Genomic DNA, 51,390 nt, shown 5'->3' with positions numbered 1-51,390 from the left:
CATTACGACCATCCCTTTGATAGGCTTCAGATACTCCCTAGTGGAGGAGGTAAGGTCCCTCTGAAGAACATGGCTCACATTCTTTGGTCTTTGGCAGGCATGCAGGCATTCCTGAGTCATTTCTCAGAGTACACACACACACACACACACACACAGCCAAGAATCCATGAAAAAGTGTGTGTTTGTGTGTCAGAGGTGCACTCCTGTGTATCCGATGTGTGTGTACATATCTGGAGCGCTGCAGCTAGATGAATAGACAGGGCTAGCTGGTCACTGTGACACAGAGAAACCCTTTCATTCTGCTCTCATTCTTTCCTGCAGAGCCGTGTGTCAGGCCAGCTGGGCTGAAGAGGGGGTGTCACGGAAGGGCTGCAGAGCTGAAAGAGATGTGCAAGGAAGGAAGTTTGGAGGGATAGAAGTAGAAGAGGGGTGATATAGTGGATAGGTGGAGGGGTACAGGGTGGAGGGGTGACAGGGTGGATGGGTAGAGGGGTGACAGGGTGGAGGGGTGACAGGGTGGATGGGTAGAGGGGTGACAGAGTGGATGGGTAGAGGGGTGACAGGGGGGAGGGGTGACAGGGTGGATGGGTGGAGGGGTGACAGGGTGGAGGGGTGACAGGGTGGATGGGTGGAGGGGTGACAGGGTGGATGGGTGGAGGGGTGACGGGGTGGATGGGTGACAGGGTGGATGGGTGGAGGGGTAGAGGGGTGACAGGGTGGAGGGGTGACAGGGTGGATGGGTGGAGGGGTGACAGGGTGGAGGGGTGACAGGGTGGATGGGTGGAGGGGTGACAGGGTGGAGGGGTGACAGGGTGGATGGGTAGAGGGGTGACAGGGTGGATGGGTTGAGGGGTGACAGGGTGGAGGGGTGACAGGGTAGAGGGGTGACAGGGTGGAGGGGTGACAGGGTGGATGGGTGGAGGGGTGACAGGGTGGAGGGGTGACATCCTGTTCGTTCAGTTTCTCTGTGTCAACACTATAATCCACACAACATTCACAATGAGATTTTAATCATTCAGCAGAGGCTCATATCTACTTAGTTATATGTCAGTGAATTCATCTTAAGGCCGCTATACAAGACAACCACATACGTTTCTTAATGAAAAAGGTACTACTAGACACTACACAGTCCCGACACTCAGAGGAACTTCCCAGGGTTCTCTGTGTTTGTCTGGCTGGATGTCAGAAGACGTGAACTGAAACAGGGCATTAGTGTTTCAGCTTTAGCAATCTGAAAGTGGTCATTAACTTTACCAATATATGATTACTATTTTAGCTCCTTGTCTTGTCGGGTTGTGGTTTACAGCAGATGTCTAATGAGCTAGTTCTTCTGGGCGGTCTGACAGGGTTCTGATTTACAGCAGGTGTCCAACAGGCTGGTTCTTCTGGGTGGACTGACAGAGTTCTGGTTTACAGCAGGTGTCCAACGGGCCGGTTCTTCTGGGTGGTCTGACAGGGTTCAAGTATATAGCAGGTGTTGAACGGGCCGGTTCTGCTGGGCAGTCTGACAGGGTCCTGGTTTACAGCAGACATCAATCAATCAATCAAATGTATTTATAAAGCCCTTTTTACAACAGCAGTTGTCACAAAGTGCTTTTACAGAGACTCCCGGCCTTAAACCCCAAGGAGCAAACAACAGTAGTGTTGAATTTCAGATGCTAGGAAAAACTCCCTAAGAAGGCCGAATTTTAGGAAGAAACCTAGAGAGGACCCAGGCTCAGAGGGGTGACCAGTCCTCTTCTGGGGTGGAGGGGTGTCCTCTTCAAACCAGGTACTCCGCTGGTGTGGACCAGGACCTCATCTCCTCCTAAAATTTAAAACTGGAGGAAACTGAGAAAAGTTAGAAGTGCATTCCTCATATCCCCCAGCACAATAATATAGCAGCGTAACACCTTGGAACTGAGACGGAGTGGTCCGGTGACACTGTGGCCCTACCCGGGGGAGGCCCCGGACAGGGCCCAACAGGCAGGAAATCAATCCACCCACATTGCCAGGCATCAACCAAAGGGACACCCACCATCCACAACCCCCCTGAATGAGGGCTGAGTATTGCCAGCAGCGTACAGCCCAATTGCACAAGTGCGCAACAGAGAGTCAACAACAAGCCAGTGACTCTTCCCCCGAAAGGCATTGGAGGGAGGGCATCCCAGTGGCAACGAGAGCCCACCTGGCAAGACAGCAAGGGTGGAGAGTATCAAACCTACTGGTCACCTTCACGCCCCCGGGCCAGGCTACACCTAATTATAAACCGTGCTGTAGAGATGAGTTTTTAGTAGACACTTAATTGGCAGACCATTCCACATCCAGCGGGCTGGTTCTTCTGGGCGGTCTAACATGGTTCTGAGTTCTGTCATGGCTTCTGATCACTGGTTTCCATGGAGACATTGGTGAGATGGAGAGAGACAGTGATTTGTTATTAGAACCTTGTAATAAGTGGAAACAAAGCTACTGCCTCAGCTTTTCACCACAATGTCCTTGTCATTATCCTGACCCAGGATGTGATGCTCATCTGGAGACATGTGGAAGAGGTGTTGAACTGAAAGCAGAAGCACACTTGTTAGCCACCAAAATCTTCTTACCTCTAAGACCCTTTCTAGATCACAGCAACAAACCATTGTAATTCGTTTTAGAAACCAGTCCAAAACACAGGTAGGTTTAGAAACCAGTCCAGAACACAGGTATGTTTAGAAACCAGTCCAGAACACAGGTATGTTTAGAAACCAGTCCAGAACACAGGTATGTTTAGAAACCAGTCCAGAACACAGGTAGGCTACCACAGAAATTAAGGCCAGTAGACAGTCAGTGTGTCCAGCAGGCCTAGAGAATGACAGACAGATGGACAGAGAGACAGCGCTCAGAAGAGTCCCTTGAGGCCTAAAAAAGAGAGACAGAGAGAGAGAAAGCACTCTGAAGGCCTACTCACAAACAGATTCCAGGAGGCCTGGAGACAGAGAGACAGACAGAGAGAGAGAGAGCACTCTGAAGGCCTACAGACAGACAGATAATATCCAGCTCCCACAGTGGGCGGACTGATGAGACACTACTGCCATGCTGATCGTCTCTTGTCCCACAATCCCTCTGCCACTTGATGAGTGTTGTACTGCATGAGTGTTGTACGGGCTCCTACGCCTGCACCTCCCCACTGTCCTCTCTCCTAACCCCCATGGAGACGGGCTCCTACGCTTGCACCTCCCCACTGTCCTCTCTCCTAACCCCCATGGAGACGGGCTCCTACGCCTGCACCTCCCCACTGTCCTCTCTCTTAACCCCCATGGAGACGGGCTCCTACGCCTGCACCTCCCCACTGTCCTCTCTCCTAACCCCCATGGAGACGGGCTCCTACGCCTGCACCTCCCCACTGTCCTCTCTCCTAACCCCCATGGAGACGGGCTCCTACGCCTGCACCTCCCCACTGTCCTCTCTCCTAACCCCCATGGAGACGGGCTCCTACGCCTGCACCTCCCCACTGTCCTCTCTCCTAACCCCCATGGAGACGGGCTCCTACGCCTGCACCTCCCCACTGTCCTCTCTCCTAACCCCCATGGAGACGGGCTCCTACGCCTGCACCTCCCCACTGTCCTCTCTCCTAACCCCCATGGAGACGGGCTCCTACGCCTGCACCTCCCCACTGTCCTCTCTCCTAACCCCCATGGAGACGGGCTCCTACGCCTGCACCTCCCCACTGTCCTCTCTCCTAACCCCCATGGAGACGGGCTCCTACGCCTGCACCTCCACACTGTTCTCTCTCCTAACCCCCATGGAGACGGGCTCCTACGCCTGCACCTCCACACTGTTCTCTCTCCTAGCCCTCATAGGCTAACCCTTGTGTTTTTGTGTATGTGTGTGTGAATAGTATGTGTGTTTGGTGGGCTTGTGTGTGTGTGTGTGGGGGGGGGGTATAAATCTGTATCTGTGTGTGAGAAATGTGCCCGGGTAGGGTGGGTGGTGGCACAGCTGAACAAACATGTCAAGTAGTTGTAGAGCCATGTCCTGACAGGGCAGAAGGCCTTAGTTAACCCCAGCTGCCTGTCTCTCTGTCTGAATCTGTCTGTCTGCCAGAAAGAGATAGAGAAGTGGAGAGAAACAGGGAAACTGCAGGGTCCTTATGCTGAGTGAGTCAGGCAGAAAGAAAAGAGAACGTGGAGAGAAACAGAAGAAGGCTGTAACATTACAACTTAAGTCCTCTAAACCTTCATAACTAGATGAGTCTGCAAATACATCACACTTATTAAACATTTTATTAAAGGTGAATTAAAGTCCAGAGGGACAAATCCTTGAGATCCAACAGAGATACAGCCAGTCAAGGTGTTTGTTTTGGGCTTTCATTCAGAAAACTGTTGCAACAGCTGTTAGAGATTCTGCATCATAGTGGTTAGAAACATTTAAGTTTGAGATTATCCTGTTGTTGTATTTAATATAAACGTACAGGTGCATCTCAAAAATGTGGAATGTCGTGGAAATATCCGTTACTTATAATCAAAAAGTTACACCTTCATATATTCTAGAGTCATTACACATGAAGTGAAACAGTTCAAGCCTTTTTCTGTTTCAATCTAGATGATTACGGCTAAAAGCTCATGGAAATAAAAAATCCAATATCTCAAAATATTACAATAAAAAATTTCTAATACAGAAATGTCGACCTGAGAAGAGCTCTAATCAGCTAATTAGCTCAAAATATCATTAACATACTCAAAAGTATGTTAATTTATGCACTAAACACTTGGTCAGGGCTCCTATGCACGAAGAACTGCATCACTGCAGCGTGGCATGGAGGCAATCAGCCTGTGGCACTGCTGAGGTGTTATGGAAGCCCAGGTTGCTTTGATAGCAGCCTTCAGCGTGTGTTGTTGGGCCTTGTGTATCTCATTTTGCTCTTGACAATACCCCATGGATTCTCTATGGGGTTCCGGTCAGGCAAGTTGGCTGGCCAATCAAGCACAGTAATACCATGGGCAGCAAACCAGTTACCAGTCGTTTTGGTACTTTGGGCAGGTGCCAAGTCCTGCTGGAAAAGGAAACCAGCGTCTCCATGAAGCTTGTCAGCAGGTAGAAGCATGAAGTGCTCTGAAATCTCCTGGTAAACAGCTGCATTGACTCTGGACTTGATAGAACACAGTGGACCAACACCAGCAGATGACATGGCACCTATGGAAACTTCACACTGAATTTCAAGCAACTTGAAATCTGTGCCTCTTCACTCTTCCTCCAGACTTCGGGACCTTGATTTCCAAATGAAATGCAAAATTTACTTTGATCTGAAGAGAGGACTTTGGACAGTTATTTTTCTGCTTTGCCCACGTAAGACGCTTCTGACGTTGTCTCTGGTTCAGGAGTGGCTTGTCAATAGGAATGCGACACTTGTAGCCCATTTCCTGGACACGTCTGTGCGTGGTGGCTCTGATGCACTGACTCCAGCCTCGGTCCACTTTTTATTTCCATGGGCTGTTAGCCATAATCATCTAGATTGAAACAAAAAAAAGGCTTGAAATGTTTCACTTGATGTGTAATGACTCTAGAATATATGAAGGTATCACTTTTTGATTTGAATTACGGTTACAAAAACGAACTTTTCCACAATATTCACATATTTCTTTAGTTTCCATTGGATATAAAAAGTTTGGATTTCCATACTGTTGTTTCAAACTTGGCTGCACTGATGCATCAAAGAGAACAAATCGGTTTCCGTGCTGCTTGGCCCCTAACAAAAGGACTAGAAATATGAGTGTGAGATGTATAACCTTAAAATACTTACGGCCTTCAATGCTAAACTGGTGATGGTCAATCAGCCTTGTTCCCATGGGAACAGCAGAGTGGAGACTGTGCATTTGACGGGTGGAGGTCAGGGTCAACGCCACCTGAAGTTATTTTTAGCCTGTCTTTGTAGTCATCAGAGGCCCATGGGTGTGTGTTAGTGTGTGTGTGTGTGTGTGTGTTTGAGTCGGTGGTCACGCCTGTGTCAGGTGGTTGCGGTGTATAAGCGGTCCGCTGGTGGTGTGTTGAGAGGATTGTTGCTTATTTGGTGCATGCGGGTGTGCATGTGTGTGTCCGCGCGTGTTGAGCCCCTATGGTTTTGATTCATAGTGACAGCAGAATGTGAGGACAGTAGGCTGGACTAGCCGAGGCTTTGATCTTGATTTGCTCCGTCGTCTGGTTTGAGTTTACATGAGAGGCACTGGATACACCTTGACTGTTTCAGCCTGGGACCTGGGCCCTTTGATAAAGGATCTACTTTCAAAGCCAAGGGGACCTGGGAGAGAGCAGAGAGCCGACTACTGTGGTGGGTGTGATTCAAGGCCTTCCAGTAACATATTGTAGATGACCTCTGAATGAGGGCCTCTTCCCTTTGGTGTTTGGTGTTTTATGTTACTCAAACAGGGAATCAGATTATTAATGGGATTGGTTGACTCCATGAACAGGGCGGAGCTCACGTTCCCACTCTGAAGTCACTCAATTCAGATTCAATTCTAGAACAGTTAGGGTTAGGGTTATATAAGGGTTACGTAAGGATAAGGACCAGAGATAAGCTTGGTCAAATGTCTACTTGGAGCAAGTGGTTTCAAATGCAAGTCTCACCTTCTCCATTGAGTCAACCAATCATTTCAAATGTTATTTTCTGTCTCCAAGTTATGCTAGATTGACACTCCAACGTGCCTATCCAATAGAACCCACAGTATACCAAACGGTGCTGCTGCCTGTGTGGAGAGCTCCTCCCCCAATGAATTGATATATAGTTATACTCAACAGCCAGGGAGTCAGCCCCCCCAGCACAAGGTATACATTTATCCTCCTCAACATCAAAACAACATTACCTCTAAACCAGTGTTGAGTCAGCCCCCCCAGCACAAGGTATATATTTATCCTCCTCAACATCAAAACAACATTACCTCTAAACCAGTGTTGAGTCAGCCCCCCCAGCACAAGGTATATATTTATCCTCCTCAACATCAAAACAACATTACCTCTAAACCAGTGTTGAGTCAGCCCCCCCAGCACAAGGTATATATTTATCCTCCTCAACATCAAAACAACATTACCTCTAAACCAGTGTTGAGTCAGCCCCCCCAGCACAAGGTATACATTTATCCTCCTCAACATCAAAACAACATTACCTCTAAACCAGTGTTGAGTCAGCCCCCCCAGCACAAGGTATACATTTATCCTCCTCAACATCAATACAACATTACCTCTGAACCTCTAAACCAGTGTTGAGTCAGCCCCCCCAGCACAAGGTATATATTTATCCTCCTCAACATCAAAACAACATTACCTCTGAACCTCTAAACCAATGTTGAGTCATCCCCCCAGCACAAGGTATATATTTATCCTCCTCAACATCAAAACAACATTACCTCTGAACCTCTAAACCAGTGTTGAGTCAGCCCCCCCAGCACAAGATATATATTTATCCTTCTCAACATCAAAACAATGCGTGATGCTTTGGGAAATGTTCTGCTGGGAAACCTTGGGTCCTGCCATTCATGTGGATGTTACTTTGACACGTACCACCTACCTGAGCATTGTTGCTGACCATGTGCACCCTTTCATGGCAACGGTATTCCCTGATGGCATTGGTCTCTTTCTGCAGGATAATGTGTCCTGCCACAAACCAAACATTGTTCATAAACGTTTAGAGGAACACAACAACAAGTTCGAAGTGTTGACTTGGCCTCCAAATTCCCCAGATCTCAATCCGATTGAGCATCTGTGGGATGTGGTGGACAAACCTGTCCGATCCAGTTGTATACATGGGTAGTCTTTCCTCCAAAAAATCAAAGGTACGTTTTAGTGTTCCTCAGGGATGTGTTTTTGGACCATTTTGTTTTCACTATATATGCTGCCTGTTGGTGATGTCATCTGGTAGAACAATGTCAACTTTCACTGCTATGCGGATGACACATTTCAAAGAAACATGGCAAGGCCACCAAATTGCCAATCCTGTTTCAGATGACAGAACCCGTTTTACTCCTAAACTGTAGAACTGAAATGTTCATTTTAGATCCAATGAAACAAAGAGACTTGCTGTCAAATCTCACAGTGAACCTTGACTGTTGTGCAGTTTATTTCCACGTTAGACTAGTGAAAAGTTCTTCTCTCTGGCTATCCTTTTAAGACATCAAATAAACTTCAATAATTGCTAAACACAGCTGCTAGAAGCTCAACTAGATTAAAAACCGCAATCACATTACAAAATGTGATCACATTACTGCAGTATAAGCCTCTTTACACTGGCTGCCTATAAAGGCTATTTCAGATTTTAAGGTCTTACTATTTATCTACAAAGTATTACACAGACTTGCTCCAGTTTATCTCTCTGAATTGGTCCTGCTGTACATACTTTACTTATGCTGAAGTCACATTAGAAATACATAGAAATACATTGAAATTCTAAAATAGGAGGAGGGGGGCTTTCTCCATTAGAGTTCCATTGTTGTCGAATGACCTACTGATCCATGCGAGAGATGCAGACTCGGGCTCAACCTTTAAAGGTTTGCTAAAGACTCCTATCTTCCGTAGGGTCAATGATTAAGTGCAGTCCAGGGGTTGTGTGTTCCATTGGGTGGACTGTCCCCAAGCCCAAACACAGGGGAGGTCACCTCCTACCTCCCATACCCCTTCCCCCTTCAGACAGAACCAGCGTCTCTGGTCCCACCCTCTTTCACTCCCTAGATTTAACACTGAAGCAGTCTATGATTAAATGTAGTCTGGGGTTTTGTGCGTTCTGTTGGGAGGACTCTAGCCCAAACCCACTACTATGCCCCCCCCCCCCACCTATTCAGACAGAACCACAGTGTCTCCAGACCCCCCCCCACGTTTCAGTCCATCATTTCTATGCTGAAATAAAAAGTCTAGAATGAAGTGCAGTTTGGGTGCAGTATACATTCCAATGTGAGGACTGTCCTCAAGCCCAAAGCCGGGGGTAAACAATTCCCAGCTACTACACCCCCTCAGCTTGGGGAAAAAGTGCGCACACGCACGCGCCCCTTTCAGTCCTGAGTTCTAATGTCAGTTGTGCGTTCTAATGTCAGTCCTGAGTTCTAATGTCAGTTCTGCGTTCTAATGTCAGTCCTGAGTTCTAATGTCAGTTGTGCGTTCTAATGTCAGTCCTGAGTTCTAATGTCAGTCCTGAGTTCTAATGTCAGTTCTGCGTTCTAATGTCAGTCCTGAGTCCTAACCGGTGGAATCGTTTTCGATTGAAGGGATGTTTCATCTAATTTCACTGGTGCTCTTTTGAATCTTGGGAGCACCTGAATCCTCGGACCAGGCTTTGGGACTCCCTGGCTTGATAATTCCTAGTTGACCCTGGCCAAAGTCACTACCACTGTACAAAGCCTGTTGGGTCGTCCCTGCCCACCTGGTTGTTCAGCGGACCCAGATTCTGCCTAAAGACTTTGAACACAGCCCACCTGTATTTACTGGTCACCTAAACATCCATGTGGCCCAAAAGGGGGGATGCACTTTTATAATCTTACCTGTAGCAGCCAGAAGAGGACAGGTCACCCAAACAGTCTGGGTCCTCTCTAGGTTTCTACCAAGGTTTTGACCCTACTAGGGAGTAACCCTGAGTCCCTGTGCATCAACTCTGTTGTTTGCTCTTTAGGGATTTCAGGGCTGAGTATTGGTAAAAGCACTTGTCAACTGCTGATATAAGGGCTTTTTAAAATAAATGTGATTAAATAATTGATTCCCTTGAGAGACTGGAAGGAAATATAGCCCAACAAAAAGGTGTGATGTGGGCAGACATGAGTTTTTTCCCTGAATCATTGCAGGGCTGTTCCGAATGAGCTGTAGTTAATGAATTGAGTTTGCTGGCAGGCCCCCCAAGTACCACATTCCCATAATCATGTCTGTAAAACAAATGAATGGATGGATTTTCTGCATCAGGTCTTATGCGGGTGCCTTTCAGCACTGCCTGTCTTGATGCTATTGAGGAACCTGTTTTGCATCCAACACTTTAACTCATCCAGACAGCTGGACAGTGTTGTGTACATGAGGTATTTCCATCTCACATTGGCACAACTTCATGAAAATGTGTTTTCACTGTCATTATGGGATATTGTCGGTTGATTCATGGAAAAAATATATGAATATAATCCATTATAAATTAAGTCTTACACAACAAACCATGGAGAAAGTGGAATGAATACTTTCCGAAGGTACTGTTGATCTTCCTCAACATCAAAACATTAGCTTAGAAACGCCTGAGCTTCCAGAATCACCAACTGGACAATCTCTGTGCAGAGAGGAATACTGATGAACAAATTGCCCTTGGTATCCTAATACTGGCCTCCTAATAAAGGCCCCCAATATACAGGTTTGCCTGATACTGGTCCCCAAACACTGGTTAATTAATACTGGGCCCAAAATGTTTTTGCCTAATACTGGCCTTGTGATACTGGCCCTCTGATAATGGCCTTGTGATACTGGCCCTCTGATAATGGCCTTGTGATACTGGCCCTCTGATAATGGCCTTGTGATACTGGCCCTCTGATAATGGTCTTGTGATACTGGCCCTCTGATAATGGCCTTGTGATACTGGCCCTCTGATAATGGCCTTGTGATACTGGCCCTCTGATAATGGTCTTGTGATACTGGCCCTCTGATAATGGCCTTGTGATACTGGCCCTCTGATAATGGCCTTGTGATACTGGCCCTCTGATAATGGCCTTGTGAAGAAGCCCGATCAAAAACACAGCATGTCATAACTTCTTCAAACACACATCCTTTCTAAATATCCAAACAATCATCTAGCCTTTCAAACATATCTGTAACGTGATTTAAACAGATTACAGTTTTTTGTAACAAAGTAATTAGTTACTCGGCATGAGATATAGGTTGTTCTAATTCTCAACCACCCTCTCCTTGTTGTCAACTCAGTTCTATCACATTGATCACACAAGAATATGATACCAACATCTCAAACACAGTTTCTGCACTTTCAACAGAAGTTTTCTGTAAGAAAATATCTCAAGTGGAAAATGTTCCAGAAATTCACAGGCTGCACTTTTTAGTTGAACGTTTTTCTAAAAGGCATCAGAGAAAACATAAACACAGCTGAACACCATAACCCCCAAGCAGACTAAGTCAGACTCAATAATTATCTGCAATTTAAATCCAGACTAAATCATTTTTATGTTAACCAGTACAAGTTTGTCCGTCTGGAGAATTCTATTTCTGCTTAAGGCTTATTGTCCAGTGTGTAATTTATTCCTAGACTACAAATCTAACCCTAACCCTAACCCACAGTGCAGATTATAGCTATGACATGTAGAATGGAGCTGAGAGAAGAGGATGAAGGACTGTCTGTCTTCTATGCGCTTCAAAAACAAACCCAGGTCTACAAATAGCACGGCACGGTTAGGTTTTCAAATGACAGAGGGACAAGAAGGTAGAAGATTACAGAAAACAGAAGCCTAAATCTGACATTACACAGGAGACACAACATGTCACATTATACATACCTCTATGAAATATTGCAAACGTCGACATGAATCAATATGTAAGTCTGAGTGTTTTACAATAGGAGTTCCTCAGGGATCAGTATTGACTCTTTGATTATTTACAAATGTAACATGCTGTTTTATGTGTTATGCAGAAGTTATTAATTACACTCTTCAGTAAAAACTCTTCAATCAGCAACAGCATATTTATTTTCTTACAGAGCATTGCAGAAAGCAGAGTACACTGCTGTAGAAGTGATAACAGCTTACAACAATAATTTCATAACATTTCAAGTAATAATACATTTAAGCTTCATTTATTCTAACCACTGAAACATAATCATACACTTGAATTATAACTTGTTAAGCAGGAGAGTAAAACAAAGATTTTTAACGAAATATTCAAGAATATTCTACCTGTTCTGTTGGGTTATCTTGTCAAAGCACCCAAAAGACCCTTAGCTCCAGAGATAAATCTAGATGGGTTATCTTGATTCATCTCAATAAAATACCCTTTTTTCCTTTCATATTGTCAAATACAGTACTTAACTTCACCTTAATAGCACCATTAGCATTAGCATTGCTAATGCACATCAAATCATTTCTTTCTCCATAAACTACAAAATAGAGATATCTCGTCAATGTGACTTTACAAATATAAAGTGTATTTTTTAAATGGCGGTTGACTAACAGTCTGGTTTTGGTGGTGGTGGTGGTAATGGGGTCAAGTTATTCCTGCCCTGAGCACTAATAGATTCATACTGTAAATAAGTATTACATACCTGTGTTGACAGGACATCACGAAAACTCTACATGCATAGAGTTTGGAGTTATTGTTGTACATGCAGTATGTGTTGCTGCGTTACATTTAGCTTCTTGGAAATGTCAAACGTTTCAGCACCGATACACTTAGATCTGATGGTGCTTTGTTTGAACAGATGTGTATTCAGGGAATGCTCACTTTTCCTGGTCACCCTTCCCTGAACACATATATGCAGAATTCAGCCTTTTTCATGCAGAATATCAAAAGCAGTTTTTTGTGTCTTCCGTAAAAATGTTTTTGTCTTCTTAAAGGTTCACGATGCAACTTATCAGCGTCACACTAATTACATGTTTCAGTCACACTTCTGCACACAATCTTTAGTCAACTTTAGACAAATCAAATCCCTGCTTAAAGTTACAAGAATTAGATCAGCAAAGCAATCTGATATAGAAGCCGACTAACGAATGCCTCGTTCACATTGCAATTTAACAGAACCAAAGGTAGTTGCCACATACAGCGCGTCGTCCAGTGAGATGCGAGGCAATACTGCCAATTAGCATGCTTCGACTGTCCGTTGATTCCTTGCACTCGCTGACCAAAAGATCTTGTCGTGGTTATGGACATACATCCTCATACTCACAGAACTTAGTTCCGCATACTAGTGTTAGAACAGCTTACAATCTGTAGTGCATGAAGGAGAGGCAGTCTCTCGTTAAAGATGGCATAATTTTTTTGAGGTTGCAAATTGATCCCTGCATTCAGCAGATGAGAAATATATTGTTTCAGAACACTGGTGGACTTGCAGGGGGGTGGGGTGGACATCCCCTGGTGCCCCATGTCAGAAAAAAACTTTGTAATAGCGCCCTCTTGGATGCCCCTAGATAAAACATGATAAAGTGCTCTCTACGGTGGCCCAGTTTGCAAAAAAACATGTTGCTCTCTGGGTGCCCTTCCAGTGGAGAAAATACGATGCAGTGCACTAATGGGTGCCCTTCCAGTGGCAAAATTTGTGAAGCAGTGTACTCATGGGTGCCCCTGTGTGTGAGCAAATGTGGTCGTCTCCTCCAAAGTGCCCCTATGTGCAATTTTTTTGGATGAACTGACCTCTGGGTGCCCTTCCAGTGGAAAGATTGTGACGCAGTGTCCTCATGAGTGCCTCTACGTGTGAGCAAATGTGATTGTGTTCTAGTGGGTGCCTTTCCAGTGGAAAGATTGTGACACAGTGTCCTCATGGGTGCCTCTATGTGTGAGGAAATGTGATTGTGTTCTAGTGGGTGCCTTTCCAGTGGAGATAATGTGATGCAGTGCCATGTAGGCTGCCCTACATGCTAGAAAATGTGTTGGCCTCTACGTGCTCCACCATGCTCCACCCAGACGATGTGTCCTCATGGGATGCCTCTATGGTGGAAAATGCCCCCTGTGCCCCCTGTTTTTATATATCCTTTAAAAAAGCAGTTTAGTGGCAGCATGATGGTACTTCAGTTACATTTCTGTTTGGAGCCAATAAACTCATCTAGGCAGTTTTTTGAATTGTTAGTACGTAGAGGTTAAAAAGTTAACATGGAGAAGTTAAACCAATCAAATAAATCAATCACATTTATTTATAAAGCCCTTTTTACATCAGCAGTTGTCAAAGTGCTTTTACAAAACACCTGGCCTTAAACCCCAAGGAGCAAACAACAGTAGTGTTGAATAAACATATATTTAGAAAGAAGAAAACATCTGTCTGGATGAGTTTATTGGTTCCAAAAGAGAGTAGACATGAGGTAGAACCATCTCTTGGGTGGAGAACTCCTATATTTCAGGTACAATACTCAGACACACATTCAGCCACACCTTTAGAATATTCAGGGGTCAGTGTGTTTAGTGCAGTCTGAGCTGTAACCTTCACAGCCGCACCCCCTTTAGAATATTCAGGGGTCAGTGTGTTTAGTGCAGTCTGAGCTGTAACCTTCACAGCCGCACCCCCTTTAGAATATTCAGGGGTCAGTGTGTTTAGTGCAGTCTGAGCTGTAACATTCACAGCCGCACCCCCTTTAGAATATTCAGGGGTCAGTGTTTTTAGTGCAGTCTGAGCTGTAACCTTCACAGCCACACCCCCTTTAGAATATTCAGGGGTTAGTGTGTTTAGTGCAGTCTGAGCTGTAACCTTCACAGCCACACCCCCTTTAGAATATTCAGGGGTCAGTGTTTTTAGTGCAGTCTGAGCAGTAACCTTCACATCCCACTACAGTGTGTGAGGCTGGTTACGTAGCAATATGTGTTACTTTTAAACCAATGGAAAGATTGCAGCTTACTTAAGATGCATTACTAATGTGTGTAGACTGCATTTTCTGATTTGTTTTGGTTTATATGCTATATACCATGTTATACAATATGCTAGAGGACGCCTTGCTAGGTAGCTTACTTAGCCATTTCTATGCTTACCGATGGCCTTGATCCAACTCAGATCAAACTGAAAGCGTAGTAATATCTTTTATCTACTCTGATTCCACCACCCCTTCAAACTCCCTACCCTGACTATGCTCCTCAACATACAGTTGAAGTTGGGAGTTTATATATACACCTTAGCCAAATACATTTAAACTCAATTGTTCACAATTCCAGACATTTATTCCTAGTAAAATGTCCCTATCAGTTAGGATTACCACTTTATTTTAAGAATATGAAATGTCAGAATAATATTAGAGAGAATTATTTATTTCAGCTTATATTTTATTTCATCCCATTCCCAGTGGGTCAGAAGTCTACATACACTCAACTAATATTTGGTAGCATTGCCTTTAAATTGATTAACTTTGGTCAAACTTTTCAGGCAGCCTTCTACAAGATTCCCACAACAGGTTGGGTCATTTTTAGCCTATTCCTCCAGACAGAACTGGTGTAACCGAGTCAGGTTCTTAGGTCTCCTTGCAGTTCTGCTCAAGAATGTTCTATAGGATTAATTTCAGGGATTTGTGATGGCCACTCCAATACCTTGTTAATATTTTGCCATAACTTTGGAAGTATTCATGGGGTCAATGTCCATTTGGAAGACCAATTTGCAAAGAAGCTTTAACTTCCTGACTGAAGTCTTGAGATGTTGCTAGAAAATATCCACATACTTTTCCTTACTCATGATGCCATCTATTTTGCAAAATGCACCAGTCCCTCCTGCAGCAAAGCACCCCCACAACATGCTTGCCACCCCAGCCTTTCACAATTGGGATGGTGATCTTATGCTTGCAAGCCTCCCCCTTTTTCCTCCAAACATAGCGATGGTCACTATGGCCAAACAGTTACATTTTTGTTACATCAGACCAGGGGACATTTCTCCAAAAAGTATGATCTTTGTCCCCATGTGCAGTTGCAACCCCCAGTTTGGCTTTTTCATGGCAGTTTTGGAGCAGTGGCTTCTTCCTCAGGTTATGTCAATATAGGACTTGTTTTACTGTGGATATAGATACTTTCGTACATGTTTCCTCCAGCATCTTCACAAGGTCCTTTGCTGTTCTTCTTGGATTGATTTGCACTTTTCGCACCAAAGTACATTCATCCCTAAGAGACAGAACATATCTCCTTCCTGAGAGGCATGACAGCTTCATGGATCCATGGTGTTTATACCTGCGTTCTATTTGTACAGATGAATGTAGTACCTTCAGGCGTTTGGAAATTGCTCCCAAGGATGAACCAGACTTGTGCAGGCCTACAATTTATTTTCTGAGGTCTTGGCGGATTTCTTTTGATTTTCTCATGATTTTAAGCAAAGAGGCACTGAGTTTGAAGGTAGGCCTTGAAATACATCCAAAGGTACACCTCCAGTTGACTCAAATTATGTAAATTAACCTACTGCACAGTCAACATACTGTATGTAAACTTCTGACCCACTGGAAATTGTGATATGGTGAATTATAAGTGAAATAATCTGTCTGTAATCAACTGTAGCAAAAATGACTTGTGTCATGCACAAAGTAGATGTCCTAACCAACCTGCCAGAACTACAGTTTGTTAACATGAAATCTGTGGAGTGGTTGAAAAATGAGTTTCAATGACTTCAACCTAAGTGTATGTAAACCTCGTACTTCGACTGTACAGCTCATCCTCAATTTTAATCCTAGCCAGGGTTTGAAACTTTTTCACCATCAATGCATCACACATTTCTGCATGTTGGTGCCCCACTACATGCATCTGGTGTCCATTTAAGTTTTTTCATTTCAGAACATATAATATGTTTTGGTTTAGGTTACTTTCTACTCAACATGTTTCTGTAACTTTCTAGAAAGTTGAACTAGCCTAGAAAGATTATTGGCACTAAATTCTGGTTAAATTAAATGAATCATGAATAATCAGGCACCAAGTAACGGAGTGTAAAATTTAATGAGAAGCCTTGAGGTCATATTTAAAAAAAGCTCCAAACAATGAATGCGATCAGACGAAACACAGACTTGCCTTCACGCGCTACAGAATGTACTAGTCCAACCAGTAGCAGAACGAGATTGCGAGAATATGATTACCAGAAGTTGTAATGTGTACGAGGCACGAAACAAACGCTCTGACAGACGTTGCCATTCCTTCAGTGAAGCGTTGAAATTTGTTCACATTTAGGCTAAATGTAATTAATCACAACAGCCATCGGAAGGCATGAGAAATCTAATGGCCATGCATTGTCTTCAAAGAAATACATGCTTATATATCAGTTTTATCGGTTTTAATCTGATTAAAAGCAATCTATATTTTTGTTTTTTGCAAACTATATCACTACATAAACTATTCACTGCCTTAAAATGCAGATTAACTTAAGTTATACAAAAATGTAGATTTCAGAAAGCTAAGAAGACAACGTTGTGGGTAAATATTGAACTGAAGCACAAACACAGTATAATGATTACGATGACTGGTGGAATTCAGTATAACTGGCTGGGGTACACTTAGCTTCATGAAAGGTATCATTTCTATGGATTGCTTTTATTATTGTTGATAATATTTCTCAAACCTTACATACATAATTCTTCAAGCTATAAGGTTTCAAACAATATTCCAGATATGTCTAGGAACCTTGCTGTAACATACAGAACTCTATATGAGCTTTAGAAGCATGCATTCCTAAAAAAAAATCTCAACATCATAATGACAAATACAAATGTTTTTTTTTTTGCATTCAAGGTGCAGCACTTAACCAACAACAAATATTAAGCATTTAAATAAAAGTACAACAGAAAATATGATCCACCCTGTTCTCCCAGAACACAGCTAATGTATAGATTATAGGAAGGATGGTGCCTTGAAAACCAACACTTTTGAAGAAACAAATAAAGCGATGACATGTTGTCAAGTCTAGTCCAGGAAAGAGACTAAAGGCTAGGTGTTGCTAGGCTGGGGAGAATCAGGTGTTGTTAGGCTGGGGAGATTCAGGTGTAGCTAGGCTGGGGAGATTCAGGTGTTGCTAGGCTGGGGAGATTCAGGTGTTGTTAGGCTGGGGAGATTCAGGTGTTGTTAGGCTGGGGAGATTCAGGTGTTGTTAGGCTGGGGAGATTCAGGTGTTGTTAGGCTGGGGAGATTCAGGTGTTGTTAGGCTGGGGAGATTCAGGTGTTGCTAGGCTGGGGAGATTCAGGTGTTGTTAGGCTGGGGAGATTCAGGTGTTGCTAGGCTGGGGAGATTCGGGTGTTGCTAGGCTGGGGAGATTCGGGTGTTGCTAGGCTGGGGAGATTCAGGTGTTGCTAGGCTGGGGAGATTCAGGTGTTGTTAGGCTGGGGAGATTCAGGTGTAGCTAGGCTGGGGAGATTCAGGTGTTGTTAGGCTGGGGAGATTCAGGTGTTGTTAGGCTGGGGAGATTCAGGTGTTGTTAGGCTGGGGAGATTCAGGTGTTGTTAGGCTGGGGAGATTCAGGTTTTGTTAGGCTGGGGAGATTCAGGTGTTGTTAGGCTGGGGAGATTCAGGTGTTGTTAGGCTGGGGAGATTCAGGTGTTGTTAGGCTGGGGAGATTCAGGTTTTGTTAGGCTGGGGAGATTCAGGTGTTGTTAGGCTGGGGAGATTCAGGTGTTGTTAGGCTGGGGAGATTCAGGTGTTGTTAGGCTGGGGAGATTCAGGTGTTGTTAGGCTGGGGAGATTCAGGTGTTGTTAGGCTGGGGAGATTCAGGTGTTGTTAGGCTGGGGAGATTCAGGTGTTGTTTGGCAGCCTGCATCAAGGTACAGCTGGCCTGGTTGTATATCTATATGGAGACTTCAGTAGTACACTAAGCACAACATACAACCTTTCTCCCTCTCCTATTTGCCCTTCCACCGCTCCCTCTCTGACCCCTCTACTGCCCCCTCCCACACTCTTTCTCCTCTTTTCACATGTCCTTTGCTCGCTCCTCCTCTTTTTACACCTCCCCTGCAAACTTTTCCCCTTTCCTCTACCTTTCAGTCATCCCTCTCTCCATCCTTCTCTCTCACTTTTGAAACCAGCTAAAGGTTATTAGTGCTATGAGTAAGGGTGTGTGTAGAGGTTACACTTGAGTATTGCTGACCAAACCCACGAGGAAGGGGTGTGGCCTCATGGTAGGGAAATGGGTGTGGCTTAGTCGACCGTAGACCTGGTCTCCACCAGTCGACAGACTCCTCCCTCGATGGCCAGCGATCGTCCAGCCACAGCCTCGGGAGGCAGGCGGGATATGTGAGTCTGGAGGAAGAGGGAGGGAGACAGAGGGAGAGAGATGGAGGGAGAGAGAGGAGGAGAAGAGAAGGGAAAGATTAGTGGAGGAGAGGAAAAGATGTGGAGGAGTGGTGTGGGAAAGATAAGTAGGTTTAGAGGAGTGGGAAAGACGTAGTTGTGGAGGAGTGGGGAGGGAGGAATAGAGGTGGCAGAGTGGGGAGGGAGGAGTAGAGGTGGCAGAGTGGGGAGGGAGGAGTAGAGGTGGCAGAGTGGGGAGGGAGGAGTGGGGAAGGAGTAGGGATGAAGGAGTAGGGATGGAAAGCAGTAGAGGGTGTTAGTAGAACTATGGTACTGTTCGAAGTGTTATTACAGCTTGTATGTTTATGTTTCCAGTGGAGACAGGGTCAGCGTAGTGGACACTGGTTTATGTTTCCAGTGGAGACAGGGTCAGCGTAGTGGACACTGGTTTATGTTTCCAGTGGAGACAGAGTCAGCGTAGTGGACACTGGTTTATGTTTCCAGTGGAGACAGAGTCAGCGTAGTGGACACTGGTTTATGTTTCCAGTGGAGACAGGGTCAGCGTAGTGGACACTGGTTTATGTTTCCAGTGGAGACAGGGTCAGCGTAGTGGACACTGGTTTATGTTTCCAGTGGAGACAGAGTCAGCGTAGTGGACACTGGTTTATGTTTCCAGTGGAGACAGGGTCAGCGTAGTGGACACTGGTTTATGTTTCCAGTGGAGACAGGGTCAGCGTAGTGGACACTGGTTTATGTTTCCAGTGGAGACAGGGTCAGCGTAGTGGACACTGGTTTATGTTTCCAGTGGAGACAGGGTCAGCGTAGTGGACACTGGTTTATGTTTCCAGTGGAGACAGGGTCAGCGTAGTGGACACTGGTTTATGTTTCCAGTGGAGACAGAGTCAGCGTAGTGGACACTGGTTTATGTTTCCAGTGGAGACAGAGTCAGCGTAGTGGACACTGGTTTATGTTTCCAGTGGAGACAGGGTCAGCGTAGTGGACACTGGTTTATGTTTCCAGTGGAGACAGGGTCAGCGTAGTGGACACTGGTTTATGTTTCCAGTGGAGACAGGGTCAGCGTAGTGGACACTGGTTTATGTTTCCAGTGGAGACAGGGTCAGCGTAGTGGACACTGGTTTATGTTTCCAGTGGAGACAGGGTCAGCGTAGTGGACACTGGTTTATGTTTCCAGTGGAGACAGAGTCAGCGTAGTGGACACTGGTTTATGTTTCCAGTGGAGACAGGGTCAGCGTAGTGGACACTGGTTTATGTTTCCAGTGGAGACAGGGTCAGTGTAGTGGACACTGGTTTATGTTTCTACATTGGAATGGGCTACTGAACATCAGAGACACATTAACAGCTGTTTCTTGTCCTATAATTGTTATCATATAATTCACTGTTTAATTTAAGTGAAAAACAAGTAGAAAATTACACTGAAAAGTTTTAATAAAAAAAACTGTCAATGCCTAATAATGGGAATTGTAACTGTGTTCAGATTTATCCAATCTACTACAAAGTTAATTTTCCATCATCTGGATTCAATAGAAGTAATTCTGATTAGCCTTAAATAAAATCATCTGTTCTGTTTAAAGGTTTCTTGGCTGCATACTGCAGAGATCGACTGGACTACAAGGAGCTAAGAAAATATCTACTGGATTTTATTGTTGGAATGGACAGAATATTGCACAAATATATTGAATAAACAATGTAAAAATGTAAGTAAAGATAGCACCATGCTGAGGACTAAGCAAGATGCTTGGCCTACCTAGTGCCATCATGTTACATCACAATCTCATACAAGAACAAGAAGGATGACTACCTTCCATTACTATGAAAACATAAAGGTGGGATCACAAACTCTAACCAACTCGGAAAACACACCAAGCATGTGAACACAACGTCACTAACAAAGGCACATAAGATTAAATGTCACTTAAAGAGATATATATTCTCTCACACACAGCTTCCAAAAATGCATTTTTCGTTGCTTCTCATTCTGCTAATCTACAGAGCGCAGTCTGTCTCCCAGGCGGTTGGATAAAATAAGAGATTGTTATGTCCAGATATTAAAATAAACGACAACAATTCTTTGGTAACAGCTCTGGTAGATTTTGTGTGTGCTATAAACGCCACTTTGGCCAAAAGGAATTCGAAAGGAAGGGAGGGGTACATTAAGGCCACACTTGGGTTGGGGCTTTTAGTTCATATTTTCATCATGTTTTTTTTTATCTACAGTGGGTTGACGTGCGGTGAATGGAGTGGCGGGTTATGGTTTTTTAGAATTCGTTTTTTACCCGCTAACATTAGCTGTCACCGGTCCTCAGGAATATGAAACAGCGATATGTTTTACGGACTGAGGTACAACTTCAGGCCCCACAACAGACACACACAGAACACATTTCACACAGAAAAACTGACTTCATGACAGTGATTCCTACAGAATTCTGTGTTAGCATCGAGGGTGTCGATCACCACAGGAGGGATGTGGGTCAGTTGTTATTTGTAGAAGAGCTGTCAGACGGTTTTGACAGCAAATTGGAAAAAGGATTATTGAGTGTTGCGCATATCATTTATGCCTATCTTGGACTAAAAGTTGATAGTGAAAACTATGCAATAAAGAGATGTTCATTACAATAAAGTTGCTGAAAACACCAAAATGTGGCTACTTTTTGGTTCACCAGCCACTGTCACAGGAATATAAAAAATTTGCCAGTCCAATTTTTTAATAGCCAATCACAACATTAAACCCAAATACTACTACATTAAATAATTTCTTAAAATAATGTCTCAGCCCTAACAGACTCTAGAAATGTGTTTACAGGCTGAACTGGTCATAATTGACATAAAACAACATCAACAAGCCTGCAGCTATTCAGCCATCCAGTGCCTCCAACCACAAGCCCTCAAACCCGGCTAAATAGTAGCTCCTAAATACACAATGAATACAACGCGCCATCAATTATTTTGTCGTTTGGCTCTTGCCAGCCATTCAACCTTATGTCATTTGGTTTTAATTCAATTTTAGGAGCATTAGAAGTCGGTTAATAATTTTGCTATTGACACTCACCTTGGCCTTGCCATCCTGGGCAGACATGTAGCCCACACACATGCTCTCTGTTGTGTGACTCCACAGGAACTCAACTAGGGAGGGAGGGAGGGAGAAGGAGGAATGGAGGGAAGGAGAGAGAGGGAGGGAGAGAGAGAAGCAGGGAGGGAGGAGGAGTGGGAAGGAGAAAGAGGGAGGGAGGGCAAAAGAGTGAGAGGCTTTTACTTGTTATTATGAGACATCATCAGTAAACTAAAACCACCCTCACCCCAAACCGCTAAAACGGCATCGTAAGCCACTGAAACCTCTCCACAATCCAATTCCACAGAAATCATACAACACAGTAAACAATCAGACTGAACACACATCCAACCTCTCCGTTGTCACTGTTCGGACAGCCCCCAAATTGAAACACTGCCACACTTAACAATTTGGTAAAACTCTAATTCGACCTCAAGGCCTGCAGAGAACCTTCCCTTAAATAATAGCAAGTCCAGTCCCTCAGAAAAGTGTGTGATGATCGTCGGCATCTGAAGGTTTGGTCCCTCAGAAAAGTGTGTGATGATCGTCGGCATCTGAAGGTTTGGTCCAGTACCTCAGAAAAGTGTGTGGTGATTGTTGGCATCTGAAGAAGGTTTGGTCCAGTACCTCAGAAAAGTGGATGGTGATTGTCGGCATCTGAAGAAGGTTTGGTCCAGTCCCTCAAAAAAGTGTGTGGTGATTGTCGGCATCTGAAGGTTTGGTCCAGTGCCTCAGAAATTAATCAGTGTAAGTCATTGGGACCAAAATAATCGAAGCAGTTCCTCTGAAGAAAGTCTGAGTTGGATGTTGGCAATACAAGGTTTGGTCCAGTCCCTCAGAAGCTGGGAAGTTACACACTCCATTAAGTTCATATCTGACACATGGAGGAAAACATTAGCAGTTTGACAGCTAATAGGGCCAAACTTTACTGCCAAACTTGAGTACAGACACACATAGAATTTAATAAACCCTTGAGAAATAGGACAGTTTTATTGTTACGAGAACCTAGGATGTGTGCAGACTTGAGAAGTGGATCTGAGATTTAACCACAATGACAGAAAATGGTCTAGTTTAGTTTTCAGATATGTGTGGTGAGATTCAAAACGATGTGTTACGTCTTGCAAATAAACAATGGGCTGTTTCCTGTCCACTGGCCTAGAGAGGCCTTCAGTGGTGAATGAAGCCAAATCTATATACTCTCTTTCACAATGTGCAGCCCTGAATCCACAAACACCAACCTATCAACAGTCAGCCAAAAGGGTCCTTCACTGTCCAGTGGTCTTCGGGGAAATGCTTTCAAAATGTCAGTTATCCCCACGATGAGAAATATGTTACCATGGATAGACCTAGCACAGGCTTGGCAGTCGACCATTGCTGTAAATCCTAAATGAAGACGTCTTCACACTGTCAGAGAAGCAGTTGCCTGGGTTCCTCAATCGCTTCCTGCCATTTCAGACAACAGCTCTACTGTCCTCCCTCCCTGGCTGTTGCCCAGATGGCATACTAATCCCTTATATAGTGCCCTTCATTTGACCAGAGCAATATGAGTCTTTTTCATTAGTAGTGTGGATAATGTGGTTCATACAAGTATTTTTTCCCTCACAGTCATATTGAATTACACCGTGTAGCTCAAATTTTTTTTGATTGGTAAATTAACCTAATCTAAACTTCTGCTATTCATGTTCCCCCACGCCACTCAGCATATAATAAAAACCTCCAGTCATTTCCACCTTAAGCAGAATTTAATGAAAACTTTCTCTAAACCGGTAAACAAAATACACTGATAACGTGTGTAGAATGGCAAAAAGATGTATAAGTGATTTCATTTCAATGGATACAGACACCAAAGAGACAGACAAGGAAAGAATCTTGAGCCAACAAAAGCAGGGATGAAGAGGGAGGATTACTAGTTTGATCCGGGAAAAGGAGCAGAGGAGGAGCGAAGGAGGAGCATAGGAGGAGCGTAGGAGGAGGGAAGGACGGAGGTTTCTGTTGCATTAGAACGTGAGACAATCAGTGATTACATTGATACAAAGAGATATATTTTCACATCAACTAAAGCAAGTATTTCCAAAGGGAGAGAGAGCCAGAGGACGAGTGAGGTTGAAAAATTAGATAACTTTACGCTATAGTGCAGGATTTGTCAAACTATGGGTTGGTCCCCAAAGTGGGCCCTTGCTATTTTAGGGTGTCAAGGTGAGAAAACATTAAAGGGAAAATCTACAAATGTCCATTATTATACTATTAACAAAGATGTGCCATAAGGAAAAACTATTATACACAATTCATACCAATATTCAATCACCCCAAGCCGTTATTGCAGAGGTTCCAAAACTAGGGGTCGCGACCCCATGTGGGGTCACCTGATATGAAAATGGGATCAGGGGAGAATGTTTTAAAATTAACTCTCATAGCCACAAATAAAAAAAATAACAATTATATAATTTTTTTATATTGAAATGGGGTTCTCGGCAAAAGAAGTTTGGGAACCCCTGCGTTATTGTTTTGCAGTCTCAAAAGATGAGTTTCCCAGCAAGCTCCCGGGAAAACCAGCACGCCTGGTATGAACTTACTGCTTGTCATTCATCATCGTCACTGCATCAAACTAAGAGATGCTTTATGCTAACTTGTGTTAGCTTATTGAAATACAAAACCAACAGCTTACTGCATTTTCTACACTTCCAACTCATTACAGGTCAATTACAGGCCTACCTGTTTGGTGCTTCTGCCTGCACTTCTCATTTTAACCTTCAGCACTGACTGTCCTTTCTCATTTTAACCTTCAGCACTGACTGTCCTTTCTCATTTTAACCTTCAGCACTGTCCTTTCTCATTTTAACCTTCAGCACTGTCCTTTCTCATTTTAACCTTCAGCACTGTCCTTTCTCATTTTAACCTTCAGCACTGTCCTTTCTCATTTTAACCTTCAGCACTGTCCTTTCTCATTTTAACCTTCAGCACTGTCCTTTCTCATTTTAACCTTCAGCACTGTCCTTTCTCATTTTAACCTTCAGCACTGTCCTTTCTCATTTTAACCTTCAGCACTGTCCTTTCTCATTTTAACCTTCAGCACTGTCCTTTCGTTTGCATCTTCCACTGATTAGCCAGAAAGTGAGACTACAGCATTCATGGCCGGTTTGATGACAACTTAAATGCACCAAGTTATGTACTTTTAAAAAAAATGTATCCTCCCTATTGTTTTAACGTTCAGCACATTTCCTATTTGTCACGTCCCTAGTTCGAATTATAAAATCTCATCTAGGAAAGCCTGGATATCGGCAGGAGGGTTGGTTTGTTATATTTGTATATATATACACATGTAAGACGTCCAGAGCGGTTTGGATTCTCGCCCAGTATCCATTCAGAAAACGATAGTATGTTCAACATATTTTCAACCAGAAAGACATCTTTTTTTACCAAGTATTGCCTGGATATCCGGAGAGGGTTGGGCATCACAACACCTGGAGCAGCGTAACACTATGACCCCTCCTAGGACACAGTCCTCGCTGGCCAGGAACGGAGAACCTGTAGAGACATGATGGGGGGGAGAGGTTAACAACATACTAGGACAATAACATACACCTGCTGTAATAGTCCTGAACCCCAGGGTGATCAGCTACCATTTCCTACAGTAACATACACCTGCTGTAATAGTCCTGAACCCCAGGGTGATCAGCTACCATTTCCTACAGTAACATACACCTGCTGTAATAGTCCTGAACCCCAGGGTGATCAGCTACCATTTCCTACAGTAACATACACCTGCTGTAATAGTCCTGAACCCCAGGGTGATCAGCTACCATTTCCTACAGTAACATACACCTGCTGTAATAGTCCTGAACCCCAGGGTGATCAGCTACCATTTCCTACAGTAACATACACCTGCTGTAATAGTCCTGAACCCCAGGGTGATCAGCTACCATTTCCTACAGTAACATACACCTGCTGTAATAGTCCTGAACCCCAGGGTGATCAGCTACCATTTCCTACAGTAACATACACCTGCTGTAATAGTCCTGAACCCCAGGGTGATCAGCTACCATTTCCTACAGTAACATACACCTGCTGTAATAGTCCTGAACCCCAGGGTGATCAGCTACCATTTCCTACAGTAACATACACCTGCTGTAATAGTCCTGAACCCCAGGGTGATCAGCTACCATTTCCTACAGTAACATACACCTGCTGTAATAGTCCTGAACCCCAGGGTGATCAGCTACCATTTCCTACAGTAACATACACCTGCTGTAATAGTCCTGAACCCCAGGGTGATCAGCTACCATTTCCTACAGTAACATACACCTGCTGTAATACAGTCCTGCATAATGGACAGAATGAGTCATCCCTGGTCAGGAATGGGGTGACCACGGGAGACACAACACACTTATTCTCATGAAACTCCTAAATGACGTATTTTCTCTATGCAGGCAAGTCCGGGCTGTTTAAATGTCCAGGTTAAAGCATATACACTACATACTGATGTGTTTTGATAATTGTCATTCACACAGTACACAGCACACCCTCAGGGAGCTTCATTCATCCAGCCAGCTCTCTTATGGAAAATAACAAAACCTGTAGTGAATGGAGAACTTTACTTGGGAAATTACATAGATGCCCAGGAAGGGAGAATGAGAATGAACGAAAAACAAGGCTTGTGATTCTGTATGAGTCATGAACAAAAAAGAACAGTGAAATAAGGACCTCTAACGAGCGGAATAAAGAGAAGAGGAATAGTTAGGTTAACAGACATGAGTAACAGACATGAGTAACAGACATGAGCAGAAGACCTCAATGGCAGTAGTCACATTTTAATCACTGCGTCCGGACGAAAAAAGAACAGGAATATTCTCATTGTGTTTTCACTTACATTTATTTAGAAATCTGACCATTTCATAAAAGTGTTATTGTTGCTTTTGCACGGCACAATGTTCTTTTTACAGTTGCTGTTTGGCCTAAGTTCTCTGTCCTCCAGTAAAGACCTATTGCTCAACAGCCCATAAAAATAGCTGGAGTAGAAGTTGGACCGGTTTCACACAGAATCATGCTATTCATGCTACATTTTTTAAAGAGCTTTTTTTAAATCTTATCCTAATTAAATATTTCATAATAAATCAGAAATGTCAGCACCTCGTTAAGATCCTGACAGAACACTTTTCCACAGTGTTTTGTTTAATACTGTAATCATCAATGGGGATCCATGCCAGAAAGGTGTGTGACCTGTCCTATTCCTCTCCGTAATCATCGAGACATTATTCAGTAGGTAGATCTTGCCACATTACAATTATAAAATCATATTATAATTTATTTCAACATAATTGGGGAAAAAAAACACGTTACACGCTCAAACACGTTGAAATTAAGGTTCAATTAAAGGATAGAGGCAGATGGAGGTTATGATATGTCTATTAAAAGAGTTTGATGCTCAATGCTTAAGAAGATGCCATGCATGCCCAAAGGTAGTATTCAGCATTGGGAACAGGGTGTGGTTTTCATCCACATTTCACACGGAAGCCATCATATCCTCTCATTAACACCACTTTCCAGAGCTGTGATTGGTTTAATGAGAAGCATGAGAGACAAGAGAACACTTAGCTCCTCCCTCTTCCATCCATTTGGTAAGAAATGTAAATGAGCTCCTCCCTCTTCCAACCATTTAGTAACAGATGTAAATGAGCGCCTCCATCTTCCAACCATTTTGTAACAGATGTAAATGAGCTCCTCCCTCTTCCAATCGTGTGGTAACAGATGTAAATTAGCTCCTCCCTCTTCCATCCATTTGGTAACAGATGTAAATGAGCTCCTCCCTCTTCCAATCGTGTGGTAACAGAACCCTTTCAACCCTCTATGACTAAAGTGATAATAACTGACCCTAAACCTGTAAATCAAATGGATATAACTGACCCTAAACCTGTAAATCAAATGGATATAACTGACCCTAAACCTGTAAATCAAATGGATATAACATCAGGTTTCTAGAAAAGGTCAGAACAATGAAACTGAGACACGTTTCTGAAAGAGGTTAAAACGATGAGACAGAGACAGGATTCTAAGAGGTCAGAAATTACGAGATGGAGACAGGATTCTAAGAGGTCAGAATGATGAGACAGAGACAGGTTTCTAAGAGGTCAGAATGATGAGACAGAGACAGGATTCTAAGAGGTCAGAATGATGAGACAGAGACAGGTTTCTAAGAGGTCAGAATGATGAGACAGAGACAGGATTCTAAGAGGTCAGAATGATGAGACAGAGACAGGATTCTAAGAGGTCAGAATGATGAGACAGAGACAGGTTTCTAAGAGGTCAGAATGATGAGACAGAGACAGGTTTCTAAGAGGTCAGAATGATGAGACAGAGACAGGTTTCTAAGAGGTCAGAATGATGAGACAGAGACAGGTTTCTAAGAGGTCAGAATGATGAGACAGAGACAGGTTTCTAAGAGGTCAGAAATGAGATGGAGCCGGTTCAATTAAGTTTCCACAATGTAGCAAGCAGGGGTTTGTGTCTGTATTACTCGTCTCAACCTAGTGCCTGCTTAAAATAATTCAGAGACAGACAGACAGAGAGAGGGACAAAAAACAGGCCCAACAGACTTAACAGAGATTACTCAACACTGACCACTTCTGGGGGAAAAAAACTACCAAAATATCCAAACAACATGTTCAAATGAACTGTCAACAACATATTGATGTGGCCTGAAAATAGCGTTAGTCCAATGTGAATCCATGGGCTGTTAGCTGGCTGGCCTGTTTTGAACAGATGTAAATGGGTTTGTAAATCACAAAGCTGTCTGCTTAGATGTCTTTGTTATTTCCTGTTGTTTGCGAACGCCTGTGTTTCTCTCCAATTTGGTACGTTCCTCCCAGTGCAGGACGACTGTGAGCGTGACTTACTGATGAACTTGTTCTGCATGGCTTCCAGCAGCGCCTGGTGGGCATCATCTGACTGCATGGCAGACGAACACTCCCGGGCCAACATGGTGCGTATCAGATGCTCACCACAGCCTGCACACACACGCACACACGCACGCACGGAAGAGATAACATATATGTTCCATTAAAACAAGCATTATGTTACAGTCCTTACATAACGTCTCACTGCACCACAGATTAGGGATGTGATGAAGTCAGAATTATCAGAACACAATCGGTAATGATTACAAAATGTCACTGCATTTTGTGACCTGAAAATTCCTTAATAAAAATGAATGCCTGAATATATATTGTCTATATGCAGTACAGTGCATTCGGAAAATATTCAAAACCATTCACTTTTTCCAATTTGTTATGTTACAGCTTTATGTTACAGCTTTATTCTAAAATGGATTAAACAAACATCTATAGACAGATCACCCCAGACACACAGACACACCACCCCATCCCAACCACCCACCCTCACCTGTTCCTCCACCCAAAATAAGACAGGTGTAAGGACAACGTTGAAAACAAACAAAACAAAAAAGCTTTGCATATATACATATAAGAACTAGTTCATGTTTGAATGCAACAACACAAATATGGGCTCAATTTCATGCCATGTAAAATCAAACTGCCAGCCAGAGTCACCCCCCCCCCCCCCCCAAAAAAAGAAAAGAAAATAAACTCTGAAAGCTAAAACAAAAGTGTTCTGGCAGAAACTCAGGAGAAAACCTGTAAAGACCAGAGAGACCAGGGCTCGTAAAATAGCAGGTAACTGACAACACAGCAAACAATGCAGGGCCGTTACCCTGGCAACCAGATGCGTTTTCCTTTTTAATGATGAGCCCAGTTCCACTGTGTCTTTAACTTGGTCTTAACATCTCAAACTTGTCAGAGGACCCCCCCCCCCCACACACACACAACCACAGTCTTTTTGTGCCAATCCATGTGTGTGTGTGTGTGTGTGTCTGTCTGTCAGTGAAAGACAGGGAGAGAGAGAAAACACTGCTGACTTTGACAGCAAACACAGAGGAAACAAACAGGTCAAAATAGAAACACTGGAAAGGGAAGATGGGGGAGAGGGAGACCGGGCTGGGGGGGGGTGGGCAAACCCCAACTCCCTGTCAGAACCTCCAAACCAAATGATTGTTTTTCGGCTTCTTTTGATGAGAATGCCTTTCAAGTCTCAGAAGAAATTAAAAACAGGTGCTGTTCTGGAGAACACATTTCGCTGCGTACCAAATCGCACCCTGTTACTCACATACAATCCCGTGGTTGACCCTGAGTCTATGCGGGCCCTTTGGACTGCACCATGAATGAGATCAAGGCTGCCGTTTGGAACGCGGCCTCCTTCATTCCCACAAGGAAATAGTTCAGTGTCGACTCAGATTAAAAAAATCCCTAACTCTGGGACGATTGGTGGGGACGTGACAAAACACTGAGGCCACATAACGTGTGGTTGTTATGGACAAAATGATGAGTCCCAAAACACAGAAATATGGCATCTATACAGACCAAGAAACACAAAGAGATTTAGCAGTACTCCAGCCCGGATGAATGCCATCATGTGATTGGTAAGTTAATAAGGGATGAAATAACCATGAAACTCTTGAACAACAATAGATGTGTTTGGAGCATTCACACAATGCTGACCACTCCCCCTGACGTCTCTCCCCCTGACGTCCCTCCCCCTGACGTCCCTCCCCCTGACGTCTCTCCCCCTGACGTCTGTCCCCCTGACGTCTGTCCCCCTGACGTCTGTCCCCCTGACGTCTCTCCCTTCCAAACCACCTCCCTGATACTACCCTTGCACTACACTCTCCCCCTGACCACGCCCCAGGCACTAAACCCTCCCCGACCACCCCCACTGATACTCTCCAGGCACTAAACCCTCCCCCCTGACACTCCCCTTGCACTAAACCCTCCCCGACCACCCCCCTGACACTCCCCTTGCACTAAACCCTCCCTGACCACCCCCGTGATACTCCCCTGGCACTAAGCCCTCCCTCTGACCACTCCCCCAAACTCTCCCCTGGCACTAGACTCTCCCAGACCATCCCCTGATACTCCCCTGGTACTAAACCCTTCCTGTGACCCCTCCCTTGGCACTAAACCCCATCTCTAACCACTCCACCTGATCCCTCCCCTGGCACTAAGCCCTCCCCTGACCACTCCCCTGGTACTAACCCCTCCTTCCTGGCATTAATTCCTCCTCCCTGGCACTAACCCCGACTTGCACTAAGCCCTCCCTCCTGGCCCTAGCCCCTCCCTTTTGGCCTTAGCCCCTCCCTCTGGGCCCTTAGGAACCAGCAGTACTGTAACAAACCCATTTTGGGGAACCCAAGCATGGTTAAGTCACCACTCAAAGCTCTGCTAGGGTGTGCGCGCTCACGTGTGTCCATGCACACAATTGCATGTGCTTGTGTTGAGAATTCAGTCCACTCCGTGGCCCAAATAAACATGACCCCTCACTTCAAGTGGTCCGATTCAATCAGCATCCAGGGTAGTGAACAGCACCAGGCCCGGGGACGTAGATTTAGTAATAAAAGATGTAATGTTGCCACAAGCCAACTGATGTCTCAGCTCCCCTCTCAAAGGCTGCAGAGGGACAATATAGCTGCAGCTATTCATACTGTACAGACCCGTCCTTTAAGCCCACAAGTGCTAAATGAATGGTGGTGGTTTTGTATGGTTCTTTTCAGGGGTTACAGCTAGGTTCTATTTCCACACAGGGCCCAGACATGCACAAATACATTGTATAAATACCTTAAACACGCACTCTGTTGTTTTGTTGCCGCTGGCGGAGAGAGGACATTCAAGAGACTGGTTTCTTTATCCTTATGTCAGGCTGTGTTCACTTAAAACCTACAGACTCACTGCCTAAGGGCACCTCCCTCCCTCCCTCACCCACACCCATCTCAGTCTCCCTTCCCTCTCCATCTCTTCCATCTCCAGCCCACTTTCTCTCCATCTCTTCCATCTCCACCCTACATTCTCTCCATCTCTTCCATCTCCACCCTACATTCTCTCCATCTCTTCCATCTCCACCCTACATTCTCTCCATCTCTTCCATCTCCACCCTACATTCTCTCCATCTCTTCCATCTCCACCCTACATTCTCTCCATCTCTTCCATCTCCACCCTACATTCTCTCCATCTCTTCCCTTCTCTATAGCACACAAAAGAATCAGAAATAGTATCCAGACTTTATACATTCTATCATACTGTAACTATCACCTTCATTATCATCACATTCTATAAAACAGTAACTATCACCATCATTATCATCACTTTCTATCCTACTGTAACTATCACCTTCATTATCATCACATTCTATCCTACTGTAACTATCACCTTCATTATCATCACATTCTATCATACTGTAACTATCACCTTCATTATCATCACATTCTATCATACTGTAACTATCACTTTCATTATCATCACATTCTATCCTACTGTAACTATCACCTTCATTATCATCACATTTTATCATACTGTAACTATCACCTTCATTATCATCACATTCTGTCATACTGTAACTATCACCTTCATTATCATCACTTTCTATCCTACTGCAACTATCACCTTCATTATCATCACATTCCATCCTACTGTAACTATCACCTTCATTATCATCACTTTCTATCCTACTGTAACTATCACCTTCATTATCATCACATTCTATCATACTGTAACTATCACCTTCATTATCATCACATTCTATCATACTGCAACTATCCCCTTCGTTATCATCACATTCTATCATACTGCACCTATCACCATCATTATCATCACATTCTATCATACTATAACTATCCCCTTCGTTATCATCACATTCTATCATACTGTAACTATCCCCTTTGTTATCATCACATTCTATCATACTGTAACTATCCCCTTTGTTATCATCACATTCTATCATACTGTAACAATCACCTTCATTATCATCACATTCTGTAACATTGACACACTGACTGAGGAGAGCTTTGAAGTTCTAGTCAGGGCACATGTGCTCGTATCCAGAGAAAAGGATCACCCTTTCTGAGAGAACCGTTGCATTGTTTGTGTGGTTCTGGATACCCCCCGCCCCATTTTATACCTTTCACACTTTCTTCCACTCATCCCTCCTTTCTCAATTTTGATCAGTCTTTCTTCTTTGCTCTCCCGTTATTTTGTTAGTCTTTCTCTTTCAAACTCTATAAATCTCTCTTGCAACGTATTTTTCTGTCTCTCACACACGTCTCTTCTTCCCTTTCTCCACCACCTATTCCTCTATTACCCATCTCTCGCATTCATCTTTCTCCTGTCTGCTTTCTCTCTCTCCTTCGGCCAGCTCAGCTAATTCGTCTCTGTTTATAAGTGACATAAAAAGAAACTCTATACTAACAAAACAAGAACAGCGCCATGGAAAAAAGCATGCTTGATTTTAGTGGTTAAGACGGCAAAGTGAGGCGAAGTCACACATCAAGAATGAGGACAATATCAACTTCTGGCTAATGCACACCAGATCACCCAACTTCTTTAGGTTTGAAGAATTCAGAGAAACCATGCATACAGAATGGGTCAGTCCCTCTGTGGAGGAAAAAGACTGCCCAGTGGCTGAGTGTGGAAGACAAAGACTGCCCAGCTCATCTGTGAAGGACATAGACTGCCCAGCCCGATATCTGTGAAGGATGTAGACTTCTCAGCCCCATGTCTGTGAAGGACGTACACTGCTCAGTCACTATCTGTGATGGATGTAAACTGCCCAGCACCTGTCTGTGAAGGAAATAGCCGGCTTAGCGCCTGACTGTAAAGGATGTAGACTTCCCAGAGCCCGCCTGTGAGGGATTTAGACTGCTTAGCACATGTCTGTGGAGGATGAATACTGCCAAGTGCATGTCTGTGAAGGACAAAGACTGCCCAGCGCCTGTCTGTGAGGGACAAAGACTGCCCAGAGACTGCCCAGCGTCTGTCTCTGATGGACAAAGACTGCCCAGCGCCTATCTGTGAGGGACAAAGACTGCCCAGAGACTGCCCAGCGTCTGTCTCTGATGGACAAAGACTGCCCAGCACCTGTCTGTGAGGGACAAAGACTGCCCAGAGACTGCCCAGCGTCTGTCTCTGATGGACAAAGACTGCCCAGGGCCTGTCTGTGAGGGATATAGACTGCTTAGCACCTGTCTGTAGAGGATGAATACTGCCAAGTGCATGTCTGTGAAGGACAAAGACTGCCCGGAGACTGCCCAGCGTCTGTCTCTGATGGACAAAGACTGCCCAGGGCCTGTCTGTGAGAGATATAGATTGCTTAGCACCTGTCTGTAGAGGATGAATACTGTCCATTGCATGTCTGTGAAGGACAAAGACTGCTGAGCGCCTGTTTACATTCAGTCGGCGTCACGTTAGGCTGAACTCAAGTGCAGACTCACTGAGCCGTTCTGTACACCTGCTTCGCAGCTGAGCAACAAACAGCAACTTCACAATGAAGTAATTAAGCAGGGACCAAGATTACTTATGGAGGGGGGGGGGGGGGGGGGGGGGGGGGGGGGGGGGAGGGGGAGGAGGAAGGGGGAGAAGGAAAGGGGAGGAGAAAGGGGGAGGAGAAAGGTGGTGGGGAGTATTTATGGCCCTGTCACCCAAGGCATGTTGCAGACTCGCAGAGCTTTGAGTGGTGACATTGGTTAAATAAGAGATCCTATAGTGGGTGTCCTAAAATGGCACACTATTCCCTAAAGAGGGTGTCTTGACCACAGCTAAGAAGGTAAATAATAGTGCACTAGATAGGAAATGCGGCGCCAGTTGGGACATATGCCTTTCCCTGTATCTGACCCATATCTGCACTGCAACAACATCCATTTAGAACACCATGCAAGTTGAAGCAGGTCCAAACCAGCCTCTTCTTCAAACAAACTTCAGTTTCAAAACAACTGGATTTAACACTAAGATAAAACTGTTCTTTCAGCAGTACATGCACGCAACACACACTCACACACGTTATTTGGAGGTAGCTTTAATACCTGAGGTACTGACTGCTGTACTGTAGGGGTTCTGGGTTCTGGTGTTCTCGGCCCAGCAACCACAGCCATGGTGTGCAGCCTGACAGAAAAGCAGGGAAATCTGAGATCAGAACAGTTTCACGGTTACCAGACATTGGTTGGAAAACGGCTCAGCACTGTTCAGGTTAATGAAACACAGGACATCTCTGGACGTCTATGTTACCTGTCCCACCCGGCCAGGGTGCTTCATGGCCAGACCTCCGCTGGATACAGCCGAGGCCACATTCCCCTCCCGGTCCACCACTATGGCTCCCACGGTGTCCAGCAAGCCCGACCCGTTCTCCTACAGAACACACAGACACCGAGCAATGCATCAGGAAAAATATTTGCAGGGCGGTCTTAAACAAGGGTAGAGTAAAACAGCACCATTAAAACTATTATACGGTAGATTCTGACCAACTGCTTGAAAAAAAGGGCAATCAAACAAATTTAAATCAATCAAATGTATTCTATAAAGCCTTTTTACATCAGCAGTTGTCACAAATTGCTTTTACAAAACACCCAGCCTGAAACCCCAAACAGCAAGCAACAACAGGGTTGATACATTTAGTCACATACACAACCTAAATGCTAAGACGTTACAGTCCGGCCCATGAAACACACAAAAGGTGAAGCATCTGATTGTCAAAATCCCAAACTTTACTTTTCAAGTGAAAATACATTGGTTAAATATTCCTATCTGTCAAAGACAAAGCCAAGTGTGAAATCTGAATTAAGAGAAGGCCCACTGATCATGCTTAGATCAAAAATTTGGAGATGTTGAGAAACAGGGGAATGGGCCTTGTTTGCTTAACTCTCCTTGACAACCTGACACGGGAGTATTATTCTGAAATGGACCCACTTGGAACAGTTTTACAAGCCTCTAGCAGGGACATAATTTCTCCTTTTCTCCTCTATTTCATTCATCATCTCTAACACTGTTGTTTTTCTGAACTGCTTGTTTTCATTCGCTGATTGGGGTTTTCTTTGGAAAGGGCCTGTTTGGTGAACTGGAAGGGGGGAGACGAAGAGAGAGAAACAGAGAAAGAAGCTGACTGGCAGACAGAGAGAGAGCGGGAGGGAGAGAAAGACAAGTTGATGGACGGAGAAGCCAAGAGGGAGAGACTAGTAGAAAGAATGATGAATAGGTCCTCCAAATTGTTCAGGGTCTATGTATTATGAATATATTCGTATCTGTTAAAGTACACATTTAAAATATTTCAACATCATTTCCACCGTCTGTTTGTAAGCTGCACCGTGATCACATACAGGGCAGGTGTCTGAAACCCCTCAAGGAAGAACAATCCCAGCAATTCCAGCTTTGGCCATCAAAGAAACGTAAAAAACACATTATATATGAAAATCTGAACCAGACCAGAGGCAATCAACATTGTTCCTGTAATCCATACGATTCACTGATACAGTCCTTACAAAACGTACTTTCTCTCATAACACTTCAAACTCAAGAATCTCATTACAGAACAGGACTGGGTTCCTCAAATTACAAAGGATAGTCTAGTCGAAAGAAATATACCCATCCATGTTAACACTTTCACAAATAAGATAGAGTGCTGCTGTAGAGCACAACTGTGTGAGCTGACCCAAAATCTGCACACTTCTCCGGCCAGAGATGTAGCCTGCATGAGATTCCTTAAAAGGTATATACCTGTCCCGTCAGGACACTGCATACTAAAATGCTACATATTAAGACAAGATATTACATCTGTAAGACTTGAGACAAACAATGTTGATCTAACCGAACTACATCAGACCTAACTACATCAGACCTAACTACATCAGACCTAACTACATCAGACCTAACTAGATTAGACCTAACTACATCAGACCTAACTAGATTAGACCTAACTACATCAGACCTAACTAGATTAGACCTAACTACATCAGACCTAACTAGATTAGACCTAACTACATCAGACCTAAAAACAGCACTGTGCAAAATCCGTAGGCACCAGAAATTTGAACTAAAACCGTTTAGTTGGGTGGTTCATTTCCAGAAGAGGCTCTGAAAAACATTCCCATGCAGGATCCTTATGTGAGCGCTTGCATAACGCAGGGTTAATGGTGGATTTTGCTAATCATTTGGCATTCACAGAATCCCGGAAGAACTGTAACACGACTAAGAAGGAAACCCAGTGGGATAACAGAGTGAGGCTATTCAAACACATTATATACTCATTACAAAGTCATTAAGTCAATGACACCTAAATGAATCAACTAAAACTAACCATTAATCAACGGAAACATTATCCCGCCAAAGACAACTGCCAGAGAACATAGTTGTTAATGTTCCCTCGTTTTATTGAGGAGTGCCTCCTTCAGATACACTGAACAAAATTATAAACGCATCACTTTTGTTTTTGCCCCCAATTATCATGAGCTGACCTGAAAGATTTAAGACTTTCACTATGTACACAAAAGGCTAATTTCTCTCAAATCTTTTTCACAAATCTGTCTAAATCTGTGTTAGTGAGCACTTCTCCTTTGCCAAGATAATCCATCCACCTCACAGGTGTGGCATATCAAAATGCTGATTAGACAGCATGATTATTACACAGGTCTGCCTTAGGCTGGCCACAATAAAAGGCCACTCTAAAATGAGCAATTCCATCACACAGCACAATGCCACAGATGTCGCAAGTTTTGATGGAGTGTGCAATTGTCATGCTGACTGCAGGAATGCCCACCAGAGTTGTTGCCTGTGAATTGAATGTTCATTTCTCTACCATAAGCCGTCTCCAAAAGCATTTCAGAGAATCTGACAGTATATCCAACCGGCCTCACAACCGCAGACCACACCAGCCCAGGACCTCCACATCCAGCATCTTCACCTCCAAGAGCATCTGAGACCAGCCACCCGGACAGCTGCTGCAATAATCGGCTTGCAGAATCAAAGAATTTCTGCACAAACTGTCACAAACTGTCTCAGGGAAGCTCATCTGCATGCTCGTCATCCTCATCAGGGTCTCGACCTGACTGCAGTTTGTCATCGTAACCGACTTGAGTGGGGAAATGCTCACATTCGATGGAGTCTGGCACTTTGGAGAGGTTCTCTTCACGGATGAATCCCAGGTTTCACTGTACAGGCCAGATGGCAGACAGCATGTATGGAGTTGTGTGAGTGAGTGGTTTGCTGATGTCAATGTTCTGGATCGAGTGGCCCATGGTGGCGGTGGGGTTATGGTATGGGCAGGCGTGTGTTATGGACAACGAACACAGGTGCATTTTATTGATGGCATTTTGAATGCACAGAGGTACCGTGACGAGATCCTGAGGCCCATTGTTGTGCCATTCAACCACGACCATCACCTCATGTTGCAGCATGATAATGCACAGCCCCATGTTGCAAGGAACTGTACACAATTCCTGGAAGTTGAAAACATCCCAGTTCTTGCATGGCCAGCATACATGTAACCCATTCAGCATTTTTGGGATGCTCTGGATCAGTGTATACGACAGCGTGTTCCAGGTCCTGCCAATATCCAGCAACTTCACACAGCCATTGAAGAGGAGTGGACCAACATTCCACAGGCCAAAATCAACAACCTGATCAACTCAATGCAAAGGAGATGTGTTGCACTGCGTGAGGCAAATGGTGGTCACACCAGATATTGAATGGTTTTCGGACGCCTCCGGCCCCCCCCAAACAATGAAACTACACATTCTAGAGTGGCCTTTTATTGTGGCCAGCCTAAGGCAGACCTGTGCAATTATCCTGCTGTCTAATCACCATCTTGATATGCCACACCTGTGAGGTGAATGGATTATCTCGGCAAAGGAGAAGTGCTCACTAACACAGATTTAGACAGATTTGTGAGCAATATTTGAAAGAAATAGGCCTTTTGTTACATAGAGAAAGTCTTAGATATTTCAGTTCAGCTTAAGATAAATGGGGGCAAAAACAAGTGTTGCATTTATAATTTTGTTCAGTGTATATTACGCTTCAGGATTAATCCAACTTAACTAGATAAAAACTTTATTTGGAATACATTAAACTGGCTCAGGCCCTGGATCATTTGGAATACAGTCACCTGGCTGAGGTCCTGGGTCATTTGGAATACAGTGAACTGGCTGAGGCCCTGGGTCATTTGGAATACACTAAACTGGCTCAGGCCCGGGTCATTTGGAAAGGGCCTTTGGCTGTCCAAATCAAGGACTTTAATATTGTTTTGTTCAGTCTTTAGAAAGGAGAAGGTCTTTAGTACTGTTATGATCAGATTGAAGATTGTAGATAAAACTATATTTATGGGAACAAAAAATCCCTGTATTCTCCATTCCGCCAATCCCCATTTTGCTAAAAAGGCTATTTTAGAGTTAGTGGCTAGGTTTAAGGTAAAAGTTAACTGGGGTTAGTGTTAGAATTAGATTTTATTTTTTAATTGGAACATGTGTTTGGGTCCCCACAAAGCTAGTGAACCAACAGTTTGTGAGTGAGTGTGTGTTGTCTTTGACTGTAATTGAGGTCTCCACGCCCCTGCATCTCCAAATTATCATTCCCGTGTGGGCTCCTCTCATCGCCACACGGCCCACAACAGATTACAGGACTGTGCGTTGGTGTCTTGCCATACTCATCTGGCGAAGCATTAGATTACAGGACGACACAGCTGTCGCCTCTTTTATCACGGCAGTAATTGAGAGACGATGCTGGATTTAGGACTAATTCATGTGTGGAGTGTTGCGACTGGACCCAAGACGTGGTAGAAGACAAACACATGGACGGATGCAGTGGTTTCTGGGGTTTATTCAGCAAACTCTTACATTTATTCATCAACTTCACTAACTACTTACCCTATGTTCAGATTATTTTCAGGCCATGCTAAATCCGCTAACAGTAAAATCACGCTATAACTTAAACACCAAGTACCAGTTTTATGGACACAGATGAAGCCTTGTCCTGGACTAAAAGAATCCAGAGTAACTTAACCAATACTTCACTTGAACTGAAACAGGCGCTGGTAATAATTTTGGGTTACGGAACGGTTTAATATTTTGATGCAGGAGTTAATTTCAGTCGGGCAGACTGTGAGTTGAAGGAAGTTACTTACATTTTCAGTTGATTGTCGTCTTTTCTTAGCCTGATGGTTGAATCCCGACTCCACCTTCTCGGCCATCTCCATCTTGCGTTTGTTCCTCTTGTATGCAGACAAACTAAACTCTATCGAAACACAGAAGACATCTGTAATAAATTGAAAAACAAAACTACCAAACACTAAAAACATTTAAAGTATTATCAATAGACAAACTGTCTAATACCATAACATAAAATTCTCTCTAAAAAGAAGAAACTAGAATAACTTGGACAAAATAAATTACTCAAAAAACAAAATTTCTCACCTAAAGCAGATACTGTAGAATAATGAATACAGATCACACTGTGTGTCTTTAGTTTGCTAAAGTATTTTATTTTCCACTGACTGTGGGCAGGCTGGTTTGGCTTCATGTCCACAGTCTTTAGGCTATATGATTAAGGTCCAAGCAAATTATACTTTTGGAACAATAAGTAATCCTGATTACAGCACACAACATACAATATCACCAAGCTAAATCCTGATTACCAGTACACAACATACAGTATCACCAGGCTAAATCCTGATTACCAGTACACAACATACAGTATCACCAGGCTAAATCCTGATTACCAGTACACAACATACTATTTTATCAGACTAAATCCTGATTAGCAGTAAACATTATACTGTTTTACAATCAATCAATCAAACAATCAAATGTATTTATAAAGCCCTTTTTACCTCAGCAGTTGTCACAAAGTGCTTTACAGAGACACCCGGCCTTAAACCCCAAGGAGCAAACAACAGTAGTGTTAAATTTCAGGTCGGAAGCATGACCATCTGGTCATGAACGGGACTAAGTTTAAATAGACTCTGGACTCAGCTCACATGCATTTATTAATCATTACACTCTTAATATCTCACCCGGCACAACCAGAAGAGGACTGGTCACCCCTCTGAGCCTGGGTCCTCTCTAGGTTTCTGATACCAGGCAAAACCCTAATAACCAGTACACATTACACTATGACACCATCCTGATTAAGCTTTAAAATCCCTGAGGTCCTTTTTCAAGTAAAGAAAATAGTAGGCCATTGTTTTTTAAAACCGTTGTTGTTCTACTCATATCATCTAATCAAAGAATTGCTACTAGGAAATAAACTCAGCGCAATTAAGACATTTAGATAATTAAATTAAATGCAATCAAGGCCTAATAAAAACAACAACATGGAGCCAGTGACTGAGTCAGAGAGAAAGGAAGAGAGAGAGAAAAAAAGACCACCACCAGATGAGTAAACAGTTTTTATCACCTCCATCTGAATCATTCATCAGCGTTGTGAAGAGGAGGGCATGAAATGTACCGATATACCAAATGGCCCCCTATGTCCTAGGTAGCACACTCCTTTTAACCAGGGGCACTGGGCAGTAGTGTGTCATGTAGGGTGCAGATGAAGCCAGTCCCCTGTTATGGGAGGCCCATGGAAACGCAGAATGCCACAGTTGGTTTCATGGCTATTGTCTAGAGAACTGACTCTGCCAGAAGCGCCAAACACAACACAGACAGGACAGCTGTTTCTAAAGACATCAGCCTTTGAAGCATGGTTGGTACAGAGCACGAGGTGGCTGGCAATTCAGAGAAACTCTCCTTCCACCTGAAAAGTACCTCCATGCAAACCAACCATTGGTTAAGAAGACAAAAAAAGACTGACAACTTGTAGCCTATTAAAGCAGACACAGCACAGCCCCTCCCCGAAAAAGAGCTGCTGTAACCTGGACCACATTTAGGTTGGCACTGGTGGTGAAATGACTGAGACGCCATTTGGTGTGTCTGAGTATGAATGTGTATTTACCAGTATCAGTAAATACACCCCAAATCTGTACTGGCAACAACAGATTAACAGCCTGTTAATGCTGACTACTCTAACATGCTTCAGCTCATTTGCAAACATCTATCATCATAAATAACATGGACACCCCATTCAAACAAACTCCTGGATGATCTTTTGACTTACTGCGCTTTATAGCGGAGGACAAAAGGGGAAACATGTTCTTGTCAGGGATTATCCATGCCAAGTGGTTCAGAGTTCACACTTAAGAGGGTGGGGAGTGGGGAGGTAGATTCCAAAAAGGTTATTGGTTGCTGGCATCCATGTCCAGAACACTTTCCACAGTTAAAACCCCCCCCTCAACAATGGACTATAAACTTGCATTTTTAAGTGGGCCGTTGTGATAAATGAATTGATAGACTCACTGGTGGCCATCTTCTCTGAGGGGCAGGGTGCTATCCCGTGATTGATGGCCCAGTCATGAGCTCCCTCACCTACTAGAAAGCTCCAGGGGAGAGAACACAACAACAAACAATCAGCGGAACCGCAGAGGAACAGTTGACGGTCGGACAGCCCCACCTCTCTCCTGTCCATGCATGCATTCTGTCAGTTCAGCTCAAAGTGCCACAGTCTTTCTAAAACGAGTGGCGCTAACAGAGCCTTAGTCTCTGGTCACATTTAAATGAGTCATCTGGGACAACACGCGCTATGTCCACACAGGAAGCCCCAATCTGATCTTCTTCGCTCACCCCTTTTACAAGATCTGAAAAAAAGATCAGAATCGGGCAGGCTGTGAAGACGGCGCTGCTGAGTAAAGAGATGTTCACCAGGGGGGGATGCGGCCGGCCGAAAGCTTCCCTTTCTGAGCTTCATTCAGCAGCCGGTTGGCCACCAGGACTGGGTTCTTTATACCTGCACGGGAAACAGAGGAGCAGCAAATGACCGGACTGCAGAAACATGAAGGCGACCGGGTTCCACTACCGGGATCGAGACAGAGCCGCGTCGGCTCAGTAGCAATGTACCACTATACGTGTCTATTGGAGTGAAATGTGTTGATTAAGAATGTATAGTTATGAACAGGTAATATATATTGGTCATGAATATTCAATGGATTGGCTCCCTTTTCCGTAGTGCACTACTTTCGATGGGCAAAGGTGGAAAGCAGTGCACTAAATGAAGAGCAGGGTTTCATTTAGGACACGCGCAGAACGCGCAGGAGAAACAGCGTGCGGGGGGGGAACAGAACAGGCCCAATGTGAGCCAAGAACCTTTCATTTGTCATGTACCAATTTAATGGCTGACATCATGCAGCATAACAAAAACAATATGTTAGTGCTTTCAGCTCAACGCAGAAATGCCCACTGACATTAACCTCCATGTGTGTGGTGAGTGTGCGGTGTGTGTGTGCGGTGTGTGTGTGCGTGGTGTGTGTGTGGGGCGTGTGTGGGGCGTGTGCGGGGCGTGTATGTGGTGTGTGTGCACGGTGTGTGTGTGTGGTGTCAGCGTACGTGGTGTGTGTGTGTGGTGTAACACAGAACACTGTGAAGGCTTCCTCTCTGGAGATGTGCCTTTGCTGGAGGCCTTTTGAACAATGACCTTTGGTACTGGCTGCTAAAATGTAATGAGAGAGCAGTATGGGACTGTACATGGTAACAGTATAATGTAATGAGAGAGCAGTATGGGACTGTACATGGTAACAGTATAATGTAATGAGAGAGCAGTATGGGACTGTACATGGTAACAGTATAATGTAATGAGAGAGCAGTATGGGACTGTACATGGTAACAGTATAATGTAATGAGAGAGCAGTATGGGACTGTACATGGTAACAGTATAATGTAATGAGAGAGCAGTGTGGGACTGAACATGGTAACAGTATAATGTAATGAGAGAGCAGTATGGGACTGTACATGGTAACAGTATAATGTAATGAGAGAGCAGTATGGGACTGTACATGGTAACAGTATAATGTAATGAGAGAGCAGTATGGGACTGTACATGGTAACAGTATAATGTAATGAGAGAGCAGTATGGGACTGAACATGGTAACAGTATAATGTAATGAGAGAGCAGTATGGGACTGTACATGGTAACAGTATAGTAAATGTATTTTCGAGTTAGATGTCTATTCTGGTTGGATGAAAGGGGCGAAGATTTCACCCCTTTCATTGTACTTGAAGAAGCTGCTTTCCTGTGAGCTGCTGTCAAAACCAGTCAAACTAAGTCACCCTGGGGGCTACGGGGACCCAGAGGTCCAGGGGGCCACAGAGGTCCATGGGGGGCTAGTGGGGCCCAGAGGTCCAGGGGCCACAGAAGTCCATGGGGGGCTAGTGGGGCCCAGAGGTCCAGGGGGGCCCAGAGGGCCAGGGGTCTATTGGGGCCCAGGGGTCCAAAGGGCTAGGGGGGCCCAGGGGGGCTAGTGGGGTCCAGAGAGGTACAGGGCGGCTAGGGGGACCCAGAGGCCCAGGGGGGCTAGTGGGGTCCAGAGAGGCTAGGGGGGCCCAGAGGTCCAGGGGGGCTAGGGGGGGTCCAGAGGTCCAAGGGGGCTAGGGGAGCCCAGAGGTCCAAGGGGACTAGGGGAGCCCAGAGGTCCAGGGGGGCTAGGGGAGCCCAGAGGTCCATGGGAGCTAGCAGCATGGGTTATATTCCATCCCAGTGCTCTTGAGACAGAAACTCACAAATCACAAATGCCTAAGAAATGCATATATGCCTAGAAAAAAGCAACACGGTTTGTAACCTACCGCTGATGGCCCCAACAGCTCCATAGTGAAGAGTCTTGCCATCCATGATGCTGGCATCACACTCGATCTCCCCAGACAGGTTAAGGTTGGAGCCCATTCCCGCGTTGGTGAATGGTGAGTCCTTTGGAGGTAACACAGGAGTCATGCAATAAATGAGGGAAACATACAAATATATATATATATACACAACAAATATGTGAATGCAACATGTAAAGGGCAAAATATGTCAGAAATGTTATACATGATATACACAGACAATGGTATACAGTCATGTGAAAATACAGACTAGAACCTAAAGCACAGACTTTTCATTTGAAAAGAAACTCCAACTTGAAAAGTTGTTGCTACAACTGAAAAAATGTTGTTTAAAATGTTTATCTAGAAAAAAATCTCTAAACTACTTCTCAACAGGATTAAGTATATGAGACAGTTTAGCTAACGTTTCCAGCTAGCTGATTAAAGTCAGTTGGTGATGTAATAGCTATTATTACACTGTTAAGTGTTGACTATTAACTTAATACACTAGCTAAAACCTTTGGGAAGCAAGCATGAGGAAAATGTAGCCAAATATTAGCTATGCCTTCCCTTCACGATCTGTCCATTCAGCTACACATTACAGTAGTGCATGTTACAATAGTGCATGTTACAGTAGTGCATGTTACAGTAGTGCATGTTACAGTAGTGCAAGACTGCAAGAGTAAGCTAGAAAGCCCCCCACATCAGAGTGCATACCCTAGCGTGAATACTAATCCGGATGCAGAACTTCACTGAAAATGTTCACTGGACTGGAAAAGCAGACTGCCACTAAGTCTCTCACACACAATTAATCTGGTTGTCTTAAATTCAGAGTCAAATGTTACAAGATACAGAAAGATGGCCGACCTCCAGCTCGACCAGGGCAGCGGCCACAGCGTCCACAGCCAGAGCACCAGCGTTCAGCCTGTCCACAGCCTGGAGAAACAGAGAGAAACAGACTTCAGGTCAGCTTATGTCAGGGTGGAATTCATTAAACATGTAACAGAAGAGGACGTTGTCACTGATAGGACAGCTTATGTCAGGGTGGAATTCATTAAACATGTAACAGAAGAGGACGTTGTCACTGATAGGACAGTTTATGTCAGGGTGGAATTCATTAAACATGTAACAGAAGAGGACGTTGTCACTGATAGGACAGTTTATGTCAGGGTGGAATTCATTAAACATGTAACAGAAGAGGACGTTGTCACTGATAGGACAGTTTATGTCAGGGTGGAATTCATTAAACATGTAACAGAAGAGGACGTTGTCACTGATAGGACAGCTTATGTCAGGGTGGAATTCATTAAACATGTAACAGAAGAGGACGTTGTCACTGATAGGACAGTTTATGTCAGGGTGGAATTCATTAAACATGTAACAGAAGAGGACGTTGTCACTGATAGGACAGTTTATGTCAGGGTGGAATTCATTAAACATGTAACAGAAGAGGACGTTGTCACTGATAGGACAGTTTATGTCAGGGTGGCGCGCGTTAAACGCGTAACAGAAGAAAATAAATGAAGGAACACCAGTAAAAAAAAATCTATCAGGATTCTTCCCACTTAGGGAAACTAATTTCTGTTTTCCGAATCATGTTCCCTAAGAACAAGACCCTTGAGCCGCTGGGGTTTACTCTCCCCAGTTTAACTCCAGACAGTCACGGCAGGCACATATTTTCCAAGCAGCCTTTTCCCATCACTCAACGCTACACTGGCATGAAGACAGTATACGGCCTTGGACAACCAAATAGCTTTCATTACACGGAGTGGGACAAAATGCCAGATCTGATATCCACTCAAACTATTCGGTAAGCTAAAGTAAATGGGTTTCTCCATGCCCTTTAAAGTAAAAAACAGAAAGCGTGGAATGTTACATTATGGCGTGTCATCTCCTTGGCCCACTGCTGGTTGATAGGGCCAGCTGAGAGCAGCGATGGCGTGCCATGAAGACATCGCTCTCACTCCCTGTCATATACTAGCTCTGCCTGGTGTTAGCTCTCTGGGGGCTCAGGTAGAGCTCCAAACTGCAGCCTGTTCCCTGTCATATAGTAGCTCTGCCTGGTGTTAGCTCTCTGGGGGCTCAGGTAGAGCTCCAAACTGCAGCCTGTTCCCTGTCATATAGTAGCTCTGCCTGGTGTTAGCTCTCTGGGGGCTCAGGTAGAGCTCCAAACTGCAGCCTGTTCCCTGTCATATAGTAGCTCTGCCTGGTGTTAGCTCTCTGGGGGCTCAGGTTGAGCTCCAAACTGCAGCCTGTTCCCTGTGTAATGAAAGAAAACTCACTCTCTGACAGGCTCTCTTGCAGACATGCTTGTATTCCTTGGCTTTACTCTCTGAGTGGTAGCCTGCCCCTGAAATGGAAAAGAAACTAAGTATTATGTATTCATATTGGGGTAACAAAGTACTATATGTTTATAACACTGGTATGTATTTATGTTGGTGTAACAATGTACTATATTATATGTTTATAACCATATCATGTATTCATATTGGTGCAACTATGTACTATATCATACAACGATTAGCCATAAGATTATGACCACCTGCCTAATAATGTGTAGGTTCCCCCGCCAAAACAGCCCTGGCCCATCGAGGCATGGACTCCACTAGACCTCTGAAGGTGTGCTGTGGTATCTGGTACCAAGACGTTAGCAGCAGATCCTTTAAGTCCTGTTGCAAGGTGGGGCCTCCATGGATCAGTTTGTCCAGCACGTCCCACAGATACTCAACTGGATTGAGATCTGAGGAATCTCGAGGCCAAGTCAACACCTTGACCTCGTTGTTGTGTTCCTCAAACCATTCCTGAACCATTTTTGCTTTGTGGAAGGGCACATTATCCTGCTGAAAAAGGTCAATGCCATCAGGGAATACTGTTGCAATGAAAGGGTGCACATGGTCTGCAACAATGCTTAGGTAGGTGGGAGTGTCAAAGTAACATCCACATGAATGGCAGGACCCAAGGTTTCCCAGCAGAACATTGCCCAAAGCATCACACTGCCTCCGCCGGTTTTCCTCCTTCCCATAATATATCCTGGCGCCATGTGTTCTCCAGGTAAGTGACACACACGCACCTGGCCATCCATGTGATGTAAAAGGAAACGTGATTCATCGGACCAGGCCACCTTCCTCCATTGCTCCGTGGTCCAGTTCTGATGCTCACATGCCCATTGTAAGTGCTTTCGGCAGTGGACAGGGGTCAGCATGGGCACCCTGACTGGTCTGCGGCTACACAAGCTCATACGCAACAAACTGTGATGCATTGTGTGTTCTGACACCTTTCAATCAGTACCAGCAATAACTTTTTCAGCAATCTGAGCTACAGTAGCTTGTCTCTTGGTTCGGACCACACGGGCCAGCCTTCACTCCCCGCGTGCATCAATGAGCCTTGGCTGCTAATGACCCTGTCGCCGGTTCAATGCTTTTCCTTCCTTGGACCACTTTTGATAGGTACTGACCACTGCAGACCAGGAACACCCCACACTGGTTGTAGTTTTGGAGATGCCCAGACCCAGTCATCTAGCCATCACAATTTGGCCCTTGTCAAAGTCACTCAGATCTTTATGCTTGTCACTTTTTCCTGCTTCTAACACATCAACTTTGAGTACAGAATGTTCACTTGCTGCATAATGTAACCCACCTACTGACAGGTGCCATCATCACGAAATTATCAGTGCTATTTACTTCACCTATCAGTGGTCATAACGTTATGGCTGATAGGTGTATGTTAATAACCATAGCAGTGATATGTATTCATTTTGGTGTAACAATGTGATTCAACAGACTGTATCAACCTGCATGCACCAACACGAAGCCAACAGCCTTGCTCTTGTCATTCTTGTCTGGAGTGTCCTGTGGTTTAATGGGATTGCCAGGCCACGTATCTCTCAAGGCAGGGGAGGGTTGGTCCTCTTCAGAAGGGTGCAGTGGAGTCTCCATAACCTCGGAAGCATTCTTCCACATTCATCTTGGACCGCTAGCCTGGGGTAACACTGGCATGTTGACTCTGACACCTGGGAAGAGTGTTTGACAAAAAGAAATCAGTTTTTATTCTTGTCACTCTCTTTAATATGATATTGCATTCCTGTACAAAACAATTTGTGGTTTTAAATGTATCCCGACTTTTATCAATTACATAATGAAAACCAATCCATTCCAGTTCTGTGGGATGCATTTCCATCTCACAGAGGTCACATCGGAAATAAAGATACATTTTGTTTTTTTTTCAGTTTTGTCTATATGACTCAAAAGCCAAATTACAACAAAGAATTGTTTTATTCAGGGAGATGGAATCTATATGGTGTAGCTGTGGCCTGGTAATGGCAGGCCCTGCCGCTTAGTTGGAGGCTTACACAAATCTGCCAAGGTCGACCAAATCTCTGGACATTTTGTATGGACTCGAATTCACAGATGGGTATTGCAAGAAACTACATACAATTCTCTTACATTTCAAGGGACACTTTATAATTATGCCTCTAACAGTTACAGCACAAAACTTGAGAATTTGTGTTCTCCGACTTGGTCACTAATATCTACAAATGTCTGCATGCAGGGAGGATTCCTACACCCCATGAGCTACTTCCTTTGAGTTGACCGGACAGCCTGGAGAACTACCTATGGGCTGACACTACAGGGGTAGATGTTAGAGTAAAGGGTTTTCACTTCTGCTTGGGGGGATCCATTCATCTCTTTCTCTCACACACACACACACACACACACACACACACACACACACACACACACACACACACACACACACACACACACACACACACACACACACACACACACACACACACACACACACACACACACACACACACACACACACACGGTTGCAGGAATATTCAGACTGAACTTCTAGAGACATACATTTTCAGTTTCCAAGTTAGCGGTATAGCTAGCAGCCCCTCACCTAATAGCTTGATAAATGAAAGTAACTAGCTAGCATGCTTTACTTAGTGCCGAGATGCTTGCAAATGTCGACGGACAGTCCAATTCTCAACCCTGCTTTAAAAAGAGTTGAGTGTACTCAGCTAGCTGACAGCTAACGTTTTACAATAACTGAGCCGGCTAGTTTGCTAGCTACTAACGTTAGCCAGGCCAGCTACCTAGCTTAATAGCATAACATTTACAATTTCGAAACTCGACTTACTCGACTGTAAACTTCTTGTGCTCGAATCTGCTAACAAGTTGTAACTCTAGGAAATATTCTGTTCACGTTTTACAGTTCACGCAAAAACTTGAGTAGCAACAACTTTTCAAGTTGGAAGTACTACTATGGCTGCACCGCTACAGCTTCATTAACTTCCGGGTTCAGTAACACGTCATTTAATGACGCGGAGGTGCCCTTACCAAAACATTGCCCCACGTGTTGAATCCAGTGAGGTTATAGGTTGCAGCCAAGGATTCTGCAGTTCGAGTTGTTTTATTGGTGTGTAGTTCTTTTTTTTTATATCATTGAGGGGACAAAGAATGAACAATGATTTGCATACAGTCATGAAAACATGTATCCAATGGGTGTGTAGTTATGTTTCTGTTCGTACGATATATGTGACGCAGGTCGATCGAGAATATGTTGTAATGGACTTACCGTACTGTAACGACATCAGCAAACATGAACCTTTAAATAAAAATGGCACGCTTAAATATTTACAAGGATGTTTTGAAATAATATATGTTATTGAAAATGTCAATTTGTGATATTCTTAATAACAATTTCTTGTCTGGAGTGTCCATTTTTGTTGATTGGAGATAGCACACATCTTTTGTTAATTCATTAGGTTCACCCTCTTGAATTCTTCAACACAAACTGCATGTAGTTCATTTCTCGTAATTTAGTACATTTTATATAATAATTTGAAGTATATGCATGAAAGTGTTAGTTTGTTCTGCTGTTTGGCACATGAGCCAAATCAAGCACAAATTGAGCCATCTTCTACCCCCTCGGGAGACTGGACAGTTTGAGGTAAGCTGGTGATTCCTCTTCACTGTGGCTGGGTAGTGTCCATCAACATTAAGTCACATAGTCAGCCTTAAGGAATGTGAGTGGCTTATAATCCTTGGATTTATTATTTGATATACTATAAGCCCTTAATCAAATGTACACATCTACATTTTCTGCAAAGGATTTTAAAGAAGGCCACTGTATTCAAAACAAAAACAAGCACACAGTGGCTCACAACAACATACCATTAATAGACCAGCCACATTGCAACTGAGATTACTGTCATAGAAATATAATTAACAGAACAGAAATCCCATGTAGTCAGTAGGGAAACAACGGCCTGAGAGTGTATTCTAGGAATGATATTGCTATCTCTATGTTCTACCATATTTCCTAATACTTTAGAAGAGCATGTAGACTGAACATCTCCCTTGGGAGATATACTCTCCTTCTTCCCTCTCACTACGTATTTGTCGGGTGCCATGTCACAAGAATGTCATTGTGCAGGATGACGCTGTGTTGTTCGGTGCATTTGACAATTAAACCTTGAAACTTGACCACTTTTTTCCTTAGCAGCAGTATATGTGTATGGACGTTTTCAGATACGGGCCTGGGACCATCTGATATGGCAGGAATTCCTCCACAATCCAGATTAATAGAATAGCAATGTGTTAATACAAAAACAACTTACATACTTCAGCTTTAACTGTGGCTCTTTCTCCTTTAAGAATAGTAAGGACAGGGGACACATGAGAACCTGCTGTTCAGTTAGTGGTTCTTTTTACACAATGGTTGTTAAACCTCTCTTCAGGGAACCGTTTTTGTAGCCCTGGACTAGCTCGCCTGATTCAAGTAATCACAAGTTTGATGACCAGTTGACAAGTCTAATCCCCAGTGCCAGCTCTGGAATACTTCAAATACGTGCTTGGATCGGAGTCCCTGAGGAGAGGATCGAGAACACCTGCCAACACATAATTTAGCAATGTCTAACTCAAACCCTATATTTT

At 44.1% G+C, this 51,390-nt stretch overlaps 1 protein-coding gene across 2 annotated transcripts; it reads right to left on the bottom strand.

The window, feature by feature from the left end:
* Window positions 1-17,627: 17,627 nt before the first annotated feature.
* Window positions 17,628-49,785, bottom strand: tasp1 (taspase, threonine aspartase, 1). Of its 2 annotated transcripts, none has more exons than XM_020046264.3 (14): window positions 49,590-49,785; window positions 48,231-48,441; window positions 46,723-46,790; window positions 45,308-45,376; window positions 44,426-44,546; window positions 42,512-42,596; window positions 42,110-42,189; window positions 39,898-40,007; window positions 35,019-35,138; window positions 34,817-34,895; window positions 28,794-28,904; window positions 25,321-25,428; window positions 21,904-21,977; window positions 17,628-18,845 (listed from the first exon to the last, which is right to left on the bottom strand). In XM_020046264.3, exons 2-14 carry the CDS (start codon window positions 48,397-48,399, stop codon window positions 18,744-18,746), a joined length of 1,296 nt encoding a protein of 431 aa, XP_019901823.1. In that variant the 5' UTR covers window positions 48,400-48,441; window positions 49,590-49,785; the 3' UTR covers window positions 17,628-18,743. The 2 variants fall into 2 exon arrangements, with proteins under 2 accessions (XP_019901823.1, XP_012987265.1); XM_013131811.4 differs by having other exon boundaries at window positions 48,231-48,449; window positions 49,592-49,785.
* Window positions 49,786-51,390: the final 1,605 nt, after the last annotated feature.

This window comes from Esox lucius, chromosome 5, assembly GCF_011004845.1.
Source record: "Esox lucius isolate fEsoLuc1 chromosome 5, fEsoLuc1.pri, whole genome shotgun sequence".
Taxonomy (NCBI): domain Eukaryota; kingdom Metazoa; phylum Chordata; class Actinopteri; order Esociformes; family Esocidae; genus Esox; species Esox lucius.
The sequence above is the reverse complement of the archived record's forward strand: the minus strand, read 5'-3'. Positions and strand labels throughout refer to the sequence as shown.

Bases quoted from the DNA above. Each gene is read 5' to 3' on its own strand.
- tasp1 (XM_020046264.3), bottom strand. From the start codon at position 48,399: ATGTGGAAGAATGCTTCCGAGGTTATGGAGACTCCACTGCACCCTTCT. The intron at 34,896-35,018 runs GTAACATAGACG...CTTTTCTGTCAG, and splicing joins ACCCTGGCCGGGTGGGACAG to GCTGCACACCATGGCTGTGG. The intron at 21,978-25,320 runs GTAAAAAAAGAT...CTCCCTCCCTAG, and splicing joins GGATATCCAGGCAATACTTG to TTGAGTTCCTGTGGAGTCAC.